This window comes from Ovis canadensis, chromosome 9, assembly GCF_042477335.2.
Source record: "Ovis canadensis isolate MfBH-ARS-UI-01 breed Bighorn chromosome 9, ARS-UI_OviCan_v2, whole genome shotgun sequence".
NCBI lineage: Eukaryota > Metazoa > Chordata > Mammalia > Artiodactyla > Bovidae > Ovis > Ovis canadensis.
Window position 1 is genome coordinate 100,233,457 of NC_091253.1, and position 72,089 is coordinate 100,305,545.

The 72,089-nt window shown below is 41.8% G+C and overlaps 2 protein-coding genes across 2 annotated transcripts in view; both read left to right on the top strand.

Moving 5' to 3' along the window:
- Positions 1 to 7,029, top strand: part of LOC138446117 (carbonic anhydrase 1) — a 9,225-nt gene extending 2,196 nt beyond the window's left edge. Inside the window, exons 3-7 of the mRNA XM_069600830.1 lie at positions 108 to 226; positions 2,978 to 3,073; positions 3,802 to 3,864; positions 5,330 to 5,485; positions 6,339 to 7,029. Coding sequence (XP_069456931.1) covers positions 108 to 226; positions 2,978 to 3,073; positions 3,802 to 3,864; positions 5,330 to 5,485; positions 6,339 to 6,455 — 551 coding nt within the window. The 3' untranslated portion in view covers positions 6,456 to 7,029. The remainder of the gene's footprint in view (positions 1 to 107; positions 227 to 2,977; positions 3,074 to 3,801; positions 3,865 to 5,329; positions 5,486 to 6,338) is intronic.
- A 40,183-nt stretch (positions 7,030 to 47,212) lies between these two features.
- LOC138446118 (carbonic anhydrase 1-like) lies at positions 47,213 to 56,435 on the top strand. The gene is made up of 7 exons (XM_069600831.1): positions 47,213 to 47,378; positions 47,853 to 48,050; positions 49,501 to 49,619; positions 52,381 to 52,476; positions 53,205 to 53,267; positions 54,737 to 54,892; positions 55,745 to 56,435. The coding sequence occupies exons 1-7, from the start codon at positions 47,342 to 47,344 to the stop codon at positions 55,859 to 55,861; spliced, it is 786 nt and encodes a 261-aa protein (XP_069456932.1). The 5' UTR covers positions 47,213 to 47,341; the 3' UTR covers positions 55,862 to 56,435.
- Positions 56,436 to 72,089: the final 15,654 nt, after the last annotated feature.

The following is a 72,089-nucleotide window of genomic DNA, read 5'->3' on the forward strand; positions in this document are numbered from 1 at the left end:
TTTATTTTCATTACTACTCGACCCTATTTAATGCTAATTTGTATTCAATGCAAAGACAAGCTGGAGCTCGTGACTGTGGCACTAACAGCACTTTGCTTTCCTCCTAGTGCTGAAAGGCGGCCCTCTACCTGAGAGCTACAGGCTGCGTCAGTTCCATTTTCACTGGGGCAGCACCGATGACTGTGGCTCTGAGCACTTAGTGGATGGAGCCACATTTTCTGCAGAGGTAATGCAGCTGAGTGAGTGAGAGGAGCTACGCTGAGAGTCCTCCAGAAGTAGCCCCCTCATAACACGGGGCTGTGTGTTAGTCGCTCCGTCATGTCCAGCGCTTTGTGACCCCAGGGACTGTAGCCTGCCAGGCTCCTCTGTCCATGGGATTCTCCAGACAAGACTACTGGAGTGGGTAGCCTATCCCTTCTCTAAGGGATCTTCCTCACTCAGGGATCAAGCCAGGGTCCCTTGCATTGCAGGCAGATTCTTTACCTGTCTGAACCAGCAGGGAAGCGCCCCTTATCACTTAAGACACAATTTCAACGGCTCCAAAGGAATGAGCATTTTGCGGTCTGTAAAGAATTCCTAGGCTCCATTAAACTTAAACAGTGACACATTGTGTTTGGCAATGGAGGACAATTTTTCACGTGAGGGAGGCAGGTGAATTTGCAGTCAAACTCCTGAGCCTCGAATGTGCTTTCATTTCAGAATGTCTCGGAAACTGCTGCCTGACATCAGGCTAACCTCAACGGGAGTTGCTGCTCTCCTTTTAAAGCTCTGAGCCCCAGGGGGAACACACCATCATTCTCTTCTCATTTAAAGGTTCAAGGGTGCGCTCCCGCAGCAGAGGTATAGCCAGGCCAAGACACTCCATTAAGGTTCTACTAAGAGGGCCAGTTTAACCTCAGGAGTCATCACAACGAGTAGCCTCCTCTAGACGAGGGTTTGGGGCTCCCTGGCAGCAGGCCACTACCCTCTGGCCTCTTAACTTGCCTCCACATGGAAGTTTGTGATTTAATTCAAGATATTCTGCCTATATATCCACGATTAAATCAAGAAAATGTGCATCAAACTCTCAACAGGGGTATGGAGACTGAAAACAAAAACCTTTTGTTCTTTGTATGCATGACTGTTCCATAAGTTTGTACCAATGCAGACGGGTTGGCTTTTTGTTTTACTCTTGTAGAACGAATCTGTAATACACAGTTTTGCAACATGCTTTTTTTTTTTTTTCATTTACCAATGATCATGGTCATTGTTCCAAGTCAGCAGGAATTCCTAAAGTCTGCACGGTATTTCCATGTATGCATATGTTAGAATTTATTAACTAATTCCTACATAGGAACAATTGCAATGCCTTTCCCATTTCATTCTGTTGTGGTTTTTTTTTTCTTTACAAAAAACGATGGGTAATAACTACATTTATACAAATATCTTACACTGGTGAAAACAATTGTGTAGGGCAGATTTTTGTAAGAGCTATCGTTAGGTACAGAGTATGTGTAGTATTCATTTTGATAGAAGACTTGGGAATAGTATAGAAATAAAACTAACTTTATGTTACACTAGAAAGCCAGGCTAGGAACTTTCAATGGTGCAGAAATCTATTAAATGTTTTGTTTTTTCCTATTTATTTTTCATAAAATTGAAAGTGGACTGAAATCAAATGGCCTAAAGTCTAAATTAGTAATAGTATTATGTCTGGGGGAGGATATTTGGCTGTATCTAAGCAATCCGGCAGTTGATGATGGACAGGGAGGCCTGGCGTGCTGCGGTTCATGGGGTCTCAAACAGTCGGACACGATTGAGCGACTGAACTGAACTGAACTGATCTGAAGAAATCTGAATCAATGAACGTCTTATCTCATTTGAGAAAAGTGGAGTTAATCCAGGTTGGAGGTGACAGGCTCTCAGTCACTAAGTTCGGCTTATGAGAAAGGGTAGGAGGGAGGGTGGGAGGGAGACCAGGGGAGTGGTGGGGAGAAAGAGTGGAGACAGAGAGGAGACCTATGGGTGGCGGGGAGCGAACGGCTTTGGTTTAGTCATCCAAGCGACCCAGGATCACTTGACATTAGGTGGTCAGAAAAAGAGTTTTTCAGGAGTAGCATTTGATTTCAGCCATAATTCGAGTCAAATCCTGCCATTTTGACTTGCCATCCCAGAGGAAAATCAGCAGTTATGCCAAGCCTTAGAGCTCTGGACTAAGTGCAAGGCTAACATCTATGCGCTGCGCGGAAGGATGGATGCCAGTAAGTGGAGAAAAGTGAGAAAGGAATAAGGGCTGCAGTGTTCGGTTGAGCAGTTAGAGGGAAGGTGACGCCTTTTGCTAAAGCGGGAAGATGAAACACGTCTGGAAAAGACAAAGTCAAGAGTGCTACTTTGGCCGTGTTAAGTTTGAGATGCATGTCAGGCATCCATGTGGAGATGTCAGGAAAGAATCAGGAAGACGTGCACACGGCCTTGGATATACAGGTCTAGAGTTTCACAGAGAACTTAGGCAGGGGCTGTTGGCTTGAAAGGTGTCTGGATCCGCTCAGGAGAACCCGCCCTTGGTCAAGACTCCACACATCTCAGGAGCCCCTTCTCACAAAGTTACCGGGTACCTCAAGTTAGAAAATTATTGCAGTTTTTGTCTCCAAACTAGTTAGCCAGAAATACTTCATATTCTCTCACTAAACAGAGAGGTGTCTGTTTTTTCTGTTTTGTTTTAAGAAGTAATATTGAATAGTTATGATATTGTGGGAAAAAGAAGTTCTACTTACTGGTTCCAGGATTTGCAACGTGCCCACTCTCTTCAACTCTATTTTTTTAAGAAAACCCTTCTTAAGAGTGCAAACATAGCCCTTCCCATGCCCTGGATAAAGGGTCACACAAGTTTTATCTATCCAAGCCAAGATATAGCTGTATAGACCCACATGTTAAGGTCTAACTTGCTTTTCCCTTCACCGTGGTATGAATAACTGCTCCATCACCTTGTGTGTTTTAGCTTCATTTAGTTCACTGGAATTCTACCAAGTACCCCAGCTTTGCTGATGCCGCCTCACAGGCTGATGGTTTGGTAATTGTCGGCGTTTTGATGAAGGTGAGTCCTAGAGAGCCTCGGAGCTCTGCTACAATTATTCCCTTCCCAATCAGACCACAAGCTAGGGTGAAATACAGCAGAGGGGTGTAGGCGTCTCTCTGCTTTTGAAATGTCTCCTTCTACTAGCGAAAGCGCAGGTGAACAAGCTGGTCTCCGGTATATGTTTGCTTTGCTTGACTTTCCCCTTGTGAAGAGAGAAAGACATTTCAGGCAGAGATGAAATGGGAAGGTGTTGATGGTGGGCTAATTGTTTTAGTTTTTGGCTCATCTTTCACTTTTCGTCTAACCTTTCTACATCACAGAGTCAGGAGTTTATCAATTTAATGTTTCATCAGGAAAAAAATATGAAGAGGACTTTTGTCCCATAAAGAAAGTTCACTTGATATTTAATATGGAAGATTCAAATCTCCTGTAGGAGAGTCCCTGAAAAGTCCTATAGGGAAGTTACTCTTAAATGGAGTATATTTGGGTGACTAACTTTTGGAATTATAGTAATTCTAGTTAATCTTTACTGAACACTTGTAACATACCATTCATTTGACTGATTAGGATTTTAATAGAACAGACCCAAGAGGCTTGCTTTTGTATTTCAGTTGTGCTAAATGCCTGTATTTTGACTTGTATATCTTTTCTTCAGTTACTGTGTTTAATTTTTTAAAAAATTAACTAAATAGGATTTTACTTGCTAACAATTGTCTTATCTCACACTTTATTTTTTTAATCTCCAGGTGGGTCAGGCCAACCCAAACCTTCAGAAAGTACTTGATGCCCTAAAAACAGTTAAAACTAAGGTAAATAGACTCATTAAGTTAGTTTAAATCAGAGAACAAGAATCTACAGAACCTCAGAAATCATTTAATTGCATATTTGATATGAGGAGTAGGAAGTCCTCAGCAAACCCATCAATCTGAAAATCAAGGTACTGCTTACACGGTCCTCGTTTCTGAGCTCTCTGACGCAGTGATTTATTTTGGTTTCATTTTTCATAGTTACCGCTGATCCAGTTCAGCAAGATGAAGCCTGTAGAAGCATGGTTTTCATAGCTGTTTCATGCATCGTAACTATGATGCCCACTGTCAGCTTAGAAAAAGATGGATTGTTCTGATATATTTACTCTTAGCTTCACCGTTTTGATAATAAAGACTTAAATCATATATCAGAGATTTGCCATTGTCATTCACACTTTGTAGAACTACCATACCTTTATGTAAAATAAATCTAGTTCGTGTTGAGGCCCCCAAAATTAAACTTTTATAAAGTGAGAAAGTTTAAAGATAAATAAGCACTCAATTCAAGAATGTAAAAAATGATACATGAAAAGAAAGTAGAAGGAAATGATTAAGATGAAGTAAAACATTAATAAAATAAGAAAGAAAATGAATAAATGCAGGTCAAATGTTATTAATAAAGTGAAAAACTAATTCTTTGTGGGAAAAACAACCAAAAAAGGACATTTTTGGCACGGTTGATGATGGGGGGGGGATATAAACACAACAAATTATTACAAATTAGGAAATGGGTCATAACTAAAGATGCGTTAGAAGTTTCAAGAGAGAAAAGCTCGTACAGTTGACCCTAGAGCAACATGGGTTTGAACGGCACAGGTCCAGTAACCTGTGGATTATCCTTTTGATAAATGCTTGCTCTAGCACCACAGAATTGTCCCTTAAATGAACCTGCTGATGCACACCCACGATTATGAGCGACGACCATAACCTTATGTGTGGATTTCTAACTGCTCAAGAGGTCAGCACCAATAACCCCTACATGAATGACCAATCAGTAAAGAAATAAGAAAGCCTTTGCTTATGCTTAGCCAAATGAGGAAGGAAGAAGAGAGACCAGTCACTATCCTAGTGTAGCATATTTTCCGTCATCTGTCACTTTCACTGTTTATATTTACAAACACGCTGTTGTCATTGTTTAGTCACTAAGTGGTATCCAATTCTTTGTGACCCCATGGATTGTAGCTGACCAGGCTCCTCCATCCATGGGATTCTTCGGGCAAGAATACTGGAGTGGGTTGCCATGTCCTTCTCCAGGGGATCTTCCCCACCCAGGGATCAAACCTGTGTCTCCTGCATTAATGGGCAGCTGAGCCACCCACAAACATGCCAGTCATGAAATACTATACAGTAGAAATATTGATTAAATTCTTTGCTAAGACCTATCTACCAAATAATATGTATGTCATATATGCAATGATGTAAATATTTTACATCAGGGCATGATACATCGCTTATCGTTTTCTTTCAGAACAAGAAAGCTCCATTCACAAATTTCGACCCCTCTGTCCTCTTGCCTTCATGCCCGGATTACTGGGCCTACTTTGGTTCACTGACTCACCCTCCTCTTCACGAGAGTGTCACCTGGATCATCTTTAAAGAGACCATCAGTGTGAGCGCGGAACAGGTAGCGTATCAGAGGGGCATGCGGGGGAATTGGAAGTGCAAGGCAGGATATCAGTTCAATTCATACTGAGGGAAATTATTCTTGCCATTCAATTTTGGAGAGTCCCCTTTCAACTGAGAAAGATTTATTAGTGACATCAGGTCTATTAATAGCCAAAAAGTAGAATGTACTTATAAGCACTTTTTTTCTTTATGAAGAGATTCAGAATTCCCGCTCTTCTTTTCACTTTAATCAGGGAAAATCCACCGTCTTTGGGGAACTGTGACTCTTGAGTGGCATACCTTGATCGTTGATGTTGGTTTTTCATTTTTTTTAAAGCTTAAGCTCTTCAATATTCAGTAAAATATCTCATTAATTATCACTTATAATTATAATAAAAACTGCCATTGATTGAGCAGCTCTTTTCATCAGGTGCCTTACATACATTTTGTCAGTCAAGTCTCACAGCAAACCTGCAGTGTGACCTGTTGGTATAAGAGCTAACACTTCTTTAGCATATACTACATGCCAAATGCCATACTCAGAACCTTATCTCTGTTGAGCCATTTAGCCTTCACCAAAACACAGTGAAATAGTACCATATGGAAACTGAGGTGCCAAGCAAGAAAGTCTCTTACTCAAGTGCGCAAAAGCTGGAATACTAATCCAGTCAGTCATTGATAATTGAAGCCAAATGCTTGGTATAAAGACATGTGCAAGAACTGTTGGCTTCCTCCCTTTCCATCAGTGAAACCATTGCAGTCTTCAACCTGATTTTCTACATAAAAGTGCATCAATCATATTAGAAAAATAAAAGTGTTCTGTGTGACATCAAGAGCTATTGCTTCTCTAAACATGTTATCCTTCCCCCAAGCTGGCGCAGTTCCGCAGTCTGCTAGCAAATGCTGAAGGCGATCAAGAAGTCTGCATCAAGCAGAACTACCGACCACCCCAGCCTCTGAAGGGCAGGACAGTGAAAGCTTCATTCTGACGGGCCCTAGAGGAAGCTCATCTTCCCTCAAGAAGCACAGCTCTGCTTCTGACATAATCCAACAAAACTAGCTTTAAGAAATATGTTTATTTCAATACTAGTATGATAGCCTGCTTGCGAATTTACTCTGCAGAACGCAAAATCTTTTTCTTCTTTATGTTGAACTCAAACAGTAATCTGTAAGTTCACTAAACTTGTGCTTAAATTCAATCTATTGCATTGACTTTCTTATCATTGCAATTAAGGCATACTTGATTTCTTCATGACTTCATCCCTTCCCATTTTATTCAGTTTAATTGGACCAAAAATAATTTTATCCCTTTCTTCTTGTCTATTACGTACTTTACGTTTAAATGGCATTAGGTTCTACTCCATTTACATTCAAGAATCTTAAACGCTTTCATTTGCAACATTATTCTGATGCGATATCAGGTCTATTACTCAAATATAATGACCTAAGAGCAGCTTGAGATGAAATGTTAAGAATTCATTTGCTTACGCTTGAAGACAAATATGCAGCTAAAATGACAACTGGATTTTCTATTATGGTCAAATAAATGGCCCAACATTGCTACCGTCTGTGTGCTCTGTTATGAAAACGATGCATCTCATTTAAGAACTGACACTTCTGCTTATTCCTCCACCCGACAGCAAGGCCAATGGGGTTGTTCCATTATTATAACTAGTTAGCTTATATGAAGACTCTGTATGTCAAATTCGGAAGAAAAGTCACCTGTGAGTTATTTTAAAAAATAATGAAGGAATCACTTGACTTAGAATCATATAGAAACATCACATAATCTTTTAGTCTGGTGTGTACTTAACCTGAAGTCGGTTCTTTCTGAAGCCATATCTACACTCAGAATTCTACACATCTTGTGTCCAGCATTTAGTTTTGTGTTTTCTTTACTTTCTCTTCTCTGAGAAATCATAATGGCAATCAAAACCCACATCCATTCCCATGTCCCAGTCTTGTCTAATGTCACAGAGTCAGTCAAAACTTCTCACAACTGTAATCATGGTTAAAAAGACAGACAAACCAGATTCTTTATTGCTCTGAGGGCAATAAAGATCCTAGGAGACATCTTTGTACTTAAAAATCCTAGGAGACATCTTTGGAAATTTTTATTTGGAGCCCAGAATTTAAGTGAATCTTTATTAAAAATGGAAGGGCCAAGGAGCACTTCATTTATCTCAGCCCCCATAAGCATTCTAAAGGACTAAATACTTTCTTTGCAAACCTACTCTGACTGTGTGTGTTAATATGTATTTGCCAGATATTGAGAAGGCCTGGAACAGGCTCGATAAAATTTTCATCTAAAGTTATCAAAGGTATCATGAGGGCCAAAGAAAGAGTATGATTTTAAGAAATACCTTTGCAAAAGAGGCTCAGGACCTACAACACTTGAACGTATTTTCTGAAAATAAATTGAACAATTTAAAAATAAATCTCATGGCGAGGATAAGAAAAGGACCTGACTTGATGACCCACTTTTTTTAAAGAAATTTAAAAATGGGTTCCAGGATTTAAATACGTCTGTAAGTCTCAGCACGGAAAGGGCAAAGAAGTGACGGAAGATATATGATGGTCATCAAACCTTATCCCTTAGCTAAATGCCAGTTGGAAAGCGTGGTTCCCGGTTACTTGGCTTCTGCCAGAATTTCCCACATTTGGCAGAACTCGCGAGGTGCATTATGGGAGCGGCCCACGTTTCTCTGAAGTAGCCGAGAAAAGCAGCTGCTGAGAGGAGACATGTGGACGAGACATCGGATCAGCTAAGCAGGCAGCTCGGGTGCTCCTTGGACTCACGTTCCTGTGTTGCGCCCTCTCCCTTTGTTGCCAACTTAGGTGGAGGATTTGAACGTCCCGCAAGGATTCTCTGTCTCTTCCGCCATGTTTGGCCGCTGACTTTCTTTATGCCAAATCTGCGGGGCTTCTAACCATCCAGAATAACAATGCCAGCTGATGGGCTCAGCAAGAGGTTCAAAGTGGAAAGGTGCTTCTACTCCCTGGTGTCTTTTGTCTTAGGACCCCCCTCTTCATAAACATCACGCTGAGCTTTAATGAAACCCTTTAGGTAAAATGAGTCCAGGTACCTCCAGCTGCTTTCTAAGTTACTCATTTCCATAAGCTTCAGCAAAACAACTCTGAAAGCATTCAATTCATCAAAGAGAATTAGGGCAAAGGAAGGGAAGGGGGGAAATGTTGAAAGACTTAATTTCCTGACAGAACTCAAGGGAGAAAATTGTCCTTTCTTGTAATTCTGATTGTTCTGTATTACTGCTTCTTCCCCCCGTTGTGATCGTGGATTCCTATAAATACGTGAGTAAAGCTATGAAACGTCTCCCCACCTGGCCACAAAATGAAAAGAATCCTATATATGTGAAATCTGACATAGATTTCTAGAGTATTTAGGGACTCATGCCCTTCTTTGGTTCCTCATAACAAAGTCAATCCTGGACCCCAGGACGAGATCCTGACTCTAAACTATAAAGAAATAACTGAGCTACCATGGACTCCAGGTCTCTTTTTATCTCACTTCTTAACGTTTATTTTTGCTTTTGTGCCTCATTTTTTATAGCAGGTCCTTAGAAGAACAGTGTATTTCCAGTATAGCTCATGAATTATCCCTTTGCTGTTTTTCTGTTTTCCAAATATTATTTTGAGTTGGTATGAGGTCCCATTGTAAAAGAGATGAAAAATTAAAAAAAAAAAAGATAATCCAAAGCTCTGTGAATTTGTTCATTTATTTGTGGCCAGACTAACCAAGAATTACAATGAGAGTAAAAAGGCTTAGAAGGAAAAAGTCTTTTGAGGAAGAGATCATCAGATAAGAATGGGTTCAAATCACTCTGTAAGTCATTGACCCTCTTTGTATCTAAGACCAGGAAAGCATAAGGAAATACTTACCTTCTGAACATTATCTTCATGATTATCTATAAATACCAAATACTTAGTTACCTACTGTTTTCTATGAGTCATTGTACTAGGATTCCCTTGTTGCTCTTATTAGATTTGGCGATTTTAAATTTCAAAAGGTAGACAAAGAGAAAGACAGACATAGATGAACATGAAAAGCTGCATTTATTCCAGGACTGCTCCGTTTGACATAATGGAAACATGGATGTGGATATGTAACCTACTGCATGAAAACAGTGGATTTTATGTTCCTAGGCTTCTAAAGCTAAGGGGGAAATGTATAAAATAAAAAGATCTTAATAGAAAGGTAACATACTTGAAAGAAGTTAGGAGAAATGGCCTCAGGTATTTCTGTTTACAAATATCACTTTTAACAGAGAAGTAATTCATAGGAATAACCTAGAGTCTTAAAGATATGTGCATACCCTCATTTTGAATCTTTACAAGTATCTTTAGTATCTTTATCCTAAGAGGAAACCCATGGACAAAAGGTAATGTTTGCAAGCATTAGAATGCTCAGAGCCCAAGTGCACTCACTAGAGGATTCTCCGAAAGGCATGTAGGCTAATCCCCTTACAATGAGAAGGTACAAATAGCAATTATGTCAGAGAGGAATAGCGTTTAAGTGGCCTTATTCTTTCCCTTCAAAGACTAGAGAATATAACTTCCCCAAACCATCAGCAAATATTTTAATACCCTTTTAGAAGAAGATACAAGCAAAGTTTTTTGGATGTGTTATTTTCCATTGTGTTATTAAATCACCCAAACTGCCAGCAAAAACAAACAAGCATACCATGCAGGAATAATGTTTAGTTACTCAGAAAAAATTAATTAGAAAATTAGTTACTTTGGTGTGTCTCACTCATACACCATAATAAACCTGAGATGGATTAGATTTTTCAATGAAATAATATGCTGTAAAAATAAGAAAATATTTAAATATATGGTAGGAGAAGAACTTTTTCTCAAATACCAAAGCATACACTGAGAAATAACCTAAATATGTAGGTCAAACAACAATAACAAAAAGTTATAATGAAATTATTTGTCTTCTTTAGAAGACAAATTATTTGTCTTCTTTAGACAAATAATTGACAAATGTGTTAAAAAAAAAAATCCTCAGTCTTAATCATCAAAGCAGTATAGCTTTACCAATGTTCTCTGATTCTTTGCATATAATATTGGTAAATATTTTTAAAATAATATTTAAAAAATATTTTTTAAAATATTTTTAAAATAATACACAGAGTTGTCAGTGATGTAAAGAAATAAGAACTGCCATACACTGCTGAAAAGAGCATAGTCAGTCCATTCCTGAATAATGCAAAAGTTGTATTCCTTCTCCAGGGGCTCTTCCCAACCCAGGGGTCTAACCTGCATCTCCTGCTTTGGCAGGAGGATTCTTGCCACAGAGCCTCCAGCAGGGTGGAATAGGTCAAATGTGACCCTGACTAACTGATGCCACCTCTGCGCTTGAAGTGATTCCTTTGGTTCCAACATTTCAAACACTATAACCCTCTATGTCTATTCCAAAAAGCTAGTAAACAGAAACCTCACCAGAATGGAGTCCTGAGACCAGAATAGGGTGCTCTTGCGTCCTGTGACCACAGCAGAGCCCGGCAAGAAGTGGAGCCAAAGACCTACCTTCCCTGACGAGGACCCGGTCGGTGGAGAGCAGTGGGTTCTGTTTCCTGGAGCCTCCTAACTTCCTTGCCCTCCCCGTAAAAGCCTTCTTCCCTTGCCATGTGGGTCGGGGGCAGGGGTGGGGGTAGGGGATGAGGGGGTTGGGGCTGACTTGAACATGGTTCACCAAGGCTGCAGACCCCGAACTGCAATTCTCTGCTGATCTTAAATAAACTTTTCTTTTCCTTTTTTTTCATGGGGAAATAGCGGGCAGTCTCTTTGGTTTATGTCAACATTTAGAAAAGATCCCCATAGGTACTGGGGCTCCTGAGCAAACAGGTAGGACCCCCACCATTGAGCCGACTGAGCTCACTGCTTGTCTTGCTGACCCTGGAGCCTAGAGGTTTGCTGTCTCCTGGGTCCAAGTTTACACCATTCTTGTATTTGAAGTTCTTCAGGCTTTATCCAGAATTTGTTTCAAGGTTTCATTCTTTCCGGTTAAGACTTTGTTCCCTACTCTTTTCTCTGAGTTCAGTTCAGTTCAGTCGCTCAGTCATGTCCGACTCTTTGCCACCCCATGGACTACAGCACACCAGGCCTCACTGCCCATCACCAACTCCCGGAGTTTACTCAACCCATGTCCATTGAGTTGGTGATGCCATCCAACCATCTGATCCTCTGTTGTCCCCTTCTCCTCCTGCCTTCAGTCTTTCCCAGCATCAGAGTCTTTTCCAATGAGTCGCTCTTTGCATCAGGTGGCCAAAATATTGGAGCTTCATCTTCAGCATCAGTCCTTCCAATGAACACTCAGGACTGATTACCTTTAGGATGGACTGGTTGGATCTCTTTGCAGTCCAAAGGACTCTAAAGAGTCTTCTCCAACACCACAGTTATTAAAAGCTGCCAAATTTAAAAATAAGCTTTTCTAAAGCTTTCAGTTCAGTTCAGTTCAGTCCCTCAGTCACGTCCGACTCTGCGACCACATGAACCGCAGCACGCCAGACCTCCCTTTCCATCACCAACTCCAGGAGTTCACTCAAACTAATGTCCATTGAGTCGGTGATGCCATCCAGCCATCTCATCCTCTGTCCTCCCCTTCTCCTCCTGCCCCCAATCCCTCCCAGCATCAGAGTCTTTTCCAATGAGTCAACTCTTTTCATGAGGTGGCCAAAGTATTGGAGTTTCAGCTTCAGCATCAGTCCTTCCAAAGAACATCCAGGACTGATCTCCTTTAGAATGGACTGGTTGGATCTCCTTGCAGTCCATGGGACTCTCAAGAGTTTTCTCCGACACCACAGTTCAAAAGCATCAATTCTTCAGTGCTCAGCTTTCTTCACAGTCCAACTCTCACATCCATACATGACACCTGGAAAAACCATAGCCTTGACTAGACGGACCTTGTTGGCAAAGTAATGTCTCTGCTTTTGAATATGCTATCTAGGTTGGTCATAACTTTCCTTCCAAGGAGTAAGCGTCTTTTAATTCCATTTCTGAAGCTTTAGCATTTAGCAAACAAAAATTTATAAATCTGGACATTTAGATGGGAAATACAAGTTATTACTTATATTTAATCATTGATGCAGATTCAGTCCAATGTTAATTCCTCTAAACAGTTAGTGAAATTAATAGGCCTGCTTAATGAAATCCTTTTAAACATTTTAAAATATATCAATATAGATTTAGTCTATGGAGTCTGTCAAGCATCTCAAATGTCTAACATGTTGGTCTTTTATACACTTAACAAGTAAAGGCTGGATTGGAGTGGGGGATGGGCTTTTCTCATAAAGTAACTCTGATAAAAGAAATAAGTCAAATATACGCATTAGTAAGTTATCTTCTCTTAAAAATTTAAATACTGTACAAACTTAAGAAAGTTCTCCTAAACCTCTGAAATCAAAAGTCTCATATATTGCTGGGAGCCAGAGTGAGGAACTCCCCCCATGGCAAAGGTCATGAGGAAGGAGGCTTCGGCATAGGCAAAGGTGGAATCAGGCCTCAGAAAACCCCTGTTCCTGAGCATCTACCCCCAAAACCGGAGTCTGCCTACATTACTGTTTTATGCTCTCACCTACACCTCTGACTTTACGGGGCGCTCTCCCCCATCAACTCTCTCAGAGAAGGAGTTAACCTACAGCTCCAGTTAATAGAAATTCCCAGGCGTGACAAGAGTGTTTCAACTTACGAACTCCTCTGAAGGTTATCTAGCCTGCCTCTACGGGTTCGTCCGGCCACATGTGATTGTTTATAACCTCCAAACCGTGAGAAGCATGAGATGTTTTAGACTTACTAAAGGCAGATTCTTTTAGGAAGTCAGAAATTATTAGTATAGTGGGTTGATTAGGAGTTATATTGGTGAAGGGTTTTTCATTTGTTGGGCCAATATTTGCTGCTAAGTCCCCATATTCCCTGCCCTTATAATGAATATAACTAGCATATAGAAGAAATAAGTATTAACCTTTAAGACTAATCATGTTAACCTTAGGCTAAGTAAATTCCTTTCTTGATTGTAACCCACTACACCCTCACCCTATAGGAATGCAACTTTATCTGGTACCTTCAGAGGGTGGTGCCTGGTTTAAGGAAAATCACCCCTAGAAAATAAGTTTCTGGTTGAAAGACCATTATCAGAAAGAAAGGATCATAAAATGTCAGCAGGCCTTATGGCCAGAAGATGATGTAAAACCCCTAAGACCTTTTTGTATACATTTATATGAAGCACCTGATTTTGATAAAGATCAGGACTGCTGACCCCCGCATGATTTTAAAATTTCCATTTGTCTCTATGTGTAAAAAAAGGTACATAAGCAAACCTGAAAATAAAGAAAACGGATCAGTTTCTGGAAAGACTGATTCCCCTGTGTCATTCTTTCTTGTTCTCTGTTTTTCTGGCTAAATTCCCATCTGGAGCATGGGTGCTCGCCAAGCCTGCTAATTTTGCCCTGGCATTTAAGTTCCACATGAGAGGGAGCCCAAGGTGGGGCACCCTCCGCTATACAAGTGGGGGCTGGTGGCCTACGTAGTTGGTGCAAGCTTCTTGTCTCGAAGCTTTATTGGTATCCCACGTAAACCAAGTTATTCAGCCTCTTTTTCTCCACTAATATTTCCTACTATGCTATCCTTTTCTAATCTCTCTTTATATCTGTAATTAAAATGGTTCTTTCCTAGGATGCCAGCTCCAACCCCACTTCAAATTACCCTGGATCCCCGGGGCTGGACCCCAGCAATATATGTAATACTGTAAAATGTCAGGTTCTGTTCATTATTTCAAGCACCTTAAAGGTAATATTTCATAGATTAGTCCAATGATTAAATAATTTCTAAACCTAGTACAAACCTGTTAATACTCTCATTTTAATTGATGTTATCATTACAATTAATTCATCATTTTATCTTTTTTTCCCTGATTTTCAGAGTTGCGTGCTAAAATAAAGAGAAGAGACATATGATCTCATTGGGCTGAGGTTACTGATCAGAAGATCAATGCCAATTAAAGAATTCCAGGGAGGAACAAGGACCCACTTTGTTGCTATGATGGGCCAGGCGGACTCCTCATGGGCCAAAGGTCAACCTGTGGGGTGTGTCCTGGAGGCAGTAGAATGTTTCAAGCTCACTCTACAACCTGGTACATGACATGTATCTTTCCCCAGTCTTCACGATCAATCTCATAACCTTTTTCTGGTTAGTAGTTGATTCTCTATAAGCCAATATTCTTCAGCACTTGAGTAAATTTAACTTCTCTTCATGGCATGATTGGAATCTGCATGTTTTTATCCGTTACATATTTGGTTTATCGATAATCCTATTATTGTTTTATAGACCACTCCCTCCCTGATAAACAACCGATTTGATATTTATTTTGGAGTATTATCTATGTTTGCACTGAGCCCAAGGTCTGTAGCTCAGCTACATGCACTCTTCCATCTCTGAAATCTGGGCTATAAGTCCCAGTGTACGGTGGTCGTGCAGGAGGCTCCACAGTACCTCTGAGTTCCTGGTTGCAGTTCATCCATCTTATCGAACATCCCCTCAATACCGTTCGCCTTATTCCTCTTGAAGAGACATAAATTCATTGAAAGCATGACGCTCTTCCCTTAGGAAGTTTTTGCCTATTTTATTTCTTGCTTCTGTCATGTCAGTCATTGTTTTAATCTTTTCAGTTCTGGCAAAATATGCGTTCCAATCATAACTCTAAACAGATCTTTCATGCCCATTTGGGCAGGACAAGGCAGGTGGACAGGATATAGAATAGAGGTACTTAGTGCTAATTTTCTGAAAGTGGAGCTAAAAGGCTTGAAATAGGGCCATGCTGTCCTAGTACAGGCCAGCACAAGGTAGCTGAATTCTTCACTCCAAAGCCTTCCTTGATCCAGCCTGTTTTATGTCTTTTGTTCATGTGTTTTTAATGTCTACTTGGGTTTCTATTGTTGCCCTTGCGTCAGTACTTCATAACTCTCTGAGGGACTAGCCTTGTCCACCTTGAGAAACAAAAATGCTGAGGCTTGGACAGAGATGATGGTTCTGTGTTATGCTGAAGTTTCCAGACACTCCATTTCCTTGAATCCACTTCCAAGATCCTGGAAGGGCCCTAGCAATGTCTTCAGGTAGTCATATGTTCACGTAAAATTTACAGAAGATATTTAACCACAATTACACTTTGAGATCTTACCATCATTATATTTCCTGTGTCAAATGTTAAACAGGCTGCAGGTATTTTGAGATCCAGATAAGGGAATGTTGAACGTCAGTTTGGGTTTGATGGGATAGATTTATGTGATTCATGGTCATTTCCATATATTGATACTTTATTGTGAGCTATTAGCATAGCACACACTATGTCAAAACAAACATGCAGAACCCAAAGTGCAAAAGTGTCCTAGTGGCTCCCAGCTTCAGCAATTGCTGGGTTGTGAAAAGAAAGAGATTATGAAATGTAGAGACAGAGTAAATTGTCAAAAAAATTTTTTCAATCACCAAATATATAAAATTGTAAACAGAGAATTTGATCCTTATCCTAATCAAGGCAGATAGTTTTTTCCTCTAAGGAAGAGATCTAAGAATGCCTTATATACACTTAAAAGCACATCATGTTTTCATGGGAATAATACAAAATTAAAATGATTAGAATCCTGTTAGTCAGGCACAAATGTGAAGCAGTACTTCAAGGGTATGTGAAGTTTTAGGCACCTCATTGTGAATAACAAAAAACAAATTTTACTCAGGTATCCTGGAAGACTAAATTACCTTTCTATTCTTTGTACAGAAAATGAGATACATTTTTGTCATATAAAGAGATAATTGAAGGTTATGAAACAAAAATGTAAGGAAAAGGTATTATGGAGTTGTATCAGGCAGTTTGTTAATATAAAATATTGTAATTTTTCTGGACTGTGTGATGTTTTTATTTACTAAATTTTTTAAATTGTTTCTTATGACCTTTTGTTCTAAGTAGATAATCTCAGAAATGAATTTTCATTATTACTTTTGTATTTTTTGTGGTAAAATTAAATTTACCAATTTAGGCAAACAGTTCTGTGACATTAAGTATGCTCACCTTGTTATACAACTGTCCCCACTGTATCCATCTCCAGGCCTCTTTCACCTTCTCCGCCTAAAAGTCCATTCCCATTGAACTATCTTTCTACTCTCAGTAATTCCCCAGGTTCTCCTTCCTCAGCCCCTGGTACTGCTATTGTGCCTTCCAGCTCTGTGAATCTCACTATTGTAGGCGCCTCGTGTAAGTGGAACCGTACTTGCCTTATTCCTTTGTCCTTTTGTGTCTGCTTTTCACTTGCTTAGTCTTCAGGGTTCACCGATGTTGTACCATTCCTTCTGAAGGCTGAATAACAGTATATTGTATACATACACCGCATTTTGTTTGTCCACTCATCTGTCAATGGACGTGTGGGTTGTTTACATCTTTTGGCTATTATAAACGATGCTGCTATGAACATAGGTATACGAATATTTGTTCTCGTCCTTGCTTTCAATTCTTTTAGGTTTATACCCAGAAGTGGAAACACTGGTTTACACGGTAGCTCTGCATTTAATATTTTAGGAACCACCATACCATTTTCCACAGTTGCACGTTTTATATGCCTAGAAGCAATGCACAAGAGGTTCTAATTTCTCCACATCATTGCCAACACTTGTTATTTTCTGAGTTTTTTTTTTTTTTTTTTTCGGCAGTGGGGGACAGAGATTGTTTTCCTTGCCTTTTGATAATAGCCATTGCCCTCTCCAATAGTCAACTAATGGGTGTTAAGTATATTCCAACTTTCAGAGGGCCCTCAACACTTGAGTCTTCCCTCGAGTCAGGTCAGAACTTCAGTTCCACCGTGGTATATGTCACTTGACTCAATTTCTCTGTTGTTTTGTTGACTCATTTATAAAATGAGGATAATAATAAGCCTGCCTCTAGAACTGTTTTGACGATCTGAGGAAGTGATATATGTGGAGCCCTTAACCCAGCGCCTACACTGAGGAGGCCGCAGTGCTTCTACTATTTATATTGGTACATCTTTCTCCTGTGCTGTACTGAGCTGCTCACTCGTATTTTTATCTATAAAACCTAGCTGGGGGCCTGACACACAGGCAGGGTTTAATAAGTGTTTGAGGACTGAGCTTAAAATAGTCTGCAGAACACAGGTCACAACCCTTTTTAGCCAGGGTGACTGTAGGAGTTTAGAAGTTCTTTATGCAGAACTGAAAGTGCATATCAGAATTCTGCTGCTCTGTAACTCACTGTGTGCAATTCAAGGCTTATCAACATAGTAAGCTCTTTATGGTTCTCTTTCTCTAATACTCACTCATGCCCAGCTAGAGATTTTCTTTTTCTCATACTGTTATAACTCAAAGAACCTCTCTGGGTATTACTTTAGAAAAATATTTCTACTGGAAGAACTCTACTTAGTGCTGAAAAGATTTTGGTGCTCCAAGGGCAGATGAAGTAAGTAACATATGTTTTAGTGAGCTGCCCCAGCTGGGCTGGTTTCTGCTTGCCTGCGCTCTCTGTGACACTAAAGCCTGGGTGAGATTTGGGGATCCCAATCCTAGGTGGGCCTTAGAGTTTATAAAAGCCCTAAAACTGTATCTACAATTGCACAGAGTGTGTGTGAGAGAATATGGACAGTTTTGAGAGACATAGATCCGACTTTTATCAGAATTTGAAAGGAGTTTATGGCCAAAAAAGTGTTAAGAATGACAAATCTAGAAGGTCTCGGGCATCTGACTCATTATCAAACCAGAGTCTGAAATTAAGGAAAAGAAATAGGAAGAAAGAAGAATTAGAAATAGAGAAGAAGAAAGAAATAGACAAGAAAGAAAAAAGAAATAGAGCTCTTTATACATATTGTGATATAAGTTCAGGTCTTAGCTAGGAATAAGCCACAGACCTCCCCAGCCCAATCACTGAAACTGGTGGGGCTTCCCTGGTGGTTCAGACAGTAAAGCTTCTACCTGCAATGCCGGAAACCCGGGTTTGATCTCTGGGTCAATAAGAGCCCCTGGAGAAGGAAATGGCAACCCACTCCAGTACTCTTGCCTGGAAAGTTCCATCAATGGAGGAGCCTGGTGGGCAATAGTCCATGGAGTCGTAAAGAGTCAGACACAACTGAGTGACTTCACTTTCACTTTCTTTAAACTCCCTCCTTTAAACCTCCTTTAACTTCATCAATGCAGAGCATTGATCCACAGCCTGTAGATTGGTGCTAAAGTCGGTAGAAAAGTCATGAGAGCAGGGGGCTATACAAAGAAGCATGCAGGGATCACACAAGGGAACATAGCTTTCAACCAATAAGGAACTAAATAACATGAATAACGGATGGGGGATTGTTGGGAGCCAGCGTGAGGAACTCCGCCCATGGCAAAGGTCATGAGGAAGGAAGCTTGGCATACACAAAGGTGTGATCAAGCCTCAGGAAACCCCCTGTTCCCCAGCATCTACCCCAAAACCAGAGTACTTTACGGGGAGCTCTCCCCCATAACCATTTCTCTCAGAGAAGGAGTTAACTTGCAGCTCCAGTTAATAAAAATTCCTGGGCATGATAAGAGTATTGCAACTTACGAACTCTGAAGGTTCTCTGGCCTGCCTGATCAGGCTCGTCCGGCCTCATGTGATTGTTTACAGCCTCCCAACAGTGAGAGGCATGGGATGTTTTAAAACTTTCTAAATACAGACTCTTTTGAGAAGTTAGAAGATCATTAGTATAGTATTAGTAGGTTGATTAGGAATTATATTGGTGAAGGGTTTTTTCATTTATCCTGCCAATAATTACTGCTAATTCCCTGCCCTGGGTGTGACAAGGATGTCTCAGGTCAAACCTCTCTGCTGACAGACTAGCTTGTGTGACAGTCTCTCAACCATAAACAGCACAGAGTTTGGAGTATTAGCATAGGGCTTTTTTCATTGATGAGTCAATGATTGCCATCAGGCCTCCATATCCTTAGGCACCTGGGAATATATTAATCAATGTATTTGGGATATAGAAAAGGAAATATAGTAGTTTTTGATGTTAGCAATACTAGACTTTTTGAGTTAATGAATCTTCTCTTTTGTTATAGATCACTGTACTTTGTTATAAATCACTATAAATCACTGTGTCCTTGCTATGCAAAAATGTAACTTTATCTCCATCTTAAAACAAAATAGAACTTAAGGGGAACATTGGTGAAGGGTTTACATTTGTTGAGCCAGTGTTTGCTGCTAAATCTCCAAATTTCTGCCCTTATAATGAATATAACTAGCATATAGGAGAAATAAGTATTAACCTTTAAGATTAATCATGTTAAACCTTAGGTTAAGTAAATTCCTTTCCTGATTGTAACTCACTACACCCTCACCCTATAGGAATGCAACTTTATTTGGAGGGTGGCGCCTGATTTAAGAAAAAATCACCCCTGGAAAAATAAGTTTTCTGGTTAACTGACCGGTATCAGAAAGAGCCATAAAATGTCAGCAGACCTCATGGCTAAAAGATGATGAAACTCATAAGACCTTTGTATAATTTTATATGAAGTACCTGATTGTGACAAGGGTCAGGTCTGCTGACCCCCGCGTGACTCTGTATTCATCCCTATGTATAACGAAAAGGTATATAAACAAACCTGAAAAATAAAGAAATCAGATCAGTTTCTGGAAAGACTGATTCCCCCGTGTCGTTTCTTTCTTGCTCCCCGCTTTTCTGGCTGAATTACCATCTGAAATGTGGGTACTCACCAAGCCTGCTAATTCTGCCTGGGCTTCTGAGATCGGACCAGGGGAGCCTCAGTGCCTCCTCTCCTTTGGGAGAATGGAAAGACGCCTGTGGCCTACATAGGTGGTGATTGGTACTCCATGTAAACCAGTTGCTCAGCCTCTTTTCTCCACTAATTCTCCTACTACACTATCTGTTTCTAATCGCCCTCTATATCTGTAATTAAATAAGAGTTTTCCAGGACGCCGACTCCGTCCCCACCTTCGAATCACGCGGGAACCACCAGGGCTGGACCCTGGCAGGGGATGAATGGAGGATGTTGAGATCAGTCCATCATAGTGCCAGGTGCCCATCCATTTCAGTTAGAGGCTGAGGCTGTACTTTTAAGAAGACCATTGTTCATTTGTTTCCTGTCAAGTACGACTTTTGCAGCATGCCACTTTGGGGTACCTACTACAATGTGAGGGACCCTAAGAAGCTGCTGAAGTCAAAAATCCCCCCTTCTCCAGCCTGCGCTAGTCCATGAAAATGTTTCTGAAAATACACCCCTTTGCTTGAGTTTAAAACCAGGATACAAAACACAGATGGGACTGAAAGAAGCTAAAGAAGTTTTAAACCATATTCTGCCACTTACACCCTGATGTGAATCCATTTCAAGATGGCTCATTAGCTCAGGTTGGACAAACTTGAATACAGGGTGAGAAGCTAGAGATATGTGTCCCAGGCAGTCCAATGGCCAAAGTGGGATAGACGTGAAGTAGTGGTGGGAAACCATAAGCTTGGAAAAGAGAGAATACATGCAAGATGCAACGGATGTGAACAGGAAGTAGGAGGGGAAAGCCATAATCTTGACCTCTGACTTCCATAAAGTAAAGATCTTTCACAAAGTAAATATGTCATTTTAAAGAGTATCTGAGACGACCACGCAATTATGATGTGCCGTTTAAATGGATGATGGGAGGGCCTCAGTGGGAAGAGCACAGAGACCAAGCTACGAGGCTGTAAGGGGAGAAGAAAAGTGGCTACTTTTGCTTCAAAATGTCTTAACTCACTTGGTCTGCCACTGATTGGCAGGCTTCAAACTCCAGCTGCAAGGGAAGCATTTTCTGAGCCTCCCTGGAGAGAACCCATGACCTCAAAAGCCTCTCCCTGAAGCTGCGTCCAGAGGCTTGGTACTGTCCCAAGAAGAAAGCCTGATTTACATTCTGGGAGGCAGGACTGTGTTAGGAGTGTGGTGAGGCTGACATGACAGTGACAAGCCTGGAGCGTCTTGGCTCTGAAGTAGGGCTATTGGACCATCTGAGGAACAGGACACCCAACCCCAATATCACACAATTCTATCAATCTGGAATTCTCTAGCTTGTTCATCTTTTTCCAAAACAGTTAAATTTTAAGAAAGATGGAGGGTCAATTTTGAAAACCTATAAGGAAACCCAAAAGAGACTCCTGTGCTTGTCAACTGCCTCCGTCAGAATGAAACACAATTACCAAATGGTATTTATGTTTGATTTATACAAGCAAAATGGAAACAATACACGATTATGTATCTCAACTAAAGACAGAGAAGATTTTTAAAATTACCAATGCACTTTACAAATATTCTGCATTTTTCCTCCAATCCTTTCTGTTTTTATTTATTTTCTAATATGATCACCTACAAAAGTCAAGAGTCCCTTGTCTCTTGTTCCCTCCAAGCACATTCCCTTTCAGGCAACAAGTGATACCATGTTGGTGTTTTTCCACTCACTCGTCAATGAATGCACTCGCACGTATACATGTAAAAAAATGTGTTATATACAAAATCAGGATCATCTTTTGCCTTTGCTCTGCAACTCACTTTACACACTTAAAATATTGCCAGTGCTGTCATATAGAATCATTATTTCAGCCATATGCCTTTGGTTATTTTGAAATGCCTCTTCTTACAATCTCCGATTCAATTAACATCCTTATACTTCAAATTATTTGAAGAATCAATTATTATTAATTCTTCAGTAGCATGGAGTTCTAAACATGACATATAGAAACCCCAGTCTCTATCCATTTATGATTCACATGAGCACTACACACTAACAATTGTACCACCTCTTGCTTCCCTAAGGAATATCGTCAATGGTTTGCATTTTGCCCTCCATCCTTTCTGTTTCTCATTGCTCTGAATTTCATTTTCTGACTCAATGGTCACATAGAAAGTCTTTTCACACACCACTGTCTATTGGTAGGCAGAGTCTAAACACTCTTCTTTTGGAGGCAGGGGAAAAGGTGACCTTTCTGTGTTCAGGATAAGAAAGTGTGTGGTGGGTTCTCCCCTCCCCAGCTGTATAGATTAGCAAGTTCTGCACCAGGCTGCAGGTCTTCCCCAGAGTTGCTAACGTTGACCTCTAAGAAGCAGGCAGCACACTGGCAAGTAGCAAAGCAAATTTTCTCCAGAGACCAAGAAAGATCCACTAGGCTGAACTGGTTGTCCCCACTCTGGGAGCCAAAGTTTCTGAGTTTCTCACCCTAAAACATCAAGCCTGTTTCCAGCCAGGAGCCACTGCCTTCCCCAGTTCTAGAAACACTTAGGCTCCACACCTGACATGTGTTCATAGACTTATATTTTGGAACCCCTTCAGTTCTGTTCAGTTCAGTTCAGTCGCTCAGTCATGTCCAACTCTTTGCGACCCCATGAATCACAGCACACCAGGCCTCCCTGTCCAGTACCAACTCCCGGAGTTTGCTCAGACTCACGTCCACTGAGTCAGTGATGCCATCCAGCCATCTCATCCTCTGTCATCCCCTTCTCCTCCTGCCCCCAATCCCTCCCAGCATCAGAGTCTTTTCCAATGAGTCAACTCTTCACCTGAGGTGGCCAAAGTACTCGAGTTTCAGCGTTAGCAACATTCTTTACAAAGAACACCGAGGGCTGATCTCCTTTAGAATGGACTGGTTGCATCTCCTTGCAGTTCAAGTGACTCTCAGGAGTCTTCTCCAACACCACAGTTCAAAAGCATCAATTCTTCAGTGCTCAGCCTTCTTCACAGTCCAACTCTCACATCCATACATGACCACAGGAAAAACCATAGCCTTGACTAGACAGACCTGGGTTGGTAAAGAAATGTCTCTGCTTTTCAATATACTATCTAGGTTGCTCATAACTTTTCCTCCAAGGAGTAAGCATCTTTTAATTTCATGGCTGCAATCACCATCTGCAGTGATTTTGGAGCCCCCAAAAATAAAGTCTGACACTGTTTCCACTGTTTTCCCATCTATTTCCCATGAAGTGATGGGACCAGATGCCATGATCTTCGTTTTCTGAATGTTGAGCTTTAAGCCAACTTTTTCACTCTCCACTTTCACTTTCATCAAGAGGCTTTTTAGTTCCTCTTCACTCTCTGTCATACGGTGGTGTCATCTGCATATCTGAGGTTATTGATATTTCTCCTGGCAATCTTGATTCCAGCTTGTGCTTCTTCCTGCTCAGCATTTCTCATGATGTATTCTGCATATAAGTTAAATAAGCAGGGTGACAATATACAGCCTTGACATACTCCTTTTCCTATTTGGAACCAGCTTGTTGTTCCATGTCCAGTTCTAACGGTCGCTTCCTGACTCGCATACAGGTTTCTCAAGAGGTCAGTCGGGTGGTCTGGTATTCCCATCTCTTTCAGAATTTTCCACAGTTTATTGTGATGAACAGAGTCGGAGGCTTTGGCGTAGTCAATAAAGCAGAAATAGATGTTTTTCTGGAACTCTCTTGCTTTTTCCATGATCCAGTGGATGTTGGCAATTTGATCTCTGGTTCCTCTGCCTTTTCTAAAACCAGCTTGAACATCTGGAAGTTCATGGTTCACGTATTGCTGAAGCCTGGCTTGGAGAATTTTGAGCATTACTTTACTAGTATGTGAGATGAGTGCAATTGTGTGGTAGTTTGAGCATTCTTTGGCATTGCCTTTCTTTGGGATTGGAATGAAAACTGACCTTTTCCAGTCCTGTGGCCACTGCTGAGTTTTCCAAATTTGCTGGCATATTGAGTGCAGCATTTTTACAGTATCATCTTTCAGGATTTGAAATAGCTCAACTGGAATTTCATCACCTCCACTAGCTTTGTTCATAGTGATGCTTTCTAAGGCCCACTTGACTTCACAGTCCAGGATGTCTGGCTCTTGGTGAGTGATCATAGCACCGTGATTATGTGGGTCGTGAAGATATTTTTTGTACAGTTCTTCTGTGTATTCTTGCCACCTCTTTTTAATATTTTCTGCTTCTGTTAGGTCCATAACATTTGTGTCCTTTATCGAGCCCATCTTTGCATGAAATGTTCCCTTGGTATCTCTAATTTTCTTGAAGAGATCTCTAGGCTTGCCCATCCTGTTGTTTTCCTCTATTTCTTTGCATTGATTGCCTGGGAAGGCTTTCTCATCTCTTCCTGCTAGTCTTTGAAACTCTGCATTCAGATGCTTATCTATTTCCATTTCTCCTTTGCTTTTCACTTCTCTTCTTTTCATAGCTATTTGTAAGGCCTCCTCAGACAGCCATTTTGCTTTTTTGCATTTCTTTTCCATGGGGATGGTCTTGATCCCTGTCTCCATACAATGTCACAAACTTCAGTCCATAGTTCATCAGGCACTCTATCAGATCTGAGCCCTTAAATCTATTTCTCACTTCCACTGTATGATCATAAGGGATTTGATTTAGGTCATATCTGTATGGTCTAGCGGCTTTCCATACTTTCTTCAATTTAAGTCTGAATTTGGGAATCAGGAGTTCATGATCTGAGACACAGTCAGCTCCCAGTCTTGTTTTTGCTGACTGTATAGAGTTTCTCCATCTTTGGGTGCAAAGAATATAATCAATCTGATTTCGGTGCTGACCATCTGGTGATGTCCATGTGTAGAGTCTTCCTTGTGTTGTTGGAAGAGGGTGTTTGCTATGACCAGCGCGTTCTCTTGGCAAAACTCTATTAACCTTTGCCCTACTTCATTCCATATGCACAGGCCAAATTTGCCTGTTACTCCAGGTGTTTCTTGACTTCCTACTTTTGCATTCCAGTCCCCTATAATGAAAAGGACATCTTTTTTGGGTGTTAGTTCTAAAAGGTCTTGTAGGTCTTCATAGAACCGTTCAACTTCAGCTTCTTCAGCATTACCTGTTGGAGCATAAACTTGGATTACCGTGATTTCAATGCTTTGCCTTGGAAATGAACAGAGATCATTCTGTCGTTTTTGAGACTGCATCCAAGTACTGCATTTTGGAGTCTTTTGTTGACCATGATGGCTACTCCATTTCTTCTGAGGGATTCCTGCCAGCAGTAGTAGATACAACGGTCATCTGAGTTAAATTCACCCATTCCAGTCCATTTTAGTTCGCTGATTCCTAGAATGTCGAATTCACTCTTGCCATCTCTTGTTTGACCACTTCCACTTTGCCTTGATTCATGGACGTGACATTCCAGGTTCCTATGCAATATTGCTCCTTACAGCATCAGACCTTGCTTCTATCACCAGTCACGTCCACAACTGGGTGTTGTTTTTGCTTTGGCTCCATCTCTTCCATTTTTTCTGGAGTTATTTCTCCACTGATCTCCAGTAGCATATTGGGCACCTACTGACCTGGGGAATTCCTCTTTCAGTATCTTATCATTTTGCCTTTTCATACTGTTCATGGGGTTCTCAAGGCAAGAATACTGAAGTGGCTTGTCCTTCCCTTCTCCAGTGGACCACATTCTGTCAGACCTCTACACCATGACCTGCCCTTCTTGGGTGGCCCCACAGGGCATGGCTTAGTTTCATTGAGTTAGACAAGGCTGTGGTCCTAGTGTGATTCGATTGACTAGTTTTCTGCAATTATGTTTTCAGTGTGTCTGCCCTCTGATGTCCTCTCACAACACCTACCTTCTTACTTGGGTTTCTCTTACCTTGGACGTGGGGTATTTCTTCAAGGTTGCTCCAGCAAAGCGCAGCTGCTGCTCCTTACTTTGGAGGAGGGGTAACTCCTCCTTGCCGCCCCCTCCTGACCTTGAACATGGAGTAGCTCCTCTAGACCCTCCTGTGCCTGCACAGCCACCGCTCCTCGGGCGGGGGGTAGCTCCTCCCAGCCGTCACCGCTGACCTCGGACGTGCTATAGCTTCTCTTGCCCACAGCCCGTAGTCTCGGGCGCCGGGTAGCTCCTCTCGGCGCCACCCCTGCCCTCGGACGTGGGGTAGCTCCTCCCAGCCACCGCCTCTTACCTTGAACGTGGGGTAGTTCGGCTTGGCCGGCCATTCCTGTGCGTTTACATCCTGGCACTCTCGGCCGCTGCCCCTAACCTCGAACGTCGGGTATCTCCTCTCTGCCGCGCTTGCCTGCCGTCGCAGCCGCCCGCGCTTTGGAAACCCTTCAAATCAGTTCACTTCAGTCGCTCAGCGGTGTCCGACTCTGCGACCCCATGAATTGCAACGCACCCGGCCTTCCTGTCCATCACTAACTCCCGGAGTTCACTGAGACTTGCATCCAACAAGTCAGTGATGCCATCCAGCCATCTCATCGTCTGTCGTCCCCTTATTCTCCTGCCCCAAATCTCTCCCAGCATCAGAGTCTTTTCCAATGAGTCAACTCTTAACATAAGGTGGCCAAAGCACTGGAGTTTCAGCTTCAGCATCATTGCCTCCTAAGAAATCCCTCCTTGAGAATGGACTGGTTGGATCTCCTTGCAGTCCAAAGGACTCTCAAGAGTCTTCTCCAACCCCACAGTTCAAAAGCATCAATTCTTCGGGGCTTAGCTTTCATCACAGTCCAACTCTCACATCCATACGTGACCACAGGAAACACCATAGCCTTGACTAGACGGACCTTTGTTGGCAAAGTAACGTCTCTGCTTTCTAATATGCTATTTAGGTTGGTCATAACTTTCCTTCCAAGACAGAGAGTCTAGACATCCCAGGGTAACTGAAGGAGGTCATATGGGCCATGGTGGAATAAGATGTGTTATAACTTCCACCACGTTGTCAACTAGATGTAAGGTACCTCTGCAAGCAGCTGGACTGTGTTCCTGCCCAGAGGAGAGAACAGAACCTATGATACAATCGGTCTTCTGTTTCTCCAGCTTCCCCTCAGCCTCACTTCTATCTCCATGTCAGACTTTCTTTTAGTTTGAAACCCAGTGTTTTACTCCTTTCAAACTCTCCCCACCAGTTAAAATAAGAAAGGTCCTGATGGGATCATACACACTTCGTTGAACCTCATTTTGCTTTGTTCTATTTCCAGCATATATTTTTTTTACTGTAGTTTATATTTCCCAAAGCCTCACCCACCAACCTGTAAGGACAAATTAAGTCACTGATTTCTTGATTGGACCTGCTGGAATAAGATTTCCTACACTCTGAACCCAAATGAAACCTCACCCCCCCCCCCATTCATCCTTGGAGTCCTCTAGGCTTGTCATAGTTTTTCTTCCAAGGAGCAAGTGTCTTTTAATTTCATGGCTGTGTCACTGTCTGCAATGATTTTGGACCCCAAGAATACAAAATCTGCCACTGTTTCATAGACAACGTATGAAACAGCAGAGACATCACTTTGTGGACAAATGTCCATATAGGCAAAGCTATGCTTTTCCAGTAATTGTATATGGATGTGAGAGTTGGACCATAAAGAAGGCTGAGCACCAAAGAATTGATGCTTTTTAACTGCGGTGTTGGAGAAGACTCTTGAAAGTTCCTTGGACGCCTAGGAAATCAAACCAGTCCATCCTAAAGGAAATCAACCCTATATAGTCATTGGAAGGAGTGATTGGCCACCTGATGTGAAGAGCCGACTCAATGGAAAAGACTATGATGCGGGATAGACTTAGAGCAGGAGGAGAAGGACGTGTAATTATGTAATTTGTATTATACTATATCTATTATTATCCAATTTAACTTTTTTGCTTAGTTATGCTTTTGAGGTTTATCTGTGTTGATGCATATAGTTCTGTTTATACTCCATTGTTGGACATGAATTTGTCCATTTTCCTGGTTGGATGATATCTGTTTCCAGCTTTTAGCTATTAACCACTGAAAATAATGCAATAATAATTTTTTTCCCTCTAATGGAATTTAAAGCAATTATAGTGTGGAAAACTTAGAATAAGGAGGTATTCTTCAGAGACTGTGGTTATGGTTGTTGCTGAAGGTCAGAGTACTTGGGTTGGGGTAAGAGAAGGGTGGTAAGAAAGAATTGTTTTCCTAGAATATCCCCTCCTTTCTTGTACCTTCTTCTTGACTCTGACAACTTTCGCCTCCTCTCTTTCTGCCACCAAGACTCTCCCAAGTAGCCACGAGAGCCAGCCTAATCTCTTCTAGTAGAAATAGTCTGCGTTTGGAATTTCCACCTCTATGAAACTTTGAACAAAGTGGTAGAAACCAACCAAACTTTATTTTTCTCATCTATAAAATTTAAAATAATATTAATAACTTAAGAGTGTTATTGTGAAAAGTGAGAGATAATATCTGGGATCTCTAGGCAGATTAGACTGTTCCTAATGGCACCCCACTCCAGTACTCTTGCCTGGAAAACCCCATGGACAGAGGAGCCTGGTGGGCTACAGTCCATGGGGTCGCTAAGAGTCGGGCATGACTGAGCGACTTCCCTTTCACTTTTCACTTTCCTGAATTGGAGAAGGAAATGGCAACCCACTCCAGTGTTCTTGCCTAGAGAATCCCAGGGATGGCAGAGCCTGGTGGGCTGCCGTCTGTGGGGCTGCACAGAGTCGGACACGACTGAAGCAACTTAGCAACAGCAGCAAAGAAACCTGGAGTATGTTCCCTCCTGTTGAGTCTGGGGAGCTCTGTGACTTAGCACCTCTTAATATGATTTCTCTAGCAGAGCAATCAACGTTTTAAATGCAGACTCATGCCTCCAAGAGCTTATTCCTGGATAAAGAAAGTTGAAGTCATCAGCCTCAAGGCCTGAGCCTGGAAATCGGTGCCATCTCTTTCACCCAATCCTACCATCAAAGCAGGACTAGAGGACGGGAACAGTCTAGTAACTGATCTCATCAATCATGATGCTCTCCTTCCTGCAAACCTATTAAAAATGTTCCACCTCATTTAGTATACCAGAACTTTACACATATTCGGCCCTGAAGGACTGTTTCCATGTCAACTTCTCTAAAGGCATTTCATATCAGCTTCCCCTGTTCACTGTGCTTCAGTTTTTGTTTCCATTCTTTGGCAGGAAGCTGACCACCCCCCAGAATCTCTGATTTAAGGCAACTGTGTTTTTATCTCACAGTTGTGCAGTGTGGGGGATCAGCGGTAGCAGGGCTGTTCTTCTGGTGTGCCTGGGCCACTCCTGCAGCTGTCTTTAACCGGAGGCTCAGCAGGAAGCTAAACTCTGTTGGCACCCTTGGGTGATCAGGCTTGGCTCTCCAAGTGGTGTTTCCCTTTGCAGGAGGCAAGACAAGGCGAGCTCTCTCTCAAAGCCCACCTGTGTTCCAAGTAAGTGCTTATCAAGCTCCTGTTGTTCGCTGATGTCCCAGGAGCCAAGGAAGTCATGCAGCCAAGCCCAAAGTCAATGAGGGGTGGGAGTGGATTTCACAAGGGCATGAATGCCAGGAGGCAGGGCTCACTGCGGGCCATTAACGTGACTAGACAGAAAGGCCTGATTTCATTTCCTAGAGTTCACCAGGTTCTTTTCTACAATAGGTTGCAAGGTTTCCTCCTTTAGTCAATCCACAAGTAATCAGATACCGCAGGTACCGAGATCGGGGCCCTTATGAAGTTTTCCTTTTAAGAGGGGAAACACAACTAGCAAGTGCAAAAGTAAGCCAGGTAGTTTCAGAGGTTATAAGAGCTCTGCAGAAATCAGTCAGGGTTGCCGGTAGAAAGTGACTGGGCAGAGGTGGAGAAGGTGAGTTGAGTAGATCAGGAAGACCTGAGAGACGGCTCGGGATCTAGTCTGCAGGATGAGAAGGAGCCGGCCCGGAGCGGCACAGCCCGCCCTCCACCAGTGCTGGTCCCTCAAGCCACGTCTTTACACAGCAGGCACCAGCTCCTCTCGACCTGAAGACCACCTCTCTTGGTTGGCTCCCTCCTCTGCCTAACTTAAAGTAGCCTGTTCTTGCCCTCACCAGCCCCTACCTAGCTTAGTCTTTTAAAGAACTTACACTTTTCAGGTATTTGGTCATTTTTTACTTGTTGCAAGTCCTCAATAAGCTTTAATTCCCAAGAAAATAGGATCATGTCCCAGTGTTTCTTGAATAATTTCTTCAGTCAGTTCAGTTCAGTTGCTCACGTGTGTCTGATTCTCTGCGACCACATGGACCCAGCGGGCTAGGCCTCTCTATCCATCACCAGCTCCTGGAGTTTACCCAAACTCATGTCCATGGAGTCACGGATGCCACCGGATAGAACTATGATTATTTAGCATTCAAATATTTGGTAAGCATATACATAAATGAATTAAGCTAGTCTCAGTCTGAAAGGGTGACCACAAATGCCTGGCGTGGGACAGGTTCCCAAGTCCGATTCTTGATGAGTCCAGACTGCTGGGGTCCTGCAGGCTGGTTTGGGGCCATCCCCTTTAGGGAGGTTTCATTTTCAAAACTCCTTGGAGCTTCCTGGACTCTGAGTCTTGGTCAACACTGACCCATCTACCTCAACAGGTTTCCATCATTTTAAAACCCAGAAAGGAAACTTGGGTGTCGGTTTCCTTAAAAATTCCCCAGAGATTCCTTTACAAAATTCCTACCTCTCTCTCCTGCTGCTTTCAAAATTCTTCATGGGGAAAAAAAGAAAAATATTTTAATTCTGTATCTTTAGACACCTCCTCCTCCCATGAACAATGATAACAGTGGTCAATCACCCTACTTTGCTTACCAGATAGCAGACACTTGAGGCATAATATTGGTAGCCCTCCCTTCAATCCTGCAAGGTAGAAATTCTTTTCCTCATTTTCCAGGTGGGGAAACAGACTGTCAGAGGTCAAGAAACGTCCACAGTGTCATCTCAGGGTTGAGTGGTAGAGCAGATAATCCGACTCCTGAGTCCAGAGCTGATGGTGTCCCTGCCACCCACGTTGCCATTATGTTGACCCACTTCACACACGAGAGGGAAATGCAGATCCACCATGACTTGCTCCCAACCCTGGAATCCAGAACTTTCTGCAAACCAAACACTTTTCTGCAAAAATCTCACCTGACTTGGCCTGAACTCATTTGCGAACAGAACTTGACCTGAACTGATATGAAGCTAATTATACTCCTTACCTATGCCACTTATTATCACTAGTCATGCATTTTGGTATAAAAGTAATAAAATGTTAAATTACAGGGTGCTTTTTCACCTCTTAGTGCCCCATTAGGACATTAAATATATAATACCTGCCCTGTAATGCTCCTATAAGATCTGAAAAGTTCTAGACTCTGAAGCACACGTGTTCCCAGGAGTTTCCCATGAGCAACCGGGAATCTGTTATATTTATGAGTGATCTTGTCATCCACAAAGCTTTTACAAAGCGGAAGGAATTTTTTCTTATCCTCTTCTCACACCCAAAGAGGAATTGAGGAAAATTTCTAATGTGCCATATTTTCTTGCTTTCTACAAAGCCACTTCATTCTGTGGTTTCAAGGTATTAGCTGTACCTGATGTCAAGAAAAGTTTGCGGTTATTTGTCTGAGAAAAAAAATTAATTTTAAAAATTAATAACATGCTAAAAAGGGGAGGTAAAGGCCAAAACTGTATGCAGAATATACTAACTGTATTCTTTGAAAGAGAAAATCCGCAGTTTTTTTCATATGTATTTATCAACTAGAAAAGTATGAGCAAAATTGATGACTGTGGTTTGCTCTGCGATGATTGAGGGAGATTTTTTTTTGGTACCTTTTTATACCTTTATGTTTAGAACCACGTGGACTTATCATCCACCGAGAAACTTAAATTTGTAAGTAAACATACTCATGAATGATTTTTCACAATGTGTGTGAGACTCGAGACCCAGGTGCGAAATCAGTGGAGTTACAGCTCACAGCCTGGTGTCAGTCATTCGCGCAGCACACAGCTAATGGCCTGTGCATTCCTTGCTTTCTCCCTTTCCCGTTTAGGACAGGTGTTTCCGCTCATCTTCCATCCCTGAAGAGCACGCACTGGCCTTTGTTTCTGCCTCATGCCAGCCTGCCCTCTCTGCCCATTCAGTCCCCGGACAGTATTCTTCTCTGGCCAGAGCTCTCAGCCCCTGGCCTAAGTGGTCAGCTGAGCCAGAGCAGCATGGGAGGGTCCTGAACAGGAGGCTGGGCAAAGCTGGTGGGCGGGGGTGGTCAGAGCAGGCCCGCGGGTCTCGGCAGTCAGCAGTCGGGCTATGACAGGCAGCTCCAGACAAGAGCAAGGCCGGGCACGGCTCGGGAACGGGGCCTGCGGTGCAGAGGGCAGAGCCACTGTGGCTGCACCCGGGACTGAAGCTGGGGTGCAAGTGTTGGCTAGACGCTCAAGCTGGGCACGTAGAACAGAGTTCAACTTCAAGAAAAGACAGGCTCATATGTGTTTACGCCAGAATGGAGCTATAGCATTCCCGCTGGACTGGAGAAGACTCTTGAGAGTCCCTGGGACTGCAAGGAGATCCAACCAGTGCATCTAAAAGAGACCACTCCTGGGCGTTCATTGCAAGGACTGATGCTGAAGACAAAGCTCCAATACTTTGACCACCTGATGTGGAAAAAGGACTCATCGGAAAAGACCCCGATGCTGGGAAAGATTGAAAGCTGGAGAAGGGGATGACAGAGGGTGAGATGGGTGGATGGCATCACCGACTCAATGGACATGAGTTGGAGCAAACTCTGGGAGATGGTGATGGCCAGGGAGGCCTGTGTGCTGCAGTCCATGGGGTTGCAAAGAGTCAGACATGACTGAGCAACTGAACTGTACTGAACTGGACTGCTTTAAGCACTTTTCCCCTGAGGAAAATGAGAAAGGTCCGGATTCTGTACCTGCTGCTTGTAACACAGAGTGGACGGGATTCCCTCCCCTCCCTCATGAAGGGCGGTCCCACCCAGTGTTATACTCCAAGAAGCAACAGGTCCCGGAAATGCCTGCAAACTTGTGTTGTCCTTTCCCTAAAGACTTCCCTGGTGGTTCAGACAGTTAAGCGTCTGTCTACAATGAGGGAGACCCGGGTTTGATCCCTGCGTTGGGAAGATCCTCTGGAGAAGGAAAAGGTAATCCACTCCAGTACTATTGCCTGGAAAACCCCATTAACAGAGGAGCTTGGTAGGCTACAGTCCATGGCGTCACAAAGAGTGGGACATGAATGAGCAACTTCACTTCATTTCACTTCCCCTAAAGTTGGGTTGAAATGACCAAGGGGAAACCTTGATGGCTAAGGAGGCAGGCTGGTGACCTCAGCGACAGTGTGGGTGCAACGGTGAGTCACACACTCAATGCACAGCTCATTTCAACAACCAGAAGTCGTGGTGCCCAGCTGCCATGGTACCATTTGTCTTACGCTTTGTTCATATTGTGATGAGGGGATTAAGCTGGGCTCAGTTTCGTTTTATGTAGACTCTGCAATTCAAGGCTTGTCCATAGCTGTATTTCCATCCTCCTAAATCTAATAGACTTAAAAATCTCTCAGGGGCCTCCGTTTATCATCCATCTTTGCACTGGCTCAACAGGAGCCTTACAAAAATAATATAATGCTGCCTCCCTCACCTCTAGGTTCTCTGCAGAGGGAATGGAAAGAACTGGACCCTCAAGCTCACTTTGAAAGAGGCTAGATGGGAAGGAGACCGAGAGCAGACCATAAATCTGTTGGCAGAGGCAGGACACCTGCCCTGTCAGTCTTTGCTCCATCCAAATGGAGACATGCGTGATCTAGGATTACCCTCCCGCAAGGCCGACGGTCAACGCACTGAAAGGTCACGTCTGTAAAGGTTGGCATTTCTCTCCCTGCCAAGCTGCTTTCTGAGTGGACGTCATACTCATCTCATGCAGAAGGCATGTTCTCCATGCCAGAACGCTGCTGCTAATATTTGATCTATCTTTCCTTCAGGCTTCATGATGTCTAGTTGCTGTTAGATGATCATTCCTTTCTTCCTCATCATTCCAACTTTGTGTTCTAAGGACTTGAATCCTTCAGCAAAGTTTTATTTGCCACCTCTCATTTTAAAGTGATTCTTTTACAAAGATAGCAACCAAAGTAAACAGCTTTATTTCCAGAAGGAACTTTATGTGAATAGTCGGTGTGCCTTTGGAAGGAGCCACTGGCCTTTACTAATACTGTCAGCTTCCCCAGCAAACCACACGGCACTGTCTGTGTAGTATTGTAAGCGGGGAGAGGAAGGACTAGAAACAATCTTCACCAAAAAACAAAACAGGATCGAAAGGGGTAGCAACAGCTGGAAGCAGCTGGGAGCAACTGCACACTGGAATCCTGTCCAACTCTGCAGATGGACGCCTGAGCACTCCTGGAGCCTGGAACAAGAGGAACAAAAGACCACTTCGTAAGAATGTCACACCTAAACCCAGCCAGCTAGCACCCCCAGAATTCGGCAACAGGAGGCATTCATCTTCTTAGATCCAATCACTGCACAAAATCAGCCCTATTTGTTCTAGGAAGTCCACACACTTGAACTTCATCTTAACTGGAGCTTGGTTCTTAGCCACCGGGGCCCTTAAGGATTCCTATGGACTCTGTGGGTCTCCATTTCAAAAACATTACTGACATGAAGCTGGGGAGGTTTTCCTGGAGTTCTTTCTCACCAGACTGATTCTGGCTGCCTCCCGGGTGATGATGGAAAAGTAAGGCGCTAGCCAACATGTCATCCCCTCATTTTGTAATCATCAGGCAGTTGCACAAAGGTTCAGTGGAACTTTACCAAGGAGTCAAAGGCACAGTCCCGGGCAGTCTTAAAGGATTTAGGACTGTTAAGGGCACTACCCAAGTATTTCATCTTAAGGAACTCCACCACCAGCCAGGTAAACTAGGTATAAGGGAAGGCAGTCATCGCCTTTTCACTCTCAATCGTGACCTTTGGAAACCCAAGCCCTTTCAAGTAACAGTTGAGAACTGCTGCTCTACCTCTTCAACATTTCTTGATCCCAAAAAGGAGCCGTAAGAAACCGCAGGGTAGGACCCTGTACACTCTTGCCGTGGAGTCATTACTAAAGGAGGAGTATTTTATCAGAGATGCTTAAGAGTCCTTAAAATCCTTCACTTACGGCCAAGTTCCTCTTAGAGATGAGCTTAATGAAAATTCCATATTAGGTAGCTCTCATTTGCCTCAGGGCTTTCCAGGTGGCCCTAGTGATAAAGAATCCACCTGCCCATGGAGGATATGTAAGAGACACGGGTTTGATCCCTGGGTTGGGAAGATGCCCTGGAGGAGGAAAAGGTACACTACTCCAGGATTCTTGCCTGGAGAATCCCAAGGACAGAGGAGCCCGGAGGGCTACATTTCATGGGGTCACAAAGAGTCAGACACAACTGAGAAATTTAAATAACAGCAGAAAAGATTCACAATAAAGCCTCTAGCAACTAAACAAGAGATCTGCACATGGGGGACAAGACTGCTATTTGGCCTTTAGCGCAAAGGACAAGAATCTTTCCTGAAAGCCTGTTCTAGGGACTCTAATGTAAAATTTCTTTTTCTTCTTTTAGCCCTAGGAATAGAAGAGAGGAGGGTATATTAAGGTCCATCCTGTACTCTAATCCTTCACCCTTAGGACTAGAAGAAATAAAGTAGATTTTTGTGTGAATGTAGAAATATGTTTACCAGCTACACCAGAAGCAGGCAGTTGAAGTCATGTGGAGCTTGGTTTCTCCAAAGACATGTTGCAAGCGTGGGCATGAAAGAGTGTCCCGGGCATTTAACTCTCCTGTCCAAGTGAACCACAGTCCACGCAGTTTCCCATTATCAGCAGCACACCCAGCGGGAAAGATCACTGCTTCACTGTGCAGCAGCTACGTGCCTGTATCTCTAATCCTGATAAGAAAAGAAAAACCTTCAAGAGAGTGCTATCATTCAACCAGCTCAAAAGAAATAATACAATGATTCAGAGAAATTGGGATAAAAAGTTTTTAGTTAATGCTCACGCCTGAAAACAGTCGTGAAGCAAATGAAAGTCTTTAGAGACCTAAGGAGCATTGTGTTCATAGCAATGGCTTCATCCCCCTGAGCTGGCTGTGTTCACTGGATGAAGATCAATAAACAGACTCTCGGCAACGTGCGTGCTCTGTGCACTCCACGTCACTCTGCACACCGCTATTGCCACTCTTCTTTAGTAGCCTCAGCAAGAAAAGGATCAGTTAACAGTAAATTAAAATGGCAACCTCCGGCATGCAGCCGTGGATATTTCCACTACTAAAAGGCAAGACTTCTTTCTGAAGTCAGGATCTAGTAAAAAGCCTCAAAGGACTTTTAAAATCTTAGAGGCAATAAAAACTAGTAAAACAGTAAATATTTCTTTCAGTGGCTGCTAATATTTGTATTCTTCCTAAAGGTGGAAATGTCAGGAAGATGACATTTCTCTTAAAAGTGTGTTTGTAAAAGTGTCTAAATGTATTCGATCAGAGATGTTTTCACTGAAGCATATCTTTTGGTTATAAGATTGTGAAGGCAGATTCATACAGCCCCCAGATGCATCAGAAAAGGCTGCGATACCACTAATGCAATGCCCTGAAAGAGCTTGCAGTTTGTTAGCAGTCCAACCTGGCTCAGGTCTCTCACAAAAGTGAGGGGCTGGAGGAGACATGCACGTTCATTTTCATCCACATATCTGTGACTCTAAAGCCAGTGATCCACAGTCTGCATTTAAAAACCACAGGATCAAGAGAGGACATATTCAGTTGCAAATGTGTTTTAGAAATCTAGCCTTTGATAAAAATGGTGTGAGAGCTAAGAGAATTATTTGGGAAGTCAGGAGAAAATGTTTTTAAATCTTCAAATAACTTTTTGGTAAATGGACCCCAGCAAAGTTTTCATGAAAGATGTTACAAGAAGGCAATTGATGTGACTGACCTTCACCCCCTTTAATACTTAATTTGAAAACTAACCTCCTTTCATGTTTACATGTGAGATTTAGTTTAATCTGTGGCAAGCAAATTTCTGTTACACAACTGTTTGAACTTCAGGCCACATACAATCACTTGAACTATTTTACTTAATTTCATGTATTTATATTATGTATTTACCTGAGAGTCAAAAATCAAACTTTTTTGAGGCTGAAGTTAATCATTTACATTTGTGCAGTATTTTAAGGTTTGTAAAGCATTATGCATGCTATTTTCTTTTTAGATGAAAAATATTGTTTAACTATGTCATCTGCTATAGTGGAGCTCATTAATTCCCTAAACATTATAAGAGATAAGACATAAATATTATTCTGTGTGTTTTAAAAATAAATACAAGGATGACGCATCTAACCTGCTCAAGTAACCCATTCATCTAGTAGAAGAGGCTCAACAATTAGCTCTAAAGTGCATAAGCCTATATTTTCAGTGTATTCAGTACATATCTTTCCAATCAGAGATTTTTAACATGTATGACAATCAACTAGACATATTTAAAATGAAATGTTTTCAAAAGCAAGAAATTGTAAGAAACCAAAAGCCTCTATGCTGTGGATTAAAATAGTCACCTTGGTTGACTTGGTTATTAGAAAAATATTCATTAGTGAATTTTACAACTGCCTTCAAAAATAAAAATAAAATGTTCCAAAGCAGGAAATATTAAGTTAAAAGTTTTTCTTTAAGTTCATGGATTTATGAAATTTGTATGTCAAAACTTCAAACCACATTTCAAGAGTTACCTTTTGACACTTACAAGATATCAAAAAATTTGACACTTATAAAGACCAACATTTTCACTCTCCCAGCAGTGACTGACAGACACTGACAAGTTACTTCATTCCTCCATTAATAGAACTGAAAAGGGAAAGTTGTTTTCTGAGTTCCAAATATGAACATGAGTTTACCTCCAGCAAAGCTCATTCACACCTGAGTTCAGACCAGTGCGTTTGGGTGGGCGTAGTCCCCGATGAGGGTTCTATTCTTCCAAGTCTTTAAAAAAATACAATAATTAAAGTTCAAAATGATCACTTAATTGTTCTCTCTAAAGTGTTTATTGAACACCACCATTTACCATGCATGTTATAATTAAAGTTAACATAGTGAGAGAAAAAAACAATTATAGAGCCCATTGTTGTCAAGCTGTCAGTATAGAGATGGTTATAGCTATCAAGCAAGTAAACAAATAAATTTCAGAATGGAAAAAATTAATAATTTCAAGATGCAACAAATGTAATGAAAGAACTATGTTGGAAGGAAGTAATAGAGTGACTGAGAACTGGGGAATATGTTAAATTTGGAGGTCAGGAAACCTGTCTCTGAGAAGGTGACATTTGAGCCTGTGAAAAGATCTGGATACAGAGAAATCCAGACAGAGGGGAGAGAAAGTGCAAAGTCCTAAAATGGGAACGAGCATGGTATGGGTGGACACAGACTTCCATTGGAAAGAATGAACCTGGTACAACAGCTTGTTCCAAGGGGAGAGAAAGACCAATTTGGAAGAAATAACCCAGCCATTTAAACTGATTCAGCAGAATTTCCAGTTCTCTTACTGCAGAAATCATCAAGCTAATATTACCATTTTCCATGTCCCACGTCTCCACTACAATTAAGCTTTCTCTTGTCACCCTAAACAATATCAATTCTGGAGAAACAGGGAAGTTAAGAAACGATGTGAGAGTTATGCCAAATTTAATAAACATGACACTTGATTTTCGCTATGTATATTTCCTTATTTTAGGAAAAATATGGGTTCCAGGCAATCCACATATCCTATGGAGTATGCATTATAGAACTGCTACTGTCTTTTGGAATTTCTTTTCAGTGGCATTTAACAGATTTCTACCATAATAAGACACCATTCTTTCACTAGTTCTCTACCAAAGAACTATTTTTAATTATAAATGTAAACTTGGAACTCATCATAATTTATTTCCCTTCATAATAGTTGATGTTCCCAATTTTAAAATATTAAAGTAGGAATCAAAGGAAAATGTTCATTTAGGAGACTAAGAGAAAAAATCAGATAAGAAACAAAAAGACTTTAAGATATAATTTAGAGTTGGCTAAAAATGGTTTTCAAATTTTGTGAAACACTGAGAAAATGTCTCTGCTCCATTGAAAACATTTTAGGGCACTAAATTATCTTCGGTAAAGTTAATTGATGCTACTCAATAATTAAATGTCATCAGCTATCCAGTTCAGCTCAGTTGCTCAGTCACGTCCGACTCTTTGCAACCCCATGAATCGAAGCACACCAGGCCTTCCTGTCCATCACCAACTCCCGGAGTTCACTCAGATTCACATCCATCAAGCCCGTGATGCCATCCAGCCATCTCATCCTCTGTCGTCCCCTTTTCCTCCTGCCCCCAATCCCTCCCAGCATCAAAGTCTTTTCCAATGAGTCAACTCTTCGCATCAGGTGGCCAAAGTACAGGAGTTTCAGCTTTAACATTATTCCTTCCAAAGAAATCCCAGGGCTGATCTCCTTCAGAATGGACTGGTTGGATCTCCTTGCAGTCCAAGAGACTCTCAAGAGTCTTCTCCAACACCACAGCTCAAAAGCCTCAATTCTTCGGTGCTCAGCCTTCTTCACAATCCAACTCTCACATATGCATACATGACCACTGGAAAAACCATAGCTATTAAGTAAGTTTAAAGCCAACATTTTACAGACAGCCTGTTAAAGGTGGCCATGTGATAAAATACAGAAGAGGATGTGCTTTTGGGTTCTGCATTCAAATCCTGCCTCGTTCACTGGAATTTTCTGAGCCTCAGTTAGTCCTCTTTAAAAATGGTGTGAAAGTGAATCACTCAGTCGTGTCCAACTCTTTGCAGTCCCATGTACTGTAGCCTGACAGGCTTCTCCATCCATGGAATTTTCCAGGCAGGAGGAATGAGACTAACCTAACCCCAAGTCTACTGTGAGAACTGAATTAGATCATCATTTTTAATGTTATTCAGGGAACCATAATCTTTTCTAGCCTATTGCAATACTCCTAAATGCATGCATAGTGAAATAGTTCACCTCAATCACAGTACATGTTTTGTGTTCAGATGCTCAGTCATGTCTGACTCTTTGCACCCATGGACTCTAGCTCACCAGGCTCCTAGGTCCATGGAATTTTCCAGTCCAGAATCCTGGAGTGGGGAGCCATTTCCTCCTCCAGGGAATCTTCCCAACCCAGGGATCACACCCATGTCTTTATGCCCCCTGAACTGGCAGGCGGATTCTTTACCACTAGCACCACTTATATCGGTTCAGTTCAGTTCAGTCACTCAGTCGTGTCCTACTGTTTGCGACCCCATGAAACCCAGCACACCAGGCCTCCCTGTCCATCACCAACTCCCAGAGTTTACTTAAACTCATTCATGTCCACTGAGTGGGTGATACCATCGGGCCATCTTAGGAAGCACAGTAAATATTTTAGCCTCTTTTAGTTCCTTTGTGTGTTTGCTGCAAGAATTTTATTTATTGCAAAGGATGGTTAAGAGATAAAATTAGGGCATATGGCTTAAGAGTAAAGATAATATCAACATTTTAGCTTTAGGTTTTTTTCAGTAAATATTTGACTACTAAAATTCCATTTTGTAAGATAGAAGCAAGATCTGATGCTGTAAAGAGCAATATTGCATAAGAACCTGGAATGTCAGGTCCATGAATCAAGGCAAAGTGGAAGTGGTCAAACAAGAGATGGCAAGAGTGAACGTCGACATTCTAGGAATCAGTGAACTAAAATGGACTGGAATGGGTGAATTTAACTCAGATGACCATTGTATTTACTACTGCGGGCAGGAATCCCTCAGAAGAAATGGAGTAGCCATCATGGTCAAAAAAAGAGGCCAAAATACACTACTTGGATGCAATCTCAAAAACGACAAAATTATCTCTGTTCGTCTCCAAGGCAAACCATTCAATATCACAGTTATCCAAGTCTATGCCCCAACCGGTAATGCTGAAAAAACTGAAGTTGAAAGGTTCTATGAAGACCAACAAGACCTTTTAGAACTAACACCTAAAAAAGATATCCTTTTCATTATAGGGGACTGGAATGCAAAAGTAGGAAGTCAAAAAACGCCTGGAGTAACAGGCAAATTTGGCCTTGGAATGTGGAATGAAGCAGGGCAAAGACTAATAGAGTTTTGCCAAGAAAATGCACTGGTCTTAGGAAACACCATCTTCCAACAACACAAGAGAAGACTCTACACATGGACATCACCAGATGGTCAACACTGAAATCAGATTGATTATATTCTCTGTAGCCAAAGATGGAGAAGCTCTATATAGTCAACAAAAACAAGACCGGGGGCTGACTGTGGCTCAGATCATGAACTCCTGATTCCCAAATTCAGACTTAAATTGAAGAAAGTAGGGAAAACTGCTAGACCATTCAGGTATGACCTAAATCATATCCCTTATGATTATATAGTGGAAGTGAGAAATAGATTTAAGGGTCTAGAACTGGTAGATAGAGTGCCTGATGAACTATGGAATGAGATTCGGGACATTGTACAGGAGACAGGGATCAAGACCATCCCCATGGAAAAGAAATGCAAAAAAGCAAAATGGCTCTCTGGGGAGGCCTTGCAAATAGCTGTGAAAAGAAGAGAGGTGAAAAGCCAAGGAGAAAAGGAAAGATATAGGCATCTGAGTGCAGAGTTCCAAAGAATAGCAAAAAGAGATAAGAAAGCCTTCTTCAGCAATCAATGCAAAGAAATAGAGGAAAACAACAGAATGAGAAAGACTAGAGATCTCTTCAAGAAAATTAGAGATACCAAGGGATTTCATGCAAAGATGGGCTCGATAAAGGACAGAAATGGTCTAGACCTAACAGAAGCAGAAGATATTAAGAAGAGGTGGCAAGAATACATGGAAGAACTGTACAAAAAGATCTTCATGTCCCAGATAATCACGATGATGTCATCACTAATCTAGAGCTGGACGTCTTGGAATGTGAAGTCAAGTGGGCCTTAGAAAGCATCACTACGAACAAAGCTAGTGGAGGTGATGGAATTCCAGTTGAACCATTTCGAATCCTGAAAGATGATGCTGTGAAAGTGCGGCACTCAATATGCCAGCACATTTGGAAAACTCAGCAGTGGCCACAGGACTGGAAAATGTCAGTTTTCATTCCAATCCCAAAGAAAGGCAATGCAAAAGAATGCTCAAACTACCACACAATTGCACTCATTTCACATGCTACTAAAGTAATGCTCAAAAATCTCCAAGCCAGGCTTCAGCAATACGTGAACTGTGAACTCCCTGATGTTCAAGCTGGTTTTAGAAAAGGCAGAGGAACCAGAGATCAAATTGCCAACATTTGCTGGATCATGGAAAAAGCAAGAGAGTTCCAGAAAAACATCTGTTTCTGCTTTATTGACTATGCCCAAGCCTTTGACTGTGTGGATCACAAGAAACTGTGGAAAACTCTGAGAGAGGTGGGAATACCAGACCACTTGACCTGCCTCTTGAGAAATCTGTATGCAGGCCAGGAAGCAACAGTTAGAACTGGATATGGAACAACAGACTGGTTCCAAATAGGAAAAGGAGTACATCAAGGCTGTATATTGTCACCCTGCTTTTTTAACTTATATGCAGAGTACATCATGAGAAATGCTGGACTGGAAGAAACACAAACTGGAATCAAGATTGCTAACCTCAGATATGCAGATGACACCACCTTGATGGCAGAAAGTGAAGAGGAACTAAAAAGCCTCTTGAAGAAAGTGAAAGAGGAGAGTGAAAAAGTTGGCTTAAAGCTCAACATTCAGAAAACAAAGATCATGGCATCTGGTCCCATCACTCCATGGGAAATAGATGGGGAAACAGTGGAAACAGTGTCAGACTTTATTTCGGGGGCTCCAAAATCACTGCAGATGGTGATTGCAGCCATGAAATTAAAAGACGCTTACTCCTTGGAAGAAAAGTTATGACCAACCTAGATAGTATATTCTAAAGCAGAGACATTACTTTGCCGACTAAGGTCCATCTAGTCAAGGCTATGGTGTGTTTCCTGTGGCCATGTATGGATGTGAGAGTTGGACTGTGAAGAAGGCTGAGCACTGAAGAATTGAGGCTTTTGAACTGTGGTGTTGGAGAGGACTCTTGAGAGTCCCTTGGACTGCAAGTAGATCCAACCAGTCCATTCTGAAGGAGATCAGGCCTGAGATTTCTTTGGAAGGAATGATGCTAAAGCTGAAACTCCAGTACTTTGGCCACCTCGTGAGAAGTGTTGACTCATTGGAAAAGACTCTGATGCTGGGAGGGATTGGGGGCAGGAGGAGAAGGGGACGACCGAGGATGAGATGGCTGGATGGCATCACTGACTCGATGGACGTGAGTTTGAGTGAACTCTGGGAGTTGGTGATGGACAGGGAGGCCTGGCGTGCTGCAGTTCATGGGGTTGCAAAGAGTTGGACACGACTGAGCGACTGAAATGAACTGAACTATCAAAATTTATTTCTGCACTTTTCCATTACTTTTTTAAAATATATTTGATGTCCGATCGGGTTACATGCTCCTGGTCCAGTGCCAGGACCTGTGGATTTCTTTGGAATGTTCTAACAGGCCTGGGAACACTTCTGCAGCATGTGCTTGCATCCTTGATGAATTTTAAGGAATAAACTGTTTAAATTAGAAAGCAGAGTTCAGTGCAGACTGAACTCTTCAGTATGCAAAAGCAGTCCAAAGATTATAGGCTTACAAAAATGTCCTGTGAGGATGCTACAGGTGAAAGTGAAAGGAACACAAAGGGAGCCATTTGGATTTAGTACAGATATTAAGCTGAAAGGTGAAGTATGTAAGCAGAAAAACTGATGAAAGTGAATGAGAGGCATGTCAGGACGTGAACCATAGATGCCCATTAAATTGTACATCCTTCTCTGTATAGCTTTCTGCTTGTGGTGGTAACAAACACGCCCTAGCTACATAATTGAATAAAGGGTCATAATGGTTAGGATTCAAGCCAATTTTGTGCCTCAACTTTAAATAAATTACCATTCCTATATGAATGTTAAACCTTCCTGTGATGAATTATCATTTCTCAAATAGGTTGATTAACACAGTAGTTAAAGTTACTTTTAACAAAGTGTCAGTGTCAGGCAACTTAACTAGACACAAATTAGCAACTAAACAAAGAAATAAGGGCAATAACTGACAAAGGGTAGCCTATTTCTATCCTTCTATGAGCTTCTGGACAACCTGAGACTCTAAATCTAAAATAAAGTAACCCAAGAGTCAACACTGACTATTGGTCATCTTGAGACAAACCAGTCTGGATCGACCAAGTCAACCCTCCTGGAAACAGAATCAAGCAGAGATTAGTGGGTATTCGTTGACAGTGGAAAGTCAAGAAAGAAGACAAGCATTGGAAACAAACAGATCTAGGTTTAAACCCTAGCCTGACACCATGTACGCATCCACTTACAAGCATTTATAACCTGAGGAGTTGTCTTCAGTTTCTCCTTACGTGGCATACAATTTTAATGCCTGACTGGGTTATTGTGAGAATAAAATGATTTGCTGCATATAAACTTTTAGGGAGCATTTGAGTTATCTTGGATCCTCAATAAATAGTTTCTTTAAAAGTTCCCTTTATGTAATAATTCTTTCCACTTACTAACGTGAGGAATGGAAACTCAGGTGTCTTCCCATTCTACGTCTGAGCCGGAGGGATGTCATCACCCGAAAGGGGCTGAAAACGTGTCTCTGATAAGCCCGGCTAAGAGCTGCGACAGACCCAATTCCTAGTAAACCCAGGGAGCTCTGACAATACACGAATATGGAAGGAGGTATGACTCCCAGGGCATGGAAAGTGTTACTATGAAGGCTTATTTTTTCAGGTTGCGTTTCCTCTGAGCACATTTAGAGCCTTGGAAATGCAGACTTAGCCAAAATCTGGCAGATATTAATCACTCTTCTTTGCCTCCTTGACAAGTCCTGTGAATCTTCTCATCACTCACCAGCTGGCAAGTCTCACCTCAGTCCAGGCTTCAGCTGGACTTAAGAGGATCGTGGGCGGAGAAGGGAAACTGGGGATCAGCTGCCTCCAGGCTCAGCCAGTGCAGCCTTCGGCAGAGATGGAGGCAAAGAAAGCAACTAGACGTGGAGGCTGGAGTCTTGGCTACTCCCTGGTTGTGGTGAATCCTCAACTTCTCTCAGCTGCAAAATCATAACTCATTGTGTAGGATTTGTATGTGTGGTGTTGATGGTAAAATAATATGAAAGTGTCCTATAAATCGTACACGTGTGAGTGCTCTGTCATGCCTCACTCTTTGGGACTCCGTGGACTGTAGTCCACGAGGTTCCTCTGTCCGTGGAATTTTTCCAGGCAAGAAGACTGGAGTGGGTAGCCATTTCCTCCTCCAGGGGATCTTCTCGACCTGGGGATCAAACCCTCATGACTCTTAATCTCCTGCATTACCAGGCATGTTTGTTTGTTTGTTTGTTTGTTTGTTTTCCTACAGATTATATAGAACTATATGAAAGAAAGGCTTCTATTTCAATATTTCAGGTGTAAAATAAATATTGGGCTGTATTTAATTTCAGTCTTAATAAAATGTTCTCCATTTGTGGTGGGTCTAGGGAGGAGGAAATGGCAACCATTCCAGTGTTCTTGCCTAAGGAATCCCGTGGACAGAAGAGCCTGGTGGGCTGCTGTCCATGGGGTCGCACAGATTCGTACACGACTGAAGCGACTTAGCATGCATGCATTTGAGAAGGCACTGGCAGCCCACTCCAGTGTTCTTGCATGGAGAATCCCAGGAACAGAGGAGCCTGGGGGGTTGCTGTCTATGGGATCGCACAGAGTCGGACACGACTGAAGCGACTTAGCAGCAGCAGCAGCAGTGGTAAAGAATTCACCTGCCAGTGTAGAAGATGCAAGAGACACAGGTTCAACCCCTGGGCCAGGAAGATCCCTTGGAGTTGGAAATGGCAATGCACTCAGGTATTCTCCCCCGGAAAAATTCTATGGACGGAGGAGCCTGGTGGGCTACAGTTCACAGGGTTGCAAAGAGTCAGACATGACAGAGCACACATACAATGATTTGTTGAGTGCATGAATGTGCACACACAAATCAAAACTGGCAGCCGGTGAGGCAACAGAGAAGGGCGGGGAGTGGGCTACAGTCCAGGGGGTTGCAAAGAGTCAGGCACGACTGTGCTCACACAGAAGACAAATCTCCATTTGTGAATTCCAATACTGCTTAAAAATGAGGAGCTGTACTCTCATCTCATATGTCTTCGAAATGGACTGTCATGAATAATATATTGAGTTGCCAAAAAGTTTGTGCTTTTCCCTAAGATCTTACAATATACTACCAACTGCAAACCCAATGTATTCCAAATGATTAGTGATTCTCTTATCTGATTTTAAATTAACATCACGATATTGGTTCTGATCTGGCTGTAAATATGCAAATTATTCTCCTGACTGAATTACTGGTGCTAGTATTGCTTAAGGGGAGGAGGCAATGGCAACCCACTCCAGTACTCTTGCTTGGAAAATCCCATGGACGGAGGAGCCTGGTGGGCTGCAGTCCATGGGGTCACTGAGAGTCGGACTCGACTGAGCAACTTCACTTTCACTTTCATGAACTGGAGAAGGAAATGGCAACCCACTCCAGTGTTCTTGCCTGGAGAATTCCAGGGATGGGGGAGCCTGGTGGGCTGCCATCTATGGGGTCACACAGAGTCGTACACGACTGAAGCGACTTAGCAGCAGCAGTATTGCTTAAGTGTCCAGCAAGGGTAAAAGCTGGGAGTCTCAAATGCACAGTCATTTTTAACTAGATATTCAAAGCATCATGTGTGACAACTCAGCCATATCTTCCACTAACATGAGAATAACAGGGCTTGGTTTTGCAGAAGCTAAGATTTTGAAATTTCTCCTTAACAATATAAGAGAATAAATCAATTGGAACTGCCCTTACCTTTGTGAGCTTTTTAAACAATACCTTTTTTTAGCATGCATATACTTCCTGATAGATAAAGATGATGAAATAGCGGGCTGAGTGAGTAACACTCTTGTACAAGGGCAGAGACGTTTCTATAAAAACCCTGCGAACTGTGGATTCAGTCATCTATTGCACGGTCAGTGACAGTCAGTTATTCCAGGTATTCTCTCTGTGTTCAGAAAAAGAAAACTAAGTAGAAGATCATGGCAAGTCCTGAGTGGGGATATGATGGTGAAAACGGTAAGCATTCTTCTGCTCATGTAGCTCAAATAACCGCTTATTCCCTTTTCCAGGAAAAGAGATATTGAGCACTTAAAATAACGGTAAAGACATAGGTTAATGGTTTGAAGTCCCTTTGCCTTATACCAGCTTTGTATGCATTCTCAACAGTTGTCCTTTGGGCCATGATTGTCTACAGAATGTATTCTGCCTCTTTTCTCCTCTCTCCCTCCCTATGTATAGAGAGGTCTATTTCTAACAGCAAAAATGTATAGTCTGATCCCATAGACTATGAGTATATTAACTCTGTTGACAAAGACACTATTTTACAGTGTAGCATAGGAAACGGGCATTCTCAAACCTTGGATTTCGACTAAACTAACCAGGATACCATTTCAGATACCTGAATAAATCCTAATCTAGGAAAATTATATTCCTAAAACCTGGAGTCAAGCATTAGATCAGTTTTGGTTGTAATCACGTTTTTCCTGGTAGGTCCTGAACACTGGTGCAAGCTGCATCCCATTGCAAATGGAAATAACCAGTCTCCTATCGACATTAAAACCAGTGAAACCAAGCGTGATCCCTCTCTGAAACCTCTCAGTATCTCCTACAATCCAGCCACAGCCAAAGAAATCGTCAACGTGGGACATTCCTTCCATGTAAACTTTGAGGACAGTGATAATAGATCAGGTGAGCCCAAAGACCCTCCTGATTTCTGTCTTTGACTTGCTGGGAAATTTAAACAGTAGGGCTTGCAGAACACGGACACCCATGTTCAGTGTTTGGCGCACATGTGTAGCATTGAGGCCATCTACTGAGGTGTCTTGAAGTTTTAAAATATTTCCAAGTGTTAAGGATGATTCTGGGGACTCCCAGCTCACTCTTCTTTCAGCCCTTCTCCTTCTCAGTGACTCTATTTCATCTCTTCTGGTTTCCAATGTCTTTATGCTAACTTTACACCCTCTGAATAAACAGTACTTTTCCACAAAATTCTGTGAACCATCATGAATATAAAAACTGAAAAGGCAAATATTTTCTAATTGAGATGAGGTTGGAGGAGCGCATTAGGGAAGAACTACACACGAAGAGTAGATTTATTTTTTGTGGCCAGGAAAATGGCTCCATGCCAATGAAGTGCTTCAGTTCAGTTGAGTTCAGTCACTCAGTCGTGTCCGACTCTTTGCAACCCCATGAATCGCAGCATGCCAGGCCTCCCTGTCCATCACCAGCTTGTGAAGGGCTTGGGTACTAGTTAAAAAAAAAAATACTGGTCTTGGGTGTATCTTGCATGGAATCATTCTGTGCATAAGTATTTTTGTCTAGCTTCCCTCTCCCTATTAGATCATAGTAACTGAATTATCTTCATCTCCTAGAATCTAGCACACTTTCTCGTTCACAGGAAAATTCTCAAAACCTTTTACTGAATAATTTTCTAAATAGCAATTTCATGAATCAGCTCTACTGTCAAAAGGCAAAATTAGTCATAGCACTTTCCTACAAGGTTCCGAGCCTAAATTTCAGACATCTTGGGGCTATGTCCTTTGTTAATATTGGATTAGGTCTGGTCCTGTGTGTGTGTTTTAATCACATGGTTGGATAGGTTCTCTAAAGCAAAATCATCCTTCAGTATGAGAATTTTAAAATTGACCCTACACTCCTGCTGGAACTTTTTTCGTCCCTGGCTAGGAATTCTCAGCAAAGCTGTCAGAATACCCTCTTGTATCTTGATCACTTACAAGATATGTGCAGAGTGATTTGTTACTAAAAATAAATTGCTAGATATCTTAATGCATGCTGTCCATTACTGTCTGTTGAAAGAATAATGAACTTATAAACTAAAGCAGGTTCAAGGAAAGACCTCTCATCCTATAATTCACTCATCTTCCAATATGTTTTCCTGAAAACAGGAAAAGATAAAATTATAGTGCTGGGAACCGTATAAGTCACGCACAGTCTTAAGGTGCGGCACACATCTGAGCCCATCATTGTGGGCACGGGGAAAAGATCAACAGGATGGGAACTTTGGACTATGATTTATTTTCATTACTACTCGACCCTATTTAATGCTAATTTGTATTCAATGCAAAGACAAGCTGGAGCTCGTGACTGTGGCACTAACAGCACTTTGCTTTCCTCCTAGTGCTGAAAGGCGGCCCTCTACCTGAGAGCTACAGGCTGCGTCAGTTCCATTTTCACTGGGGCAGCACCGATGACTGTGGCTCTGAGCACTTAGTGGATGGAGCCACATTTTCTGCAGAGGTAATGCAGCTGAGTGAGTGAGAGGAGCTACGCTGAGAGTCCTCCAGAAGTAGCCCCCTCATAACACGGGGCTGTGTGTTAGTCGCTCCGTCATGTCCAGCGCTTTGTGACCCCAGGGACTGTAGCCTGCCAGGCTCCTCTGTCCATGGGATTCTCCAGGCAAGACTACTGGAGTGGGTAGCCTATCCCTTCTCTAAGGGATCTTCCTCACTCAGGGATCAAGCCAGGGTCCCTTGCATTGCAGGCAGATTCTTTACCTGTCTGAACCAGCAGGGAAGCGCCCCTTATCACTTAAGACACAATTTCAACGGCTCCAAAGGAATGAGCATTTTGCGGTCTGTAAAGAATTCCTAGGCTCCATTAAACTTAAACAGTGACACATTGTGTTTGGCAATGGAGGACAATTTTTCACGTGAGGGAGGCAGGTGAATTTGCAGTCAAACTCCTGAGCCTCGAATGTGCTTTCATTTCAGAATGTCTCGGAAACTGCTGCCTGACATCAGGCTAACCTCAACGGGAGTTGCTGCTCTCCTTTTAAAGCTCTGAGCCCCAGGGGGAACACACCATCATTCTCTTCTCATTTAAAGGTTCAAGGGTGCGCTCCCGCAGCAGAAGTATAGCCAGGCCAAGACACTCCATTAAGGTTCTACTAAGAGGGCCAGTTTAACCTCAGGAGTCATCACAACGAGTAGCCTCCTCTAGACGAGGGTTTGGGGCTCCCTGGCAGCAGGCCACTACCCTCTGGCCTCTTGACTTGCCTCCACATGGAAGTTTGTGATTTAATTCAAGATATTCTGCCTATATATCCACGATTAAATCAAGAAAATGTGCATCAAACTCTCAACAGGGGTATGGAGACTGAAAACAAAAACCTTTTGTTCTTTGTATGCATGACTGTTCCGTAAGTTTGTACCAGTGCAGACGGGTTGGCTTTTTTTGTTTTACTCTTGTAGAACGAATCTGTAATACACAGTTTTGCAACATGCTTTTTTTTTTTTTTCCTTTACCAATGATCATGGTCATTGTTCCAAGTCAGCAGGAATTCCTAAAGTCTGCACGGTATTTCCATGTATGCATATGTTAGAATTTATTAACTAAGTCCTACATAGGAACAATTGCAATGCCTTTCCCATTTCATTCTGTTGTGGTTTTTTTTTTTTCTTTACAAAAAAAGATGGGTAATAACTACATTTATACAAATATCTTACACTGGTGAAAACAATTGTGTAGGGCAGATTTTTGTAAGAGCTATCGTTAGGTACAGAGTATGTGTAGTATTCATTTTGATAGAAGACTTGGGAATAGTATAGAAATAAAACTAACTTTATGTTACACTAGAAAGCCAGGCTAGGAGCTTTCAATGGTGAAGAAATCTATTAAATGTTTTGTTTTTTCCTATTTATTTTTCATAAAATTGAAAGTGGACTGAAATCAAATGGGCTGAAAGTCTAAATTAGTAATAGTATTATGTCTGGGGGAGGATATTTGGCTGTATCTAAGCAATCCGGCAGTTGATGATGGACAGGGAGGCCTGGCGTGCTGCGGTTCATGGGGTCTCAAACAGTCGGACACGACTGAGCGACTGAACTGAACTGAACTGATCTGAAGAAATCTGAATCAATGAACGTCTTATCTCATTTGAGAAAAGTGGAGTTAATCCAGGTTGGAGGTGACAGGCTCTCAGTCACTAAGTTCGGCTTATGAGAAAGGGTAGGAGGGAGGGTGGGAGGGAGACCAGGGGAGTGGTGGGGAGAAAGAGTGGAGACAGAGAGGAGACCTATGGGTGGCGGGGAGCGAACGGCTTTGGTTTAGTCATCCAAGCGACCCAGGATCACTTGACATTAGGTGGTCAGAAAAAGAGTTTTTCAGGAGTAGCATTTGATTTCAGCCATAATTCGAGTCAAATCCTGCCATTTTGACTTGCCATCCCAGAGGAAAATCAGCAGTTATGCCAAGCCTTAGAGCTCTGGACTAAGTGCAAGGCTAACATCTATGCGCTGCGCGGAAGGATGGGTGCCAGTAAGTGGAGAAAAGTGAGAAAGGAATAAGGGCTGCAGTGTTCGGTTGAGCAGTTAGAGGGAAGGTGACGCCTTTTGCTAAAGCGGGAAGATGAAACGCGTCTGGAAAAGAGAAAGTCAAGAGTGCTACTTTGGCCGTGTTAAGTTTGAGATGCATGTCAGGCATCCATGTGGAGATGTCAGGAAAGAATCAGGAAGACGTGCACATGGCCTTGGATATACAGGTCTAGAGTTTCACAGAGAACTTAGGCAGGGGCTGTTGGCTTGAAAGGTGTCTGGATCCGCTCAGAAGAACCTGCCCTTGGCCAAGACTCCAGACATCTCAGGAGCCCCTTCTCACAAAGTTACCGGGTACCTCAAGTTAGAAAATTATTGCAGTTTTTGTCTCCAAACTAGTTAGCCAGAAATACTTCATATTCTCTCACCAAACAGAGAGGTGTCTGTTTTTTCTGTTATGTTTTGTTTTAAGAAGTAATATTGAATAGTTATGATATTGTGGGAAAAAGAAGTTCTACTTACTGGTTCCAGGATTTGCAATGTGCCCACTCTCTTCAACTCCATTTTCTTAAGAAAACCCTTCTTAAGGGTGCAAACATAGCCCTTCCCATGCCCTGGATAAAGGGTCACACAAGTTTTATCTATCCAAGCCAAGAAATAGCTGTATAGACCCACATGTTAAGGTCTAACTTGCTTTTCCCTTCACCGTGGTATGAATAACTGCTCCATCACCTTGTGTGTTTTAGCTTCATTTAGTTCACTGGAATTCTACCAAGTACCCCAGCTTTGCTGATGCTGCCTCACAGGCTGATGGTTTGGTGATTGTCGGCGTTTTGATGAAGGTGAGTCCTAGAGAGCCTCGGAGCTCTGCTACAATTATTCCCTTACCAATCAGACCACAAGCTAGGGTGAAATACAGCAGAGGGGTGTAGGTGTCTCTCTGCTTTTGAAATGTCTCCTTCTACTAGCGAAAGCGCAGGTGAACAAGCTGGTCTCCGGTATATGTTTGCTTTGCTTGACTTTCCCCTCGTGAAGAGAGAAAGACATTTCAGGCAGAGATGAAATGGGAAGGTGTTGATGGTGGGCTAATTGTTTTAGTTTTTGGCTCATCTTTCACTTTTCGTCTAACCTTTCTACATCACAGAGTCAGGAGTTTATCAATTTAATGTTTCATCAGGAAAAAAATATGAAGAGGACTTTTGTCCCATAAAGAAAGTTCACTTGATATTTAATATGGAAGATTCAAATCTCCTGTAGGAGAGTCCCTGAAAAGTCCTATAGGGAAGTTACTATTAAATGGAGTATATTTGGGTGACTAACCTTTGGAATTATAGTAATTCTAGTTAATCTTTACTGAACACTTGTAACATACCATTCATTTGACTGATTAGAATTTTAATAGAACAGACCCAAGAGGCTTGCTTTTGTATTTCAGTTGTGCTAAATGCCTGTATTTTGACTTGTATATCTTTTCTTCAGTTATTGTGTTTAATTTTTTAAAAAATTAACTAAATAGGATTTTACTTGCTAACAATTGTCTTATCTCACACTTTATTTTTTTAATCTCCAGGTGGGTCAGGCCAACCCAAACCTTCAGAAAGTACTTGATGCCCTAAAAACAGTTAAAACTAAGGTAAATAGACTCATTAAGTTAGTTTAAATCAGAGAACAAGAATCTACAGAACCTCAGAAATCATTTAATTGCATATTTGATATGAGGAGTAGGAAGTCCTCAGCAAACCCATCAATCTGAAAATCAAGGTACTGCTTACACGGTCCTCGTTTCTGAGCTCTCTGATGCAGTGATTTATTTTGGTTTCATTTTTCATAGTTACCACTGATCTATTTCAGCAAGATGAAGCCTGTAGAAGCATGGTTTTCATAGCTGTTTCATGCATCGTAACTATGGTGCCCACTGTCAGCTTAGAAAAAGATGGATTGTTCTGATATATTTACTCTTAGCTTCACCGTTTTGATAATAAAGACTTAAATCATATATCAGAGATTTGCCATTGTCATTCACACTTTGTAGAACTACCATACCTTTATGTAAAATAAATCTAGTTCGTGTTGAGGCCCCCAAAATTACACTTTTATAAAGTGAGAAAGTTTAAAGATAAATAAGCACTCAATTCAAGAATGTAAAAAATGATACATGAAAAGAAAGTAGAAGGAAATGATTAAGATGAAGTAAAACATTAATAAAATAAGAAAGAAAATGAATAAATGCAGGTCAAATGTTATTAATAAAGTGAAAAACTAATTCTTTGGGGAAAAAACAACCAAAAAAAGACATTTTTGGCAAAGTTGATGATGGAGGGAGGGGGGAATATAAACACAACAAATGATTACAAATAAGGAAATGGGTCATAACCAAAGATGCGTTAGAAGTTTTAAGAGAGAAAAGCTCGTACAGTCGACCCTAGAGCAACATGGGTTTGAACGGCACAGGTCCAGTAACCTGTGGATTATTCTTCTGATAAATGCTTGCTCTAGCACCACAGAATTGTCCCTTAAATGAACCTGCTGATGCACACCCATGATTATGAGCGACAACCATAAGCTTATGTGCGGATTTCTAACTGCTCAAGAGGTCAGCACCAATAACCCCTACATGAATGACCAATCAGTAAAGAAATAAGAAGCCTTTGCTTATGCTTAGCCAAATGAGGAAGGAAGAAGAGAGACCAGTCACAGTCCTGGCGTAGCGTATTTCCTGTCATCTGTCGCTTGCACTGTTTATATTTACAAGCACGCTGTTGTCGCTGTTTAGTCACTAAGTGGTATCCGATTCTTTGTGACCCCATGGATTGTAGCTGACCAGGCTCCTCCATCCATGGGATTCTTCGGGCAAGAATACTGGAGTGGGTTGCCATGTCCTTCTCCAGGGGATCTTCCCCACCCAGGGATCAAACCTGTGTCTCCTGCATTAATGGGCAGCTGAGCCACCCACAAACATACCAGTCATGAAATACTATACAGTAGAAAAATTCACTAAATTCTTTGCTAAGACCTATCTACCAAATAATATGTATGTCATATATGCAATGATGTAAATATTTTACATCAGGGCATGATACATCGCTTATTGTTTTCTTTCAGAACAAGAAAGCTCCATTCACAAATTTCGACCCCTCTGTCCTCTTGCCTTCATGCCCGGATTACTGGGCCTACTTTGGTTCACTGACTCACCCTCCTCTTCACGAGAGTGTCACCTGGATCATCTTTAAAGAGACCATCAGTGTGAGCGCGGAACAGGTAGCGTATCAGAGCGGCATGCGGGGGAATTGGAAGTGCAAGGCAGGATGTCAGTTCAATTCATACTGAGGGAAATTATTATTGCCATTCGATTTTGGAGAGTCCCCTTTCAACTGAGAAAGATTTATTAGTGACATCAAGTCTATTAATAGCCAAAAAGTAGAATGTACTTATAAGCACTTTTTTCTTTATGAAGAGATTCAGAATTCCCGCTCTTCTTTTCACCTTAATAAGGGAAAATCCACCCTCTTTGGGGAACTGTGACTCTTGAGTGGCATACCTTGATCGTTGATGTTGGTTTTTCATTTTTTTTTAAAGCTTAAGCTCTTCAATATTCAGTAAACTATCTCATTAATTATCACTTATAATTATAATAAAAACTGCCATTGATTGAGCAGCTCTTTTCATCAGGTGCCTTACATACATTTTGTCAGTCAAGTCTCACAGCAAACCTGCAGTGTGACCTGCTGGTATAAGAGCTAACACTTCTTTAGCATATATTACATGCCAAACGCCATTCTAAGACCCTTATCTCTGTTGAGCCATTTAGCCTTCACCAAAACACAGTGAAATAATACCATATGGAAACTGAGGTGCCAAGCAAGGAAGTCTCTTACTCAAGTGTGAGAAAGCTGGAATGCTAATCCAGTCAGTCATTGATAATTGAAGCCAAATACTTGGTGCAAAGACATGTGCAAGAACTGTTGGCTTCCTCCCTTTCCATCAATGAAACCATTGCAGTCTTCAACCTGATTTTCTACATAAAAGTGCATCAATCATATTAAAAAATAAAAGTGTTCTGTGTGACATCAAGAGCTATTGCTTCTCTAAACATGTTATCCTTCCCCCAAGCTGGCGCAGTTCCGCAGTCTGCTAGCAAATGCTGAAGGCGATCAAGAAGTCTGCATCAAGCAGAACAACCGACCACCCCAGCCTCTGAAGGGCAGGACAGTGAAAGCTTCATTCTGATGGGCCCTAGAGGAAGCTCATCTTCCCTCAAGAAGCACAGCTCTGCTTCTGACATAATCCAACAAAACTAGCTTTAAGAAATATGTTTATTTCAATACTAGTATGATAGCCTGCTTGCGAATTTACTCTGCAGAACGCAAAATCTTTTTCTTCTTTATGTTGAACTCAAACAGTAATCTGTAAGTTCACTAAACTTGTGCTTAAATTCAATCTATTGCATTGACTTTCTTATCATTGCAATTAAGGCATACTTGATTTCTTCATGACTTCATCCCTTCCCATTTTATTCAGTTTAATTGGACCAAAAATAATTTTATCCCTTTCTTCTTGTCTATTACGTACTTTACGTTTAAATGGCATTAGGTTCTACTCCATTTACATTCAAGAATCTTAAACGCTTTCATTTGCAACATTATTCTGATGCGATATCAGGTCTATTACTCAAATATAATGACCTAAGAGCAGCTTGAGATGAAATGTTAAGAATTCATTTGCTTACGCTTGAAGACAAATATGCAGCTAAAATGACAACTGGATTTTCTATTATGGTCAAATAAATGGCCCAACATTGCTACCGTCTGTGTGCTCTGTTATGAAAACGATGCATCTCATTTAAGAACTGACACTTCTGCTTATTCCTCCACCCGACAGCAAGGCCAATGGGGTTGTTCCATTATTATAACTAGTTAGCTTATATGAAGACTCTGTATGTCAAATTCGGAAGAAAAGTCACCTGTGAGTTATTTTAAAAAATAATGAAGGAATCACTTGACTTAGAATCATATAGAAACATCACATAATCTTTTAGTCTGGTGTGTACTTAACCTGAAGTCGGTTCTTTCTGAAGCCATATCTACACTCAGAATTCTACACATCTTGTGTCCAGCATTTAGTTTTGTGTTTTCTTTACTTTCTCTTCTCTGAGAAATCATAATGGCAATCAAAACCCACATCCATTCCCATGTCCCAGTCTTGTCTAATGTCACAGAGTCAGTCAAAACTTCTCACAACTGTAATCATGGTTAAAAAGACAGACAAACCAGATTCTTTATTGCTCTGAGGGCAATAAAGATCCTAGGAGACATCTTTGTACTTAAAAATCCTAGGAGACATCTTTGGAAATTTTTATTTGGAGCCCAGAATTTAAGTGAATCTTTATTAAAAATGGAAGGGCCAAGGAGCACTTCATTTATCTCAGCCCCCATAAGCATTCTAAAGGACTAAATACTTTCTTTGCAAACCTACTCTGACTGTGTGTGTTAATATGTATTTGCCAGATATTGAGAAGGCCTGGAACAGGCTCGATAAAATTTTCATCTAAAGTTATCAAAGGTATCATGAGGGCCAAAGAAAGAGTATGATTTTAAGAAATACCTTTGCAAAAGAGGCTCAGGACCTACAACACTTGAACGTATTTTCTGAAAATAAATTGAACAATTTAAAAATAAATCTCATGGCGAGGATAAGAAAAGGACCTGACTTGATGACCCACTTTTTTTAAAGAAATTTAAAAATGGGTTCCAGGATTTAAATACGTCTGTAAGTCTCAGCACGGAAAGGGCAAAGAAGTGACGGAAGATATATGATGGTCATCAAACCTTATCCCTTAGCTAAATGCCAGTTGGAAAGCGTGGTTCCCGGTTACTTGGCTTCTGCCAGAATTTCCCACATTTGGCAGAACTCGCGAGGTGCATTATGGGAGCGGCCCACGTTTCTCTGAAGTAGCCGAGAAAAGCAGCTGCTGAGAGGAGACATGTGGACGAGACATCGGATCAGCTAAGCAGGCAGCTCGGGTGCTCCTTCGACTCACGTTCCTGTGTTGCGCCCTCTCCCTTTGTTGCCAACTTAGGTGGAGGATTTGAACGTCCCGCAAGGATTCTCTGTCTCTTCCGCCATGTTTGGCCGCTGACTTTCTTTATGCCAAATCTGCGGGGCTTCTAACCATCCAGAATAACAATGCCAGCTGATGGGCTCAGCAAGAGGTTCAAAGTGGAAAGGTGCTTCTACTCCCTGGTGTCTTTTGTCTTAGGACCCCCCTCTTCATAAACATCACGCTGAGCTTTAATGAAACCCTTTAGGTAAAATGAGTCCAGGTACCTCCAGCTGCTTTCTAAGTTACTCATTTCCATAAGCTTCAGCAAAACAACTCTGAAAGCATTCAATTCATCAAAGAGAATTAGGGCAAAGGAAGGGAAGGGGGGAAATGTTGAAAGACTTAATTTCCTGACAGAACTCAAGGGAGAAAATTGTCCTTTCTTGTAATTCTGATTCTTCTGTATTACTGGTTCTTCCCTGTGTTGTGATCGTGGATTCCTATAAACATGTGAGTAAAGCTATGAAACGTCTCCCCACCTGGCCACAAAATGAAAAGAATCCTATATATGTGAAATCTGACGTAGATTTCTAGAGTATTTAGGGACTCATGCCCTTCTTTGGTTCCTCATAACAAAGTCAATCCTGGACCCCAGGACGAGATCCTTGCTCTAAACTATAAAGAAATAACTGAGCTACCACGGACTCCAGGTCTCTTTTTATCTCACTTCTTAACATTTATTTTTGCTTTTGTGCCTCATTTTTTATAGCAGGTCCTTAGAAGAACAGTGTATTTCCAGTATAGCTCATGAATTATCCCTTTGCTGTTTTTCTGTTTTCCAAATATTATTTTGAGTTGGTATGAGGTCCCATTGTAAAAGGGATGAAAAATAAAATAAAAAAAGATAATCCAAACCTCTTTAAATTTGTTCATTTATTTGTGGCCAGACTAACCAAGAATTACAATGAGAGTAAAAAGGTTTAGAAGGAAAAAATCTTTTGAGGAAGAGATCAGATAATAATGGGTTCAAATCACTCTGTAAGTCATTGACACTCTTTGTATCTAAGACCAGAAAAGCATAAGGAAATACATTCTGAACATTATCTTCATGATTATCTATAAATACCAAATACTTAGTTAGGGTTGTACTAGGATTCCCCTGTTACTCATTAGATTTGGCGATTTTAAATTTCACAAGGTAGACAAAGGGAAAGACAGGCATAGATAAACATGAAAAGCTGAATTTATTCTAGGACTGCTCCATTTGACATAATGGAAACATGGATATGGATATTTAACCTACTGCAAGAAAAGAGTGGATTTTATGTTCCTAGGCTTCTATGGACACATTTATAAAGCTAAGGGGGAAATGTATAAAATAAAAAAGATCTTAATAGAAATGTAACATACTTGAAAGAAGTTAGGAGAAATGGCCTCACGTATTTCTGCTTACAAATACCACTTTTAACAGAGAAGTAATTCATAGGAATAACCTAGAGTCTTAAAGATATGTGCATACCCTCATTTTGAATCTTTACAAGTATCTTTAGTATCTTTATCCTAAAAGTAAACCGATGGACAAAGGGTAATGTTTGCAAGCATTAGAATGCTCAGAGTCCAAGTGCACTCACTAAAGCTTTCTCTGAAAGGCATGTAGGCTAATCCCCTTACTATGAGAAGGTAGAAATAGCAATTATGTCAGAGAGGAATAGCGTTTAAGTGGCCTTATTCTTTCCCCTCAAAGACTAGAGAATATAACTTCCCCAAACCATCAGCAAATATTTTAATACCCTTTTAGAAGCAGATACAAGCCAAGCTATTTGGATGTGTTATTTTTCATCGTGTTAGTAAATCACCCAAACTGCCAGCAAAAACAAGCATACCATGCAGGAACAGTGTTTAGTTACTCAGAAAAAATTAGCTAGAAAATTAGTTACTTTGGTGTATCTCACTCATACACCATAATAAACCCAAGATGGATTAGATTTTTCAATGATATAATGTGCTATAAAAATAAGCAAATATTTAAATATATGGTAGGAGAAGAACTTTTTCTCAAACACCAAAGGCACACACTGAGAAATATCCTAAATATGTAGGTCAAACAACAATAATAAAGAAATATTTAATGAAAAGGAAAGTGGTAACTGGAGGAAAGTTTTCAATAGAAATGCCAGCCACAGGAACAAGGCCTTTGATATAGAAAGGGTTTTCATTATTTGCCAACATAAATATCGAATTCCTTGGAGAAACTAGCAAGAAGATAAAAATAGGCAACTCCGTAAAGAAGACAAATAATTGACAAATATGTAAAAACATGTTCAATCTTCATCATCAAAGAAGTATAGCTTTAACAATGTTCTCTGATATAACATTGGTAAATATTTTTTAAATAATACACAGAGTTGTCAGTGATGTAAAGAAATAAGAGCTGCCATACACTGCTGGAAAAAGCAGTCAGTCCATTCGTGAATAATGCAAAAGTTGCATTCCAGAGGAAATTTTTTTACCAAAAATTAAGTAAACCCTAGGTTCAATGTAGGAAACGAAATTTAAATTGTACAATTCTAGACTTGCTGTAATGTGATTATTACACATTACCTATTACTCTGGTTTCAAAGGCTATGAAATTTTAATTTTTTTTACATTTATGATTTCTCAAATTTATATTTTCATTTGAGATCAAGGTTCGAATGCTCTCCTCCAGTTGCCTGTCTGATGTCTCCACTTTAGTTCAATTGGTAAAGAATCTGCCTACAATGTGGGAGACCTGGGTTCAATCCCTGGGTTGGGAAGATCCCCTGGAGAAGGGGAAGGTTACCCATTCCAGTATTCCGGCCTGGAAAATTCCAAGGACTGTATAGTCCATGGGTGGCAAAGAATTGGACATGACTGAGTGACTTTCACTGTGCTTTTCTGTCTCCACGTAGTTGTCACAAGGACATCTCAACCTGTTCAAAACACAACTCTTGGAGGCCCCCTCTACCCGCCGGATCTGGGGCCCACCAGCCCCAGTGGGGCCTGCGCTGACAGACAGAGGGATTTGCTTGTAGCCCAGGGACCAACTGCACGGTTGGTGATGGTGCTGTTTAGTTGTTACGTTGTGTCCAAATGTTTTGCAACCCCATGGACTGCAGCCTACCAGGCACCTTTGTGCATGGGACTTCCCAGGCAAGAACACTGGTGTGGGTTTCCATTTCCTTCTCCAGGGGCTCTTCCCAACCCAGGGGTCTAACCTGCATCTCCTGCTTTGGCAGGAGGATTCTTGCCACTGAGCCTCCAGCACGGTGGAAAAGGTCAAACGTGGCCCTGACTAACTGATGCCACCTCTGCGCTTGAAGTGATTCCTTTGGTTCCAACATTTCAAACACTATAACCCTCTATGTCTATTCCAAAAAGCTAGTAAACAGAAACCTCACCAGAATGGAGTCCTGAGACCAGAATAGGGTGCTCTCACGTCCTGTGACCACAGCAGAGCCCAGCAAGAAGTGGAGCCAAAGACCTACCTTCCCTGACGAGGACCCGGTCGGTGGAGAGCAGTGGGTTCTGTTTCCTGGAGCCTAAATTCCCTCCCCTCCCTGTGAAAGCCTTCTTCCCTTGTCATGCGTGGGGGTGCGGGGGGGACTTGAACATGGTTCGCCAAGGCTGCAGACCCCGAGTTGCAATTCTTTGCTGATCTTAAATAAACTTTTGTTTTCCTTTTTTCGTAGGGAAATAGCTGGCAGTCTCTTTGGATTAGGTCAACATTCAGAAAAGATGCCCATAGGTATTGGGGCTCAAGAGCAAACAGGTAGGACCCCCATCACTGAGCCAACTGAGCTCACTGCTTGGCTCGCTGACCCTGGAGCCTGGAGGTTTGCTGTCTCCTGAGTCCAAGCTTATACCATTCCTGTATTTGAAGTTCTTCAGGCTTTATCCAGAATCTGTTTCAAGGTTTCATCCTTTCCGGTTAAGACTTTGTTCTATTTGTGATAACTCATCCGGCACTTTGTCTGATTTTTATATAAGACTGTTTCAAGGGCAACTGTGCTGGTTAAGCCATCAGCCCACTCCTTTGAAATAGGGGCTATTCTATGGAAACTGGCTGAAAAGCCTTTGGCTTGGCTCCTAGAAAACCAAGTTGTTCCCTTAGAACTGACTGGTTTTAGGTCTGCAGGCTGTTAGAATCGTAAGCTGTTTGAATTGAGTTGTTTGAGCTCTAAGCTATCTGAATTGTTGAAGATTTTGAAAATACCTATTTTCCTTGAGGAAAAAAAAAAAAACTCTGAGAAATGGAATTGCAGTTTTGAAGGTGCACCCCCTCCCACAGAAAGTCCAGTGGGTTTTATGTTTAAAAACTGATGCCCTTTCGTGTGTGCGTTTCTAGCTAAGTGGACCTATCCGACCAAAGACAGTTTAGGATAGCAATGGCCACAACGGGGAACTTTGGAAACCCCCAGGCTTGCATTCCTTAAAGCTAAATTGGACAACAATAGTGTTAAAATTTCCAGAACTGAGCAGGATGTTTATTTTGATTGGTATTTGGAGCTGTCCAAACATTGTCGGGAGCCTAAATTTGCCTCTCTGCAAAATGAGATTCTAAGGGTGACCGAGGCGAACACGCTGTTAGAGAGTGATAGAATGGCTCCCACCGCCTCCCGCCGGCCCCCCTCTGTGACAGCCGCGTCTCGGGCTCGCTGGCGGTGCCACCGTCTCTCCCTCTGGTCTTCGAGCTCAGGCGCCAGTCTAGCAGCCAGCATCGTCTTCCTCCTTGCCATCTGCTGCCGACACCTCTTCTGTACATCGTTTCCCTGTACTAATTCTCTCATCAAACTTACCCTTCTCTGTGAAACTCTCCCTACTCCCTTTTTCTCTAAACTTATCAGAGCCTGTCCCGTTTAAAATTAAGCCTTCTGAGGATCCAGAAGTTAAACCTTTAATTTTTTACATTCCCCAGACTGAAGCAACATTCACAGCTCACCTCCATTCAAGAGTCGAATACATCCCTCCAAACCTCTCCCCAGAATTAATCTATGAGTAAAGGAGTTCTTCAAGGCGTCAAGTTCATAACAGAAGATTACAAGACACAGGATCATGTTATTCCTTGTACCAGTCCGTGTAATGCTCCCATTTCATCACTGAGAAGACCCGAGGGTCAAGGGTGGGAGTTTGTCTAGAACCTCTGAGCAGCAAATCGCATTTCCATTCCTTGATACCCTGTGGTCCCTAAGCCCCATTCTGCTACTGACATCCTTTCCCATTGGAAATAAAATTTTTACTGTAACTGATTTAAGCAGAGCATTCTTTGATATTCTAGTTCATGAAGCTTGCCAACACTTTTTTTTTTTTTTGCTTTCTCTTGGAAGAAGAACAGTTCACCTGGCCTGAGAACCCTCATTTCTTACTGACCTGAAGGCTGATCTGTAGGATATAAAGTCCCCTAGGGGTTCTACTTTATGGCGATATATAGATAATTTGCTTTTTTGTTCTCCATTTCAAACCTCTTTATGGAGGAAGACCACATCCATTCACTAAAGCCTTGAGCCCGAAAGGAACATAAAGTCACCAAAGAAACACTGCCAACCCAGGTTCAGTATTTGTGGCGTCTGATATGAGAACAAGTGCTGCTCCCAGATCCAGACAGACCTCACGGGGTCCCGAGTTCCACAAAACCCAAAACAAAGTGGCAACTGCAAGGTTTTCTTGGGCTAGCTGGTTGTTGACAAAATTGTATTCTAAATTTCTCTCTCATATTCAGATTTCTGCATGTTTTACTAAACAGTAGCAACACTGACCCAGTCTAATGGGAAAAACCAGGTAATTTTTAATCCTTTAAAGAGGAGTTTGATGAAGCCACCTAGCATTGGGCATCCCAAATATCAGATTCCTTTTTACTTTTTGTGTATGAAGAGGAAGGGAATGCCCTTGGATACTCACCCCAAAAATGAGGGAACCACCATTGACCTACATAGTATTTTAGCCAGCAAATGGAGCTTCTGAGATACGACTGTCCTCTTGCCTTATCGCCATTATAGCCTCTGCCCTTTTTATTAAGGCCGCCAAGAAAATCGTTGTGAGATCCCTTTTAATCATTTGTATGTCTCACGCTGTAGAAGCTGTCCCAAATTCTCAATTATACTCAACGTTTGTTAGTCAGCTCCCTCACCTTCTACAAAGTTCTTTTGTTAACTCTTCCTAACATAAATCTCATACCTTGTGATGACCTTAATTCTCCTACTCTTTCCCCTTCAGTCACTGATGAAGTCCTTCACAATTGCTTAGCACTGACAGGTCCCCTCCTGACTCTTAGTGTTGATCTGCAGGAAATTCCTCTGAGTAATGCTAGCTTTTCATGGTTCACTGGTGGTTCCTATTTAAAAGATGACAATGGTGACTATTGTGCCAGGCATGCTATTGCAACTCCTTTTGATGTTGTTGAGGCAGCTCTTTCACTTATAATTACTTCTGCCCAACAGGCTGAATTATACACTCTTACACAGGCTTGTACTTTAGCCAACAACAAAACTGCCAGCATTTATACTAATAGTGGATATACTTTTGGAGTATCTCATGACTTTGAAATGTGGGAACAGCATAGCTCCCTAATGCCAATAAAAATAAAATTTTAATTAGCACCCATAGTCAGGAATTCTTAGACCCAATACTTTTACCTGCTGCTTTTAGGTATTAAGATTTAGGGACATTCTCAACTTGACTCTTGAAGCTAAAGGATATCACCTTCCTGATGTTTCTGCAAGGAATGACACCCTTAGAGTGACCAACAGCAGTCAAACCTCGGTGATGTTCCAAAGAGATATTTCCCCAAGTAACCAGAAAAACTGAATAGAGAAGGTCAACAATCGGTCTTGGGGGGAAAAATTGAAAATTCAACAATTGCTGGTTTTATAAAAAGAGAAGGCTCTGTTTTAGACCAAATAACAACATACTCCTGCAGGAGACCCTAAAATTCTCACTCCTCACCACTGTGCATGCATTAAATCAGTGTTCTACTACAAAGTGATAGCCTGCATGCATCAATATCAGCGGGAAAACGTTAACAAAGCCACAAAAAGTGCCTGCCTCACTAGTTCCCAGGTGGCACTGGTGGTAAAGAGCACACCTGCCAATGCAGGAGATTTAAGAGACACAGGTTTGAGCCTTGGGTCAAGAAGAGCCCCTGCAGGAGGGCATGGCAGCCCGCTCCAGTATTGCCTGGAGACTTCCATGGACGGAAGAGCCTGGTGGGGTCACAAAGGCAGCCACGACTGAAGCTTAGAGCACACACTGGTTCCACTTGTCCGAAGTAAAACCCAGGGAGGCCTGTGTGTGCTGTTCCCAAACATTTTAAACTGCTTAAAGAATGACTGGGGGCTTGGCAAGTGGATTTCATACAGGGGTTTGGCAAGTGGATTTCATACGTTGTCCTCTGTCTAATGGATATATTTGAGTCATGGTCTATGTGTTTTCACACGGGTCTGAAGCCTTCCCTTAAAGACAGCCCTTTATGTGGCTAAAGTCCTTTTGGAGGAGACGATCCCTACCTGGGGAAACCCTCTGGAACATCATAGGGATCAAAGGACCATTTTACTGGTCAGATACTTTGACAAATATGCGCTGTTTGGACAGTTTTACAGCTCTTCCTGTGCTTACCACGCTTAATACTCTAGTTTAGTCCTAATACACTAATGACATTACTAAAACACAACTGGCAACATTTGTAGAGGCCTTCCAGATTCCTCAGCCAAAAGAACTGTGATTTGTCTTTAATAAGTCCTGGATCCACACCTTTGAGAGTTCGTAAATTTTTGAACTTTGAGGTAGTCACAGAATGCCCGGTGTACTGCTGTCCTGCGGTAGGTCTTTGACCCACAACCCATAAAAAGAGAGCGATTTCAGTGGTTGCAAAGGCCTGAATGCTTCTGTTAAAAATAACCGTGTTTTGGTAGAGCAATCACAGGATGCTCTCAGGAGACATAGACCATGCAATTTGTAGATTTTTGCCTATTGGAAAAGACACCTCTAGAACTCTCTTCAGTCTTACCAGTCAAGCTTCCTATCAGGTACTGCTAACCAGTCCTTGCGCTATCAGACTCCACGGAATAGATGCCTGGATTCAAGGCACACACCTAGAGAAGGCACTGGACCCCGGCTGGAGCAGCACATGGTCTGGGGCCTGAAAGTAAACATTATCCAGAACTGGAGTGGGTGACATCTGGTGACATGGCTTTCCAGAGGCATCCAGACCAGGCCTGTGAGCAGTGTGTCCCCAGCCCTTCGATTATGACATAATGCTTTAGGTGATCCCTAGTTAGATGCTGACCTTTGATCATGATAGCATGTGGATTTTTAGATAAAACATGCTTGAGAGTTTTCCCTTTTACCCTTCCTTCTTACTCAAATGTGACCTCAATAAGTTCCAGTCTGTGCACTTTCCCTTCAACATGAGACACTACACCCAGGAAGTCTTCTTTCTATTATTGAGGGACAGAAGGTTACTGACACGAGGAGTCCTACCGCTTGATCAACGCTGCTCTTTCAGAGAAAGCTCTTGATCAAATGGGGAAATGTAAAAAATGAGTCAATAGAAACCTTGTCAAATAGAGTGAGGAGACCAGAAGGGAGAGGCCAACAAGAAAGAAGACCAACTCCTCTTCTTTCTCGGGAAAATCTCAGCCTATGAAAACCATGAACTTTTTGTTTACCGTAGCCCTCCCAACTGTCTTCTCCTTTTTATAAAAGAATTCCCCTTCCTTTGCTGTGTGGGGACTTGCACTTGGCTCACTATGGTTGCAGGCCCTGAAATGTAGTTCTCTGCTGATCGCAAATAACCATTCGTTTTTCTCTGAACAAATAACTTGAATTCTATTTGTTTTAGGCCAACACTGTCATTAAAAGCAAAATGCTCTCAGACAAAGCTAAATTCCCTGCATTTTTCTAGTCCCAGTTGCAGATTCCTAGGAAAAGGACTCCAACTGACCCAGCTCAGATGGAGCTCAGCCTTGTTCCTGTAAAGTCTGGCTGGGCACTGGGCGGGGGGAGGGTCTCATTAAATTCAGGGGCTTCCAAGAACACATAGGCTCCGGGAGCAAATGTGGTTTAGAGCATCATTGGGAGCCAAATGGAAAGCCCAAAATGGGTTACCATTGCTCCAAAGGTTAGGAACAAAGAAAAGAAAACTTTAGACTTGCAGGTAAAGTTCAAACTGGCCTTATTGTAGAAAGACATCTCTGACTCGGGAATCTCGAATGTTCCCTAAGATATGCAATGTCAGAAACTTACCATGTCACTTGGGCATCAAACACAGCAATTTCCTGTCACTCACCATATGAATAGAATAGCAGGTAAAGAAATTATTTTTATTTTGTAAGTGTAAGAGCTAATCATTAAGCTAGGTCCAAAAAAGAACAACAAGTTATGATCCCCAGAAAACTAATCCAAAGGGAAATCTAAGCTCTCAGACGGAACATAGATAAAACAGTGGCCTTTTTGGTCCCACAAAAATTTGGAGCCCAGAAAGTTCTGCAACTTGAAAAACACGTAAAGGAAAAGGAATCTCCTTGGTAACACTTATCACTTTCTTAGAGGGCTAAGACTCAATGAAAGCTAAAGAGAAAAGAAGTATTTGGAGAAGAATCTCAAAACTAAGAGATTGTTTAGCCATGTTTTTCCCTTTCTAAAATTGGAAAAGGAATATATTCGTTTTTTGTATTTTTGTAAATCTGCATTGTGCAAGAATGATCTGTAAACTCTCAATTCCTAACTCTAGTAGGCATGCAGTTTTCTGTTGCGCTAAAAAAAGGATTTAATTCCAGAGAGCAAAGTCCCAAGTCAAAATTTAGGCACTCAGACAATGGTATCAAGTCTCTTTAAAGACCTGTGTAAGCTATAGTCCCATCAGGAATTTGGCTCACTTGCCTATTGCTCATGCTTTTTTTTTTTTTTTTTTTGCCTTACCTCCTGGTTCTTTTCTTGTAATATTTTCCCCTTGGTTTCACAGGCTCAGCAGACAGAAAATGAAGCACAGCCATCCCCTCCTTTACTATTTCAGCTCTGGATTGCGTGTGTGTGTGCTCAGTCATGTCCACGACTCTTTGCAGCCCCAACGGCTGTAGCCCGCCACGCTCCTCTGTCCATGCGATTTCCCAGGCGAGAATACTGGAGCGTGTTGCCATTTCCTTCTCCAGGGGATCTTCCCGACCCAGGGATCGAACCTATGTCTCTCTAGTCTCCTGCACTGGCAGGCAGGTTCTTTACCACTAGCACCACCTGGGAAGCCCACAGGTAGCACAGGTCTTTATTGTTTTACCCTAAATTACCAAAACAGATTTCAAACTTTTCCCTGACCTAAGCCCTGAAATTGACTAAAGTTCCTCTTCCTGAAGGTGATTTCTCCCCAAACCAGAGTTATCAGGCCAACTCATTACATGCTCTCGCGGCACCCTAAACTTCTTGACAGTACTTCATACAGTTGTAATGTGTCCAGTTATTCGTCTTGTGTTCGTTAACCTGGCCAGACCACAAACCGTGAGATCAATGACAGTATCTGTTGACTTCCTTTCTGTATTTTCAGTAATTAGCCTAGTATCTGTTACGTAATAAGCACTTAATAGACTTTCCATGAGTGAAAGAATAGAATTCCCTAGCCAGGAATCTATATTCAAAAGTGACTCCCAAATCTGGAAAATAGTAACCATTTGAGGAGCTTTCATTTATTTTCTAAGTCACCCTAATATTCTCATTTTGTGGACCTGAGTTGATTCATTATCTTTCTCAAAGATCCCCCATGTGATTATAATAACCTGCTACAGTTACTGTATGTGGTCCCCATCGTCTTCCAAACTACAAATCCCCTAAAGTTCACATTATGTTACCTAGCCACCCCCTCCTACACCTCCACCTTAGCTAGTACGGCTTACCTCCCACATGCTTACTATTTGCACATTACGGTCTAGCCTGGTAAACCCACGTGACAGTCTCCGGACATTTTGTTTCCCTGCTTCTGCTCACATCCTTCCCTTTTCCAATGGCTTATCACTCCATCTACCATTAAAATCCTGCCCATACTTTCAAGCTGACTTCAAATATCACTCATCTAGAAAGCCTCCTAAGTTGCCACAGCTGGATACATATCTTCCCTGGTACGGAATCCCTCAAAAAAATTGCATGAGCACTTATTTTTGGTCTTGTTTCATAGTTCCTGTACACGTTATCTATCTCTTAGACTATCACTTCCCAAAAAGAACGAGAGAGAAAAAGCAAGAAGGCAGTGATTCGTTTTATCACTCACCTTTGTGTCCCCTGAAGAACTCAAAACATTAGAGCATATAATGCATATTTAATGCACTTGACTTGAATGGAAATAGAGTTATTCTGGCAATAAAAAAAGGAATAAAACATTGCCTGTGAAAATTAAGCACAAATAGTTGATTTGGTATGGTTTCTGATTTCTATGCAGGAAAAATATCGAATAGTAAATTATTTACCCAGACACTTGGATTAGAGCTCTTATTCCTTCTTATTTAAAATGTTTACAAAGTATTTTCATATGTTGAAAGCACTACACTCACCTGTGGGGGATCAAGAAATGAGAATACAGATCCTATTAATAAGTATCTTGCTGCTGCTCCTGCTGCTAAGTCGCTTCAGTCGTGTCTGACTCTGTGCGACCCCACAGACAGCAGCCCACCAGGCTCCCCCGTCCCTGGGATTCTCCAGGCAAGAACACTGGAGTGGGTTGCCATTTCTTTCTCCAATGCATGAAAGTGAAAAGTGAAAGTGAAGTCGCTCAGCCGTGTCCGACTCTTAGCAACCCCATGGACTGCAGCCTACCAGGCTCCCCCGTCATAAAGTCTAATTTTGTGTTTCTTTTTTCTTCAGTCATTTACTCTGTGTTTGCCACTTGGAGAACACTGTGTATGCTGGGTAAATACAGAAATAAGTGAAATAGACCCTGTCAGAGAGGAGCTTACAGTCTATTGTGGGAGACATCTAAGTAAACAACCGTAAATCAAACTAGGTTTAAATATATAATGCGATATAATATAAACACAAAAAAATGCTATGGGAAGGACAAGGAGAATGATTTAACTTCCTATTGCTTCATCTAGCTTCCTATAATTTCATCTACCAAGACTGTTCTGCCTTATCAGTTCAGTTCAGTCTCTCAATCATGTCTGACTCTTTGTGACCCCATGAACCACAGCACGCCAGGCCTCACTGTCCATCACCAACTCCCGGAGTTAACTCAAATTCATGTCCATTGAGTCAGTGATGCCATCCAACCATCTCATCCTCTGTCATCTCCTTCACCTCCCACCTTCAATCTTTCTCAGAATCAGAGTCTTTTGAATGAGTTGGTTCTCCACATCAGGTGGCCAAAGTATTGGAGTTTCAGCTTCAGCATCAGTCCTTCCAATGAACACTCAGGACTAATCTCCTTTAGGATGGACTAGTTGGATCTCCTTGCAGTCCAAGGGACTCTCAAGAGTCTTCTCCAACACCACAGTTCAAAAGCATCACTTCTTCACCACTCAGCTGTCTTTATAGTCCAACTCTCACATCCATACATGACTACTGGGAAGATCATAGCTTTGACTAAACAGAACTGTGTTGGCAAAGTAATGTCTCTGCTTTTGAATATGCTATCTAGGTTGGTCATAACTTTTCTTCCAAGGAGTAAGCATCTTTTTATTTCATGGTTGCAGTCACCACCTGCAGTGATTTTGGAGCCCAAAAAAATAAAGTCAGCCACCGTTTCCACTGTTTCCCCATCTATATGCCATGAAATGATGGGACCAGATGCCATGATCTTAGTTTCCTGAATGTTGAGCTTTAAGCCAACTTTTTCACTCTCCTCTTTCACTTTCATCAACAGGCTTTTTAGTTCTTGTTCACTCTCTGCCATAAGGGTGGTGTCATCTGCATATCTGAGGTTATTGATATTTCTCCCAGCAATCTTGATTCCAGCTTGTGCTTCTTCCAGTCCAGCGTTTCTCATGATGTACTCTGCATATAAGTTAAATAAGCAGGGTGACAATATACAGCCTTGACGTACTCCTTTTCCTATTTGGAACCAGTCTGTTGTTCCATGTCCATTTCTAACTGTTGCTTCCTGACCTGCATACAGATTTCTCAAGAGGCAGGTCAGGTGGTCTGGTATTCCCATCTCTTTCAGAATTTCCCACAGTTTGTTGTGATCCACACAGTCAAACACTTTGGCATAGTCAATAAAGCAGCAGCAGATGCTTTTCTGGAGCTCTCTTGCTTCTTCGACGACCAAGCGGCAGCTTGCTGGCAGCTTGCTCTCTGGCTCCTCCGCCTTTTCTAATCCAGCTTGAGCATGCATCGGGTCCTAGTTTGCACGTCCTTCAAGGCACCTCCAACCTGCTTCAACAAGCTGCACACAATAGAAGGGTTTAGAATCTATTTTCAGTCTTGTCTTCTGGAGTGAGGAATGTGCTAAGAGAGAGCAGACTTAACTCAGTGAAGTGAAGAGATGCCATCTTGTCACGCAAAGTAAAATATGTAATAGGTAAGACACAGACAAAAAGTAATGGACCTATGCTAAAAGATAAAGCTAATGCCATGCCATCCAGAACCAGATACATAATCTAAAATGCAGTCACAAAATCAAGAGCCTTGTACAGAAACCTGAGATTGAGAAGCCAGGTTTCAATTCCTGAGTGAAATAAAAAGTAGATTAAAACAATTATTATCCATATCCTAAGAGAATTTTCTTATCATTGCTTGGACTTCACTCTACAGAGTCTGGGCAAAAGCAGTAGTTTTGAAGTTGTAGTTCAAGGCTGTAGTTAGTTGCCCTGTAGTTAGTTGCAGGGCTGGTAGGTGTGGGGGCCCGGGTTAAGGCTAGATTTCTCATATCCCTCTATTTAAGGTCAGGATAAGTTTTAGAGACCAACAGAATTAAATTTGCATCAAGCGGTCCCGTGGCTCCAGCTATGATGAGAAGACTTACTAAGCATGGATAAGAAGGAATTTTTAAAGAGAGATCAACAGCATAATCCTCATTGCCTGTGACTATCAAACTTCCAGGCCAACTTCAAGCTACATGTATTATAAATCTACTCCCAGTCAGTTTTGAAAAGTCATTGTTGTTTACTCACTAAGTTGTGTCTGACTCTTTTGCAACCCCACGGACTGTAGCCTGCCAGGCTCCTCTGTCCATGGGATTTCCCAGGCAAAAGTACTGGAGGGGCTTACTATAGCCTTCTCCAGGGGATTTTTCCAACCCAGGGATCAAACCCATATCTCTTGCATTGGCAAGTGGATTCTCTACCACTGAGCTGCCAGAGAAATCCCTTTGAATAGTTACATGCTGCTGCTGCTGCTGCTGCTGCTGCTAAGTCGCTTCAGTCGTGTTCCACTCTGTGCGACCCCATGGACAGCAGCCCACCAGGCTCCCCCGTCCCTGGGATT

Coding starts and splice junctions, on each gene's coding strand:
- LOC138446118 (XM_069600831.1), top strand. CDS start 47,342: ATGGCAAGTCCTGAGTGGGGATATGATGGTGAAAACG. Junction 48,051..49,500: donor GGACAGTGATAATAGATCAG/GTGAGCCCAAAG, acceptor CTTTCCTCCTAG/TGCTGAAAGGCGGCCCTCTA. Junction 53,268..54,736: donor TAAAAACAGTTAAAACTAAG/GTAAATAGACTC, acceptor GTTTTCTTTCAG/AACAAGAAAGCTCCATTCAC.